General features: G+C 35.0%; 5 protein-coding genes across 10 annotated transcripts in view; 3 read left to right on the top strand and 2 right to left on the bottom strand.

Moving 5' to 3' along the window:
• The window catches only part of LOC113748611 (protein CELLULOSE SYNTHASE INTERACTIVE 3-like), a 9511-nt gene extending 8345 nt beyond the window's left edge, over positions 1–1166 (top strand). Inside the window, exons 6-7 of the mRNA XM_027292088.1 lie at positions 262–378; positions 751–1166. Coding sequence (XP_027147889.1) covers positions 262–378; positions 751–912 — 279 coding nt within the window. The 3' untranslated portion in view covers positions 913–1166. The remainder of the gene's footprint in view (positions 1–261; positions 379–750) is intronic.
• Positions 1167–2091: 925 nt separating this feature from the next.
• Positions 2092–8674, bottom strand: LOC113748633 (replication factor C subunit 3-like). The gene is made up of 9 exons (XM_027292133.1): positions 8470–8674; positions 7794–8010; positions 7142–7221; positions 6906–7065; positions 5057–5138; positions 4172–4301; positions 4008–4071; positions 3852–3920; positions 2092–2540 (listed from the first exon to the last, which is right to left on the bottom strand). The coding sequence occupies exons 1-9, from the start codon at positions 8672–8674 to the stop codon at positions 2441–2443; spliced, it is 1107 nt and encodes a 368-aa protein (XP_027147934.1). The 3' UTR covers positions 2092–2440.
• Positions 8675–20770: 12096 nt separating this feature from the next.
• LOC113749379 (protein SCO1 homolog 1, mitochondrial) lies at positions 20771–31769 on the top strand. Of its 6 annotated transcripts, none has more exons than XR_003464515.1 (9): positions 20771–21040; positions 26252–26525; positions 26688–26873; positions 27636–27726; positions 27978–28190; positions 28949–29038; positions 29171–29303; positions 30565–30775; positions 31563–31769. XR_003464515.1 is itself a non-coding variant. In XM_027293086.1 (9 exons), the coding sequence occupies exons 3-9, from the start codon at positions 26346–26348 to the stop codon at positions 30680–30682; spliced, it is 1011 nt and encodes a 336-aa protein (XP_027148887.1). In that variant the 5' UTR covers positions 20771–21040; positions 24123–24213; positions 26252–26345; the 3' UTR covers positions 30683–31304. The 6 variants fall into 6 exon arrangements, 5 of the variants coding, with proteins under 5 accessions (XP_027148887.1, XP_027148886.1, XP_027148891.1 ...); XM_027293086.1 differs by lacking the exon at positions 31563–31769 and adding an exon at positions 24123–24213 and having other exon boundaries at positions 30565–31304; XM_027293085.1 differs by lacking the exon at positions 31563–31769 and having other exon boundaries at positions 30565–31304.
• A 3029-nt stretch (positions 31770–34798) lies between these two features.
• On the top strand, positions 34799–63513 carry LOC113749013 (kinesin-like protein KIN-7C, mitochondrial). The gene is made up of 27 exons (XM_027292638.1): positions 34799–35106; positions 35196–35293; positions 36752–36841; positions 38558–38610; positions 41485–41550; positions 41662–41715; positions 42660–42719; positions 43956–44034; positions 44288–44355; positions 45934–45993; positions 46093–46197; positions 46463–46567; positions 46731–46838; positions 46975–47118; positions 47848–48015; positions 48174–48344; positions 49091–49193; positions 49236–49327; positions 49506–49646; positions 49783–49908; positions 51428–51478; positions 51579–51626; positions 51704–52009; positions 52128–52853; positions 60218–60307; positions 62826–62879; positions 63445–63513. The coding sequence occupies exons 1-26, from the start codon at positions 34820–34822 to the stop codon at positions 62847–62849; spliced, it is 3423 nt and encodes a 1140-aa protein (XP_027148439.1). The 5' UTR covers positions 34799–34819; the 3' UTR covers positions 62850–62879; positions 63445–63513.
• A 33-nt stretch (positions 63514–63546) lies between these two features.
• Positions 63547–66929, bottom strand: LOC113749014 (aspartic proteinase Asp1-like). The gene is made up of 9 exons (XM_027292639.1): positions 66601–66929; positions 65581–65698; positions 65254–65477; positions 64825–65055; positions 64602–64740; positions 64329–64526; positions 64164–64236; positions 63998–64085; positions 63547–63907 (listed from the first exon to the last, which is right to left on the bottom strand). Exons 1-9 carry the CDS (start codon positions 66780–66782, stop codon positions 63811–63813), a joined length of 1350 nt encoding a protein of 449 aa, XP_027148440.1. The 5' UTR covers positions 66783–66929; the 3' UTR covers positions 63547–63810.
• Between the last annotated feature and the right edge of the window lie 4637 nt (positions 66930–71566).

Genomic DNA, 71566 nt, shown 5'->3' with positions numbered 1-71566 from the left:
AGCAATTTTATTGTTTTTATGGGCATAGCAGGGTTTCTTAGTATTTTAGGAATTTTACATAACATCTGTATACAAAAATGCAATTTATAGGAATATAAATTATTGATAAACTTTAAAGGGGTTAAACATATGTCCACATACCACTTTTATTTGCATTCAGCTGTCAGTGATTTATAAAATGCCAAATAGCAAAATGTTTTAGTTCTTCTTACGATGAGTGAGCTATCATTTGTCCTAATGGTGTTACTATTGGTATTTCAGGTTGTGAGCCACAACATGTGTCCAGAATGGAAAGAAAGTTTTACCTGGGCCTTTGATATACCACCGAAGGGCCAGAAGTTGCACATAATATGCAAAAGCAAAAGTGCATTTGGAAAGGTAATTGTCTTCAGTTCTGATTCATATCTAAAATTGTGCATCCCACGTAAGCTGGATGCTCCTCTGTATGGCTTTGTAATAAACAAATCTTAGAAAATAAAAAAGAGCACTTGTAAAGAATAAGAAAGGTGACAGATAATGCAATGACTGCATGATATTTGCTTGGAATGGACAGTAACTAATTTTCACTTGAAAAGGGCAGTGAGAGTTAATTTCTGAGGCAAACTTCCATACTTCTTGCAGTTGTGCTGCAGTTACCCATTTGAAATGTGCTATAGCTGCCAGCAGATTGTAATCAGCCTTTTAGACACAATCCTTTCTTTTAATTGTGTTGTGATGGTTTTTGATATGAATATTGTGTGTATTTCTCAGACAACTCTAGGGAGGGTGACAATCCAAATTGACAAAGTTGTGAGTGAAGGGACATACAGTGGTGAATTCAGCCTGAGACATGATAGCAACAAAGATGGCTCCTCGCGAACAATTGAAATTGAGATTACTTGGTCGAATAGGTTATCAGATGAAACTGTGTGAAAGAAGTTAAATCATCCTCACATGACTAAACACAAAATAGCTCCTGAAAAGCTTTTCAACCATGTTTTGGAGAAACTGCTATATTGCAACCTTTCATGATGCAAATGGATGTTCGCTGGTCAGTAACTGAGTATGCATATTGGCAGAATGATCACTTTGGTAGCTCTGGTAAATTTCTGACCTTGAAAAATGCAAATGGTTGAAATATTTTTAGAGGCAAAGAAAACGGAGAGACTTTATTATGTTGGGGTGGAGGGAGAGAGAGAGAAGGGGGGGGGGGGGGGGTGGAGGCGAAATCATCGCTGGATATTGCAGTAAGTTTTGTTGTACAGTTAACCCTGTAAATGCTGCTATATGTATGTTCACAGAAGAATAGCATAATTGCAAGGGGAATGAACTTTGACCTCAACAGCTCTTTTTCATGGCCAAAGGGGTCGCAGCTGTTTGCTTCACTTTTGTATACTCCAAGATATGTTTCCAATTAAAAGCAGCAGTAGTTGCAAATGTAATTATGCAAGAAATGAGGTGTCAAATTTCTATACCACCTGTATATGGTCTCCAGTTTGTTCTAAACTGCATTATTTTCTCTTCAAGGCTAATGTTGTGTCATGAACTCTCTTAGATGGTTTTTCAAAAAAAAAAAAACTCTCTTACATGCTAATGTTGTTGAAGTCTTTCTTTTGGGTTCTAACCTTAGCCTGATAAAAACTCTGAGGAAGGTCATTTCGATCAAGATACAAGTGTAGCACTGATTTTGCACTTTTTTTAAAATTATTTTTCTTAATCTCATACTCCTCTCAGAACCAGATCAAGCTAACAAAAGTGATAGAGGCCTAATAATAATTTTAAAAAATGATAAGAGGCCTAACGATAATGACCAACCCTGGATTATTTGCTCAACATTCAAGTAGAAAGTTTGACTTGGCTAACTAATTGCGATAGCAGTACATCTAATTTAGCATACACTCCATTTTTGGTTTAAAACTAAGAACATAAAAGCAAGTAGTTTGAACTTCGTAGTAGTTATGTGCCAGTGACAAGGGGTTAGTATTTCGAAATATTTCGATGTTCAGGTGATGAAATCGGTTCTATTCTCAACCAATAGAAACAAGAAAAAAGAAACTATTTAGGGTCTGCCAGCTGATGGTATATGACGCATTTTTTAAGAAGAAACAGAAATTGGTATTCAAGGCATCGTCATCCATTCCCCATTAAAATTGTGCTGGAATCAGTATAAGAGACGTTGAATGCACCACTAAATGGTTCTGGATTGCATGGTCTAAGAAAAGCATAATTCACGTACTTGCATTACAGATACACGAGAACCAGACGAGCAATTGTAGCACCTGAAAGACATTCTATGAGATGAAAATTTCCTTCATTGCAAATATCCAAGGAGGAAGCTTAACTATATATCCCTGACTATACATGTTCATTGCATTCAGCGCCTATGCAACAAAATCACAAGAAGCAGTTGAGGTTTAGCCTCACTTGGATGCAGAATTGGAGGGTGTGATGCACAAGATATCTATTTTGCAGCGGCAACCACAGCAGATCGTGCTTGAGCAAAAGCAGATATAAGTGATCCAAGCTGCAGTTTATCATTACAGCCAAAGCTCAACCTGTACCTGCACAATGAACGAAAATGCAATTTGAGTAACAATATTTGCATCAGTTCAACAGCCACGGTCAATCCATCAAAAGATTCAGTAAAAGAGGCTGAATACATAATCTGTTCTCGAGAATGAGATGACCCACTTAATGTGAAGCCCATTTTCTATTTTTTTGACTCCCAGAAATCATGGCAAGGATGTTTGCCTGGTAAGATAGCAGGGCACAACAGTGCCAATTTAAGCAGTCTACTTCAAGCCAGGTCTCCAGCCCACTCAAGGAATTTGTTATAAAGCCACATCATGCCTATCCTTGGTGACAGACACTACCTGCTAGTCGCATCTGAAATCTCTGTCCTACCCTCCCCACCACCATCTCTTTTGTAAGATAAAAGCTAGGATATAATAGTTCAAAGGATGGGGAAAGTTCAATGTTTGAAGAAGACCGTAGTCTAGAGCATCAAAAGACCATTTGAAGAAACAACCAAAATAATAGATAGTGATGCATCTATGTTAATAAAATTTCTATTTCAATGTCTAAACCAAAATAGCATGAATTGATTCTGCAAGACAAGGTTGCTTAAAGACATACTACAACAAAAGTCAAAGGCAAGCAGCATAGAAACCAATTAATATTTGCTGCTATTGTACCTAGGTAGCATCCAAGACACTTCTAACATAGCTTAGGAGGATTCATTCATTCCGAAGTTGCATTAAGACTACTCAACCAATGAACTTCATCTGCAAGTGGATATAGTCTAGTTTGAAGTTATATTGTATGGTAAGATACTTTGAACCCTATCAATTGATCAGCAGAACTTGTTTTCTCAACAATTTATGCCTTGAACTTTCTAAGAGAGATTTCCAGTCTTAAATTGGGGGCTAATATACCAGTAAAATCAGTATTCTAACACCGAGTACCACCAACCTATTCCTTCCTAGCTTAGCTTTTGGCAAATACAGTATCCTGATTGTTTAGCTTTCTCTTTTCTTATTATTTGTTTAATTTTTCCACACGGCTCAAATTTTAGGTAAAAGAATGCACATTATTGACGTTGAATGAGTACCAGTTTAGGATCATTTAACTCTAGTTTTGTGCTTTCTTCAGAAATTAGCATGTGATTGCTTCAAGGACCAGAAGAAACTGAAGTCGTGAACTTGAAATTTATTTTTATTGGGACTTGAAACATGAAGTTGCTAATTCACGCAGGACTCATGAGATGAAGACTATTTAGCAAATCGTTTACGTAAGGAAACCCACAGCACCAAGTTGTATAATCTAGAAAATGCGGTGTACATTCACAGAACTGAAACAGAGTTGATACATACTCAATGTCAGCCATTTGATTTATCAGCTGAACTCGAACATCCGATGGCAACCTGATCCTAAAAACAAACCTGGAAACCAAGCCTTAACGTTAGCGAAGGAAATTTACTATTAGGTGGACATCTGAGAATACAAGTAATGACATGGTTAGTACTGACATGGTTACTTCTCTTATAATATCCACAAGGGCCAAGCCCTTTCTCGTCTTGATCTCAGAAATTTCTGGACACAGTTAAGTGTCACAAACACAGGAAAAGAATTCATTTGAAAGGAAAAAGTAATTGATAAAGCAAATTGACTTCACACAAAGACAGAAGGATACTCCTCCAGCTAACTGCAAATGGCTCATTCAGGAGCCAGTGTGAAATCTGCTCGATATCTCTAGGCAACGGATTCCCAGTGCATAAGTACACAGCTTCTTCAGTTATTTGCTGGGAAGCCATATGCGTTGACTGCACGGACCAGGAAACTTAACAGAAATGTGACTTTGAAAAAAATTTACATGCCATTAATTTAGAGAACAACTCTTGCAAGTCAATAATAAGAGAAATCAAAATTATCCACCTAGTTTAAGAATGCATCAGGCACAAGTTTAGATTAGATTATGTTATTGCAAAGAAACTACTTAAAACAGATCCACTACAGAGGCACATAGAGCTGATGGTGCCCACTGCTATTTCTATATGTCTAGCAGCAAATGAAACTAATAATTGTTTGTGCAGTCATTGAGTTGAACAAGCATTATTGAATGTCACATGATCTCTAGTTTAATATAACTTCTGACTTATAATTTGGTATTTGAATAAGACATAACCAGGTAGTTCTTGCATTGGGAAGTGAAGAATCATCATGCATGACCTAACAGAGCACACAAGAATCAAAGAGAAATATAGTTGATTTCGACTTTGATAAAAAAACTTTACTGTCCAACTGAAGTTTTTTATTTCATATTTTTTTAACCCACAAGCTGAAGCTTTTGAACAAGAAAATGTGCAAAAAAGAGGAATTGCAATGCAAATTTCATAAGCAAAAGGAAACACAGTAGGCAATAGCTGAAATAAGCTGTTCCTCAATTCTTTTGTGGCAAAACATTGATTTTTTTTTTTCATTTTTTAATTTCTGGCAAGATTTGAATTTTACAACCTACAATTCAGATCTGTGTGTCTGAGGAAATGAAACAACTGAATTATTGAAAGGTAACAAGAACCTGCAAAATATTCAAAGCCTTTCTCATATCTCCATTGCAAAGCCGTACAAGAGCCTTCAGGCCACTGTCAGTTACATCAAGCCTGAAACAGGGAACTCCTTATCTTAGAAAGCTAAAGCAAAAGTAATTCCAGTAATTAAAAACTGAAATGGCATTCAACACCCTTTTTTTGTTACTTACTATCACCCTTTCACAACATTAATGTTTCTCAAAAACCAAAAAAAAAAAAATCTCTCTGGAGTAAAAAGAGAAATTTGCACTCTCTATTCCAAGCTAGTTAGACAGCACAAGATAACAAATCTGCAGAATTTGTGGAGCATGTCTGGCTGACACCTTGAAATTAATCTGCTGATGTTAACTGGTCTAATTGTAGGATACAACAAATATTAAAATTGCATCCATTTACTCTCAGTATGTTGCATCTTTCAAAGTCCAGAGCACTTCAAGATAGCCTTAAAACTCAAACATTTTTGACAAAATAAACATAAAAATAAATGCACAGCACCATGGTATGTCAACAAACAGAGAAAGGCTTTTCAGGACTTAAACTAATTGCTGTTGCCTTGGCATCAATTCACGCCATTTGGACACCACCAACCACAATGTCTACATACTATTATGATCCATTCTATCTACATGAAAACCAGTATGCACAAATTATATCAACTTGTGACTGTCAATTAGTGAGACAACATACAATTCTGCATTGGTATGTTCATACAAATGGCAAAGGCTGTCAAGTTGCCAACATAGCAAAAGAATGTATGGATTTCCTTATAGTCATTAATCATCATTATGACTTTTCAAAAAAAAAAAATCTTCCATTTTTTAATTTCCTGCTTTTAAGTACACAAATATGAAAGTTTTGCGGCATTAGCAGCACCTAGAGAGGCTAGGTCTATCCTGCTTTACCTCTCCAGGTACATGCTCTTATTTGTGATAGGACCAGCAGTTGGTTGGAACTTATCATTCTTACTAATCTAAAGGACATGACCTGCCATTGACAGTTGGTCCAAAGGGATCTCCATGGACTCAGAAATATAACTTCGCAACTTCCAGTTATCTGAAGGAAAACAGTAGTATAACAGCCACAAATAAAGAACTATGAATAAGATAACTTAATAGGCTTTCTTCATGTTCAAAATTGAGTGAAAAGATTAGAGAATCAAGGGCATAAAGAGAAGCAGGCAACAAAGAGCAACAGAGAAAACACGTGCTGAAGGTAGACAGTATGACACTAGAGAGTGACTGACCAAGATAGGTTAGAGACCCATGAAAAAGACTCGTTCACATTATCAGTAGCAAAAATGTAATACCCTGTTGGTGCAAAGTAGAACATTGACTAGGAGAACATAGAAGGGAAAAAATGTGAGAAAAGTGTGAAGAACCTGAAGAAATGTGGCAAGAATGAAATGTAAGTCTTGTGAGATGGCAAACTATGTGAGTAATTATTCCATAATATACATTATTAAAATCCTTCTCCATACTTTCCATTAGAAAGTAAGGTAATTTCTTATCAATTTATTATTAAATATATCTACATTGTGCACAGCAAGTGCTCCAACCATTTCTTGTACAATAGGAAGTTAAACAGAAAATCACTACTAAAACTACTCGTACAGGTGCAAAAGGCACAAACCAATCATATTGCCATCACTTAGACATGAAAGTTAAAGACAACCAATCACCCGTTACACAAGTAGAAGATAGTAACACACAGGTACTAGTAGACAAGTACTTGAAAGACCATTAAAGATGCCAAAGTAAACACTACACCAGAATAGGGGGCAAGAAAGAAATATCCAAGTCTGCACATGCATAAAATTACCTTGAACAATTTTATACTCACCCTTCAGCCTTAATAACATGGTTAAGCCGCTCACTGACATGATAAGTTTCAAGTGGAGCAAAGCGGAATCGTGTACATCTCGATTGAACTGCTGGAATAATCTTGTTGACGTGATTACAGATTAAGGCAAATCTGGTGTTTTTGGTATATTTCTCAATCACTGTTGAAAAAACAAGCACGGATGTTAAGACCCAAAGAATCAAATGAAAAATAATGTACAATCGATAGCTTCTTGCCTCGACGAAGAGCAAATTGCGCATCTTTTGTCATGGCATCAGCCTCATCCAACAGCACCAATTTCACAGAAAACTTCACACTGCAAAAGAGAAGTGATTGGGTATATTATAGCTCCTCTAGAGATTAAGAAGTGTACACACTATTTCCATGGTTTATTAACATGCATGGATCAAATTTAGGATTTGACTACCAAAGACATGTTGATTTTCAACTTAGACTAGTAAGAAGTTTAATCTGGAATCCAACTGCAAATCATGACAAGTGCAGCTGTAGGAGTATGAGATGTAAATGCAGAAAACTGAGGATTTGCAATGAGTCAGGCAAAGAGAAGTACAGCCTGCATTAATAGTCTCATGATACGCAAATGAAAGAGCTTCAATTGAAAACAAAAATTGGGCCTTTTGAAGCAAGGACACCTTCTATCACAGTATAGGCTATTTAAACTTGACCAAGATTACTACCACGTGTGAAAATTTGACCCTTTATTTTCTTGGCACAGACAAGAGCGTTTCGATCAGGCTATACAACTCGCAATAATGCAAATATTCTCAAACAATTCAACCCAGAAATTTTGATGTTTCTGAACTTTCACGTAGACTACATATAAACATTAACATGTACAAAAGAATATATATAGATACACAAGCCTACCCAAAAGAGATGCTTTGAGTGCTAGCAAAGTCCTGAATCTGTTGCCTCACCACATCAATCCCTCGATCATCCGATGCATTAAGCTCCAAAACCATATTATGCATTTGTGACCCATAAAGCTTCCGAGCCAGGGCCAGAACAGTTGATGTCTTTCCAGTCCCAGGTGGCCCATAAAGCAGCAAATGTGGTAATCTATTAGTACTAGCAAGCTTGTCGACTGTTTCACGAAACACCCATAAAAATCCATTCTTTTGATAATAGGTCACCTCTACCCATATAAAAACAAGTGCAGGAAAGCAAAAACAAAACTTTTGAAGCAAAATGAGAAATTGTTGGCGGAGTTCTTTTCAACTGCAAGAGTAGAAATAGCATCCTAAATCACACTCAAATACCCAATTGTTTAAACTATGAAGTGTCCACCACCTAAATTTAAGCAAATCACAGTAATCAAAGCCTACACTCTTTCATACATAGCGAGATATCACACACTAGTCATATGCCCATAAACTGTTCGATGAAATGCTACAAAGAAGCTAATATCTGGATAAAAAAAAAAGAAAAAACAAGAGAAAGGGCAGCAAAAATTATAAAAATCCTCAATGGTTCTTTTTCTCCAAAATTTTCTCGTTAAGTAGAGAAAAAGAATTTGATAATGGAAAGTGAATCTTAATCTCACTGGTGTCAACTATATCGCGATGAGCGGCGACGTCAGCAAGGGATTGAGGGCGGTACTTTTCGACCCAAGGTGTGGCTTTTGGGCCAGTGCCAGTGGAGACGATAACGTTCTTGCCCTTGTTTTTCACCGTGGTGGTGACAATAGCGGCGGTGTTGGTGTTGTTCTGGTCATCGTCGATTTCCATGAAGGAGATTTCCTCTGCCATTGTTTGGAGCTCTGAAAATTTAGAACTATCTTCTCACTTTACCATTGTCTTGAAAGAATATATTGTGGTCTTTTATTTACGTATTGGCGCCAAATCCCAACCTTTTTTTCCCATTTTTTTTTTAAATTAAAGTTGGGTAAAAAGTCCCAAACATCCTCCAACTTTTATCCAAGTAAAGTTTTAGTTCTCCAACAATTAAAAGAAAAGTTTTGGTCCTCAATCTAACAAAAGAGCATAGTCGTGGCCTTTTCCGTCAAGTCAAGTAGTTGAGATCGACGGAAAGCATCATCACATGAGACACATGACCGAATATCAAGGGCATTATAGTTTGTGCACGAGTGTTTACTAAATAAAAATAGTTTGACCATGAAAAATCGCACAATGGGACCTCATTGCTCATTCCTATCAATATAAAATTACTCATCCCATTTAATGAGGGGAGATTAAAGAAGAACTTGCTATTCTTTTCTCCGGAACAAAAATAAAAGTTTCTTGAGTGCTCTCCTGCTTTCCTTAGGAAGTATAATCAGTTTAAATTAAGGATACAGAAAACCTTAGTACCCTATTGTTGTAATGAAATTCATGAGTGAACAAGCCCCAGACCTTGGTAATTGACACAAGTTTTGACAGTGGAATTCCTATACAGACCCCTCTAATCCCTGCGATTGCGAATGCTGATACGATTGTAACCTATAATCAAACGAACTAGCAAATTCTAGGAAGGTAGTTGGTGCCACAATCAAGAGTAATGTCTTGATTGATAAATCGGATGAACACTCAAAAAGATTCTAAAGTGTTCAAGGGTACTCAAAGAGCCAAAGAGAGTTTTCTCTCTTGATAATTTTTTGGAATAAATTTCGTATCTATCATTGAAAAGAAACAAAGCTTTTATAAGTCTTTTACATATTGAAATTCTAATTAAACTTGGAAAGACTCACGACCCTACTTATCCCTAAGCAAGCCGAACATGATAGGCCTTATAATGGACGAATCTAAGCTTATATAGCTGATCCGTTTGCTACTTTCTAATGACTAAAAACCTGATATGTTTGGATACCCCAAATTTGGATAATTTGGTTGGAAAAACAAAATCTATGATTTGGGTTTCTGACAACATGTGCCGAATTGAATTTTGAGAATCATGAGCAACTATGGCTTTCGTATACCTTCTGGTGGATAAGAAATGTCCTTAACAGCTGCGGGTCCCACACTTTGACCCACCACCCATCTCATTTGCCTTCACATGTTGGATATATTGGCCGGCACATTGAGATTTGGGATTAGAAGCGATTATCATGTCTTTGCATGATAAGACAAATAACATTCTACCATTGCGTTAGATTTTTTTATAAAAATTTGTATTTTTATTAGTCTTCCAAATACCTAGGTTGGTGGGGCACAACCGCGAGCAAAATTTGGCCTCCTCAACCCATTAATTTTAATTTGCAAGACTAAAATGCTCCGATCACAAACAAAGCGCAACAACTAGTTCTAAAAATATTATTCGTGCACCAAAAGCTAAACTCTTAAAATGTCAATTGTGTGGGTATTTCTGCTCAATCCGATAGCCTGGATCGAATGTGTATGGATAGGTGTGCCTGCTTCATGAACTGTGCCGCATATTTCTATAGGCATTGAATATATGTGCCGCCATTACATCTCTCATGGCAATCCATTAATCAATAATTTGGGGTGGAGAATGCGGCGGCTATATCTCCGGATAGGGAGCATTGTGAATATCTGGATCTCCCATATCATGGTGTGCAAAGTACATATCATTCGGTTGCTGATGTCTAATGAAGTTATGCATGGCATAACAAGTAATAACTACATTTATTTGAGTTGTCATCATATAGTTCAGCACGGCTTCCTGTAAGATAGCAAATCTCATCTTAAGGACATCAAAGCTTCGCTCTATGACATTGTGTAGAGCAAAATACCTGTAATTAAAAAGTTTTTTGACAATGGTAAATCTTCCCCTCCTACAACCACTTACATCCGCTTGTCATCCCCTATAAGGTGGTAAAAAATTGGGCAAGTTTTAATACGTAGAGTCAACCAAATAGTATTTGCCTATCACAAATTCCAATTTTTTCAAATTAGTTGCGTGGAATTACTGCTCAATATACATACAGGGATTATAAATTATACCTGGAGGAGGGATTGGGAAGTGATTTAGGCTAGTCAAAACCCCATCCAAAACTCGGGTTCATGTGCATTTCCTTCCCAACCAATATAAACGTATACAAATCGCATATCGTGATCGCATACAACTAACACATTTTCTGATTGCACTCCGTGTCTATTGGTGTATGCCATCTGCTGTCCGCTCGGGACAGAAGCAGGTTCGTGTGTCCCATCAATGACTCCAATACATTCCTTCACAACCAAAATAGTAAAACACGCTTTTAGATTTATTTACACACCCATATGACTTTGTGGACTAAATATCACCACCATAGCCTAAAAATTAAACAATAAATATGTCAAAGTTTCCATCTAGTAATGAAAAGTGAAGGGCAAATACTTTTAAGTAGAAGACCTAACTTTATTAGTCTTGTTTTTTTAGACCCGTGAGATGTAAGAATGTTTAGTTGGCTAGCAACCTACACATTCAACGTTAGTTACAATTTTTTTAAGAAACGAAGGTATTTCTACTATGTGCAAGCAACTATAAAAGTATGGCGTAACAAAATCTAATGCGTTAAATTTTTTAATAGCGTTTTGGCTTCGACAATTTCAGTTAACCGTTCTTCAAACCACGGCTAAAATCTGCTATCATTCATAATTTTCGGATAGACTTCATCCTGTCGTCTTGGAATAATGATGAATTGAGTGAATGTGCATAGCCCCCAGATGATTTCGTAAATATTTCGGTGCACTGTCTCCGTCGAATGGTTAAATCGGTTAGCAATCATACGCATTCGCATATTGTGGCTCAGCATGACCAAAGTCAACACCAGTGCCTCTCCTATTATAACCCGTTTCTACTAATTCTGTGGGACAAATCCACATTCAGATAGTACATGGTACAATCTCATGAAAGAATCTACATTTAACCTTGTTGCATCCATAATTCAGGTATGATGCCCTGACTTCAATTCTTCAATCCATTGTCGGCCAGTTAATGCAGATGTTTTACACGGTACTTTCTGGATAAGGCCCCCGTATGGTTCTGCATTTGGGCCAAATAATAGGGCAGCACCAACTGCAAATAGAAGATCATCTTCATCCAATGACGAGATTATCCCCTGGCCATCACGAAATGCGCTCATTTGTTGTTCTGTAAAAAAAGAAAGAAATTTGGAGGTGTACTACTATTTAAAGCCTTGAGATGCCGATCATAACAAATTCAGAGTAACAAAATATAACTTGTACACCAATCATTCAATCCTTATAAAGGCAAGATAATGCTTCGATGTCTCGAGAAAATTACCTATCTATATAGGAGTGCATGTGATCCTGATAGGAGCTTAGAGAATAGGCTATTATGTAGTTCGCCTTTGCCAGTGTACCACCGAATATATGTAGTCTTGGCTCATGCCTTGTCAGCCATTACAACATTTTATTGTATGGTTACGATAAGCTAAAATAAGGAAGGCTGCACGACGTATTAAATTGCATATGACCATTGATCAGTTTTGATTGCTTTCGTGTGTTTTGCTTTAGTCACTTTTTGTTTTTCAAATTTATATGGGTTTAATTTTTACGCAGCTTGCACATTTATTCAATTTACCCCAATATTGTGCTTCAATCTTTGAAGTAGTCTATTCAGCAATACTTTGGCAAACTATAATCAGTCATCAGCTCTACTTCTCACTTCAAAGCATATTATTGACAACAGTCTAAAACTTCACAGTTGTACATACACCTAGTTAGAAGCTATCATAAAAAGAACCATAAATTCAACCATAAATTTTGATAACATATCTGTACACAACCAATTACTTCTTTTAGTATTTGAAAGAAAATCGACTATGCGATGCATTTCCAAAAAAGTCGCGCCGAATCTCATTTGACGTGCATAAGCACTTACAAATGGACACCTGTTTGAGCCAAGTCTCTTGTCCTATATTTGCATAAATGTCAAGTTTCCCAATATCTGGATGTCCCAACCCTTTTTGCTTTTTCCGAAGAAAATTGGATTTCCTTGGCTGGAAGCCTTATAGTATGTGCGATTTATGAATGGGATCAATAAATGCTTCCGTTTACAAATATAGATCGTTTACTTAAGGATTAATATGTAAAATACATACCTAAAATATCACTAGATGGTTTAAGCTCCGTAACCACTTTACTACCTTCAACTTTTGATTGTTGGCACACTTAACAAATTTTTGTTCACAAACAATTTTTGATAAATAAGTATAATAACTAGAATAAGTGGCCAATTATTGTTCCAACGTTATTGAGTTAATAAAGCCAATTTTTGATAAATAACTATCAAAACTATAACAACCCCATGATTGATGTATTACCTTAATAACGAATCGACTAATTCTTTTTTTTTCTATTCCCACGATATAGCAAGTTTCATCACCATTGTTAGTACCATCCATATAAATTAGATCCTCTTAAGAAATATCAAGTTACAAAAGGCATTAGAAATTGCAAGTGTTTATGTCAGATAAGATGTACATAAACAAATTCCTTTTTTTTATATCGTTTGATCAAAAATTAATAGAAAAATGCATGAAAGATCAACAAATCATGTGTACCTCAGGCAAGGTAATTTACATGAAGTTGTTAGAGTTATTCAGTATACTATAATTTTCTCAAATTGCATGTCTTCAATTAGCACGCTTTAAAAGAAAACAATTGTCTGGAAAACAACCCTATGTATGTATAACGAAAGGTTAAAAATGTATTTTTAGAAAATTATGCCCATAAAAAGCTGGTAATTTTTGAAGTTGTTGAAGAAAACACAACTGATATTTTATGAGATGTCTTGGAAAAAAAGCCATAAGGAGACGGTAGTTTATGAGGATTGTAAATGTTCTTGTCATGCATTCCTTTTTTTCAGTTATTTATATACAAATTAAAATGTACAAACTTAATTATGAATTGTAATGCAAATAAAGAGACATTAGTGTGTTAATACGCTTTAAATACTTCTACGTTATACATTGTTCCTTCTATATTAATACGCTTTTTCAAAATTACATTTAGTTAGAATGGTTTAGAAATAAATATAATAAAATAAAATTGATGTAACTATCAAGTAAGAAGAGCTGTAGGTAATTTGGGGATTTTGTTACGAGTAATTATGCCTAAAAATATCATTCCGTTTGCATCCTCAGTTGACTGGAGTAATATAGCACAATGTTGATATGTATAACGTAATTAAGTGGTGCAATTAGTAGTTTCCGCTACAGGTCATAATCTAATGATGGTTTAGGGTTGTACGGCAATTAACCCTTTCATTAACTAATCACATATTAAGTAATCTTGGTATTAACTTTCTGCGTACATTTAACTTCGTACACCATGGTATTTTTTATAAGTTTAATTCATAAAATTAAAATAAAACTTCGCGTAGTAGTATAACTACATTTTTCCACACGAACAAATAAATAATAAATAACTAAATCCAAACCTCTAGAAAAATACATGAATAAGCTGCCTGATAAAGAAAACAATGGACATATCTAGTACACAAAGGAAGGGAAGAGGAGTGTGCTTCCAAGCCTCAGGGTATGTGGAATTTAAACACAATGTAAAATAATAATGATGTGTTTTTGGAAGAAATAAATTGTCACATGCACCAAACTACACTAAGAAATGCCGAAATAGAAAAAGGACTTCAACCTATTTTATTTGGTGGCTCCGATCAGCTTCTCCAATGGCCATGCACAGGCATTACTATAAAGCAGTCAAAACTACTTTCCCTCTGACCCCATCTTGGGGGTAATCTCCAAAGAGTTAAGCCAGTACCCTTGAAAATCGCAAGTAAGACTTGGGAAAGTCTTTCGCCACTTGTCGTCTTGTAGTTGTAAAATAGCAATGAGCTTTCTCCCTGGGTGCACGGCTTCGAACGATTCCATAACCTGAGCTGTCATTGTTACATCAAATTTCTCAAATTCGGATTCCCGACGATCCTTAATCTTTAGTTTTGAATTTGCTAGGTTGGAGAGCAAGTTGGCACACTTGACGAAAGGATTGTTCGAACTTCTACTTGACTTGCTTCCGCGAGATCCCTGTACCGAGATCGTGGCCCCTTGACTGCTCTATGCTCGCTTAACTCCTACTAAGGGAGGTTCTTGGTTAACTCAGCATCTGGGTCGACGTTGTACATTTCCTCGCTAAATTGCGAAGACGACTGCCCTCTAATTTGCGTATATCGCTTGTGTGGAGAGAAAAGTGAAGGCGGAACTGTAGAAGACTGAGTCTGGCTCCCTGTGGCAGTTTTCCCTTCCAAGACCTCAGATAGTATAGAATATTTGTCGACACACTAGAAATATCTAAAGTTCTTATAATCCTGGTTCTCCTATTCAAAAGCGAAAATAATTAAAGCTTGTAATGTCATAATTAAAAACCAACGAATATTATTTGGAGGGACAGCTATCAAACAAATTCCCACACTGGGGGTCTTGGCCAAGTGTGTAACCAAAATAATTATCATATAAATTCATGTAAAGTGTTTTGAACTAGTAGTAATGAATCCACATTCGGTATTAGCACAGAATAAGGTAAGTGGGCCATGAATTATAAAAAAAGGAGATAAAAAAATTATTCGAAGGGTAAGCATGTATTGAAAATATAACTTGTATGCACGCTATAAGATGTCAAGACCAAAGAGATATAAACAAATTAGTAGTGTTAAATATACAATTATTAAAAAGATTAAGTGGGCATGAAACAGTAGCTACTCAACTTACTCGCTCTCTTATGGCACAACAAGCAGTAGTAATTCTATATGGTATACAAAATAGCAATTAGTCTGTCAAAGAGGGACAAAGATGAAAAAGTTAAAATGCTCATGGTTGGATAAAAAAGATAGGTATTTGTGTTGTTACCATTTGTAAATTGTTCCATTGAGAATCTTCGGTCAAGAAGCACCTCCTATTCTTGTCCCAACCAATACCAGTTTTGGACGAAAGTTGCAAACCTTTTAAATTGGCAAAGGCACGCCAAATCTTCTTCAAGCGCGTGAACTTAGAATGGTAGACGGTCCAGCTATATCGCTTTTCCCAGGTACAATTAAGGTGTGAAGCAAGTTTCATCCAATTGGCCTCTGATGCGATGTTTGGATTCCACTCCCCACTCTTTTTCCATTCAACGTACGTCATATAGAAGTGCATCTCCATGTTTTCATCCTAATGCATTTTTGTAATGGTGTGATTTTGAGACATCTATAGAAGAAACCAAATAGACAGTTGCATGTTTAAAAGCTGGTTTACAAATTTGCATCAATGACTGCAAGTTTGCCAGATTTGTAAGCTAATTTGAAATTTTTTTAATTACAGTAGCCAATGGACTTGAATGGTCAAGCAACTTGCAGACTTGAATTTAAGGATTAATAGCACATACCGTGGCCTATTTAAATTGGTGCCCATATTTGTTTATTGTCTGAGCAACATATAAGCTAAGGTGGCACCACTATAATAGAATTTGATTTTACAAGTGCCAAACATCCACTCCTTAACTTAATAACCACTTTTTTTGTAACTCGATGCTGGTTGCTAGAAATTATTTAAGTAAACTACCTATTTTGTTATTTGAAGTGTCATAAGTGAAGAGGGTAGCCAATAATAGATGTCACGCCACAATTTCAAGGTAGATGTATGCAAGCAAGTTCCAAATAAATTATACTAATATTGAACAATACAAAGTACAAGAGAAAACAAAATGTTCAAGTAATCGGTAAAAAGATGAATTAATAGATGTGCATGAACCAAATATAAGTAGGGTCGAAATTTGTTGAAAGTATAATTCTCACTGTTAATAAAGGTTTTATTACAATCAAACAACTACGGGCATGGATGATGGATATTCACGAGACTTACTCTGAAGTAGTTAACTAGGGACTGGATGTAGTCATTAGAGTCAGTGACAGAGTAGACGGATGAAGTCTCAGAAAGACAGGTGGGAGTAGTAGGACCACACAATGATCTCCTCCACTTGTTGGACATTTACTGGTGCTCAACGTGTAAACAGTAGGTCATGATGATCTAGACCTCACACAAGTAGGAGCCAAACAAATTTGTGATTAAGCAGTCACAATTTGTGTTGGAGATTGCGGGTGGTTAGGGAGACCTAATATGTAAATCTTGGAGCTGCTACTACTCTGCGGGACAAAAAATTGTCCAATAATAAAGAGAGGTAGCACAACGCCTATTTTGCCCAAGTATTTTGCCCAAGTCAAATTCATGTAGGTGATTACCAAATGGACAAAAGCAATTAGGGCTAACGGCAACATTATAGGGGGAACAAGTTGATGTGGGCACTATAGAAAGAGGGACGACTAACCTTGTTGTCAGATTGGGGAACCCGTCGGAGAGCAATTGTGACAACCACCAATTTAGCTGTGAATATAAGCTAATAGATTTCAATTTGTCCTTTAACTCCCTACAAATCTGGTTAGCAAATTTGGCCGAGCAAATCTTCAGGTTTGAAATTGCGAAAGCTGGAAACCCAGATGCAGAAACGGCAAAAATAACTTCTATCGACTTTAGCTTTTCAAGTTTGGCTGACACACTGATGCTAGCTCTTCTCGTCGATAGCAAAATGCATTTTACGAGGTAAAAAATTGCAATAGGGTGGAGAGGTTGGTGGCATTTGTGCGGAAGAATTGTGAGCAAATTCGACGTCAGACATTTTTCGTTTTCTTCACTACTCAGCTATCACAATGGATAGGGTATGCAAAGACATCCCATGCGTCTGGTCGGCAATCCTTTATTTGATTTTAGAAATTCTTCCTGACCATTCATATGAATTGCTGATTTTAATAAAGTTTATGTAGTAAAGTTGGTAAGGTTCCTTAAAAAACTATATAGTTTTAAAAACCAAATGTTTGAAAACTGATGTGTCCAAACAAAGTTTTGAAAACTTTATTTTCACAACTAAATTAGGCAAACCAAATATCCATTCCAAGCATATCTACTAACAATTAACACTAACAAAGATGATGTTAAGCACTTTGGTTGGACTTCAATCTGCCAACTCCTACATGACCTTAGTGAGGTTCACCAAGGGTAAAATTTTCTTCGTTAGCCTCTTTAACTGCATTTGACATTTCAACTATATCTTGCACTGCTTGAACCATATTTTGAAGTGAGTCATTAAGTTTCATTTGAACCATATTTTGAAGTGACTCATTAAGTTTCGTGGCATGAGCATGTGTCATTAGACCCACTAGCATAATCACGGGATCGACCTGAATTCCTTGATCAACTGGACAGCTTGAGCAACTCCATTACTGCAACTATGCCTATTGAATTGAGAACAATTTCCTTGACAACCGACTTGTAGTGTTGGAGAATTTGCTTTTGGAATGAAGTTGGGGGAATCTGAAAATCATGCTAGAAATGCTTCTCACATATCTTTATATACTCTAAGGAAGGAAGTAAGTGGGCACGCCGGGCTATCATCAAAATACGCTTTTAGATACGATATATACCTATTGGTAGCCATTAAAATTGACAAGATATAAAATAAGGAGTAGGAGGAGGGAGACCAAGGGCTTACTTGTTTCAGAAGAAGAATAACAGGGAACAAAGAAGGGAATTTGCGAAAAAGATCGAGGATTGTCGAAAAATAGAAGGAGCTCTGGTATTACATCTTTCAGCAGTATCAAACCACAATAAAAAAGTAAGACTGAAGAAGGTGTCTTGAAATTGAGTACCTGTTGTACATGTATTAGAAGTAATCGAAAGCATAATGTCCTAAAAAAACATAGAAGTGCCCTCGAGACATGCATTGACATGATAGACTATAAATACAAGTTATTCTTAATAAGCTTTGAAAAGCCTGCCAGCTTAGGCATTATGAATTTTGAAAATATTAAATTATTCATGCAAATAGTGGTCTTAAGATCTCAAATCTTAGATCGAATGTATTTTTGGGGTAGGCTGATTAAAGGGGATAAACATAGCTAAAACATAGGTGGTAGTTACTTATGTTGATGTTGCCCCTACTTTATATTTTTGCCCAATTTAATCCTTAACCTTATGTTCATGTTGCAATTCCAATTAAGGAGTTTCATGGTAGTGCCACCACATAAAACCTGTTTAGCTCCTGATAGACCAAATAAATAAGGGTATTTTTGAAACTTTGGATTATCTCCTTCGTTTATCACCAAATTCCATTGCTTGCTACCCACGTCCTCCTTCTCCTACCCATCTTCTCCCAGCTCTCATTCCCCTTTCTCTTCCCCCACCTTTGATTTTGCTCTTAAATGAGACACATCTGGGGTTCAATCTTTGGTGAAGGATGTCCCTTTTATAATGGTGAAGGATGTCCCTTTTATAATGCCAGGGCAAGCTAAATTCAACAACAACTAGTAGGGGTGAGCAAATTCGGTTCTTACCGAATTCATAACCGATTTCAAATTCAATTCGGTAATTTGAAATTGGGTATTTGGTAATTTGGTACAAATTCGGTACGTACCAAATTCACCGAATTCTAATATGGTATGAAATAGGTAATGAGATTATGAATTAGGTAATAACCGATTTCGCATTCAAATTCGGTAATTGAAATCGGGTACCGCATTACCGCATTCGAATTACCAAATTGGTATATAAAATTATATAATATATAGATAAATGCTATTTAGTATTAGTATATACTACTAATACTTTATTATATTATATAGGTAAATGCTATTAATAATAATTAGTATATGATATTATCATCATATCATGTATTTATAATAATAATAATATATAATAATGTACAATATATTTATATTATTTTAGTATTTGTTAATTGTTATATGACTACAATAATGCATAGTAATACATTACAATATAAGATAACTATAATACTTATTATTTTATACATGAGTAACATGACTAGAATTAGATAATAATTAATACATATATGTATAATACTAAATATTAAACAATAAACATAATTAGTAATTAGAATTTAGATATTGGTAATTTGATACATCATTCATGTTTGAATTATTGAATATTTGAATGCGTAATCTATAACTTGCAAGTATTAGTGTACTCTAAATTTATATTACATATTCACTAATCTTAAGGCTTTAAGTATAGATAAGACAACTAAGCAGTGTAAGTGAATGTATATGAATTGCAAATCAATGTATTAGTGTATTGACTTTCACAATAACATATGTAAATAAATAAGTTTAATTTTGATTTGAAATAAATTATAAGTTTGTAACTAACATAACTTATCACTAATCATTGTAATTTGTAAGTTTGTAACTAATATTACTTATTATTAATCATTGTAAATTATAAATTCATAAATTATTACTAACCATTGTACAGTCTAAGGTTTATTCTAGTTTAAATTAATCACTTTTTATGTGTTCCTTAAATCATAGACTAAGGATTGTAGGTATAAGTGATCAAATAAGTTAAAAGTTCATATTATCTATTTACTAATCTTAAGGCTTTAAGTATAGACAAAATAACTAACCAGTGTAAGTGAATACATGTGAGTTGCAAATAAAATAAATAAGTTTTATTTTGATTTGAAATAAATTATAAGTTTGTAACTAATGTAACTTATCACTAATCATTGATTCATTGTAATTTGTAAGTTTGTAACTAATATTACTTATTATTAATCATTGTAAATTATAAATTCATTGTAACTACTAACTAAATTAGTTTAAATTAATCACTTTTTATGTGTTTCTTAAATCATATACCAAGGATTTTAGGTATAAGTGATCAAATAAATGCCAATTAAACCACAAAATGATTTGAACATAAGTAATGTGTTCAATTATAAATAAATTTGGGGATCAATTTAGTAATAATTTATAAATCATTGAGGAGCATAATGAATGTATTATAATTTAGGAGTCCCAATTTGTAAATTAAAAATTACAATATCACTTCATTTGGAAAAAGTCGGATTTCATCTTCAGCTGATGAAAATTGAAAATGAGAAAACAACCATTGCAAATTTGCAATATTGCATAGTGCCGTGACTGCCGTCACCTAGGGCTTTCACAGCACTAACACTCCCAAGTCCCAAGTCCCAATTCCCAAATCGAAGCTGCTCTCTGCCTCTCCGGCCTCTGCCAGTCCGCCGCGCTCTACGTCTCCTGTCGGCTGTGTCCTGCCGTGCTGGTTCATCGCTGCCGAGTGTCGAAGACGAAGCACCAAGATCTAACTAGTTCATCGCTGGTTCATCACTGCTTATCTCTGGCTCACTTAGGTAAGTGCTCCTCTGTTTTTGGCTCTGTGTCTCTGGCATTAAAATGGGCCAAGATCGACTAGGAAATTTGTTATCCTGAATTGATAAGGGGACGAAATCTGAGCTTCCAATTGCAAACTCTAACTGTTGTAGTAGTTTAGATTAGGTGTTATATAACATAAGCTTTGTAGTTTATACACAAGAAGCTCTCTCCAGTTGTGCAGCCTTTAAAAGTTAAGGCCTTGGGGAAAAATTCCACCTTTTACCCGTTAGAAAAATTAAAAAGGAAAAAACTTGCTAAAATGAAAATTTTACCTCCTTGTCCGTGGAGATTCTCAATCTCTGGTGCACATCTAGTGAAAGTACGGCTCCAGAAGTTGTACCTAGGATTCTGGATATGAATTTTCTGCAATGTGTAAAAGAGAAACATCTAATGGCTTGCGGGGGTTGGTAGTTGCTGAACTATAAAGATTGGTTTATATATTCTCTTAATTTGCTTCAGGTTTTTTTTTAAATAATAGATGAATTCGGTTAGACCGAATTCATTACCGTTTTCGAATTTGAAATCGGGTACCTAATGAATTCGGTAATGCCCAATTCGAAATTGAAAACGGTTTAGATTTCTATAGGTGCAATAACCGAAAAAACCGAATTCAGTGCACCGATTTACCGCATTTGCACCGAATGCTCACCCCTAACAACAAGGATCATTAGCAATACCTTTTGAATAGTGGAAGGTTTCAGACGCTTCCATCTTGAGTAGATCTGTTATACATGGAGCAAGATCAGATTTTGGCCTAAAACTAATCTTAACTACTTTATTCTTTGTCAATGCAACCTTAAACAAACAAATTCCATTTTCGTTTCTTGATTTACATTTTTTCACCATGTATACATGGATGGAATCAGAGAAAGAAATTGGGGAAAGATAAAAAATAAAATAAAAGAAAAGGCAGAGAGAAGCATCCTACATTTCCCGTAGATTTTTGTCCATTCATTAGTTTTATGGTTTACATTTCCTTCTAACACTTAAAAATTGTCAAGAATTTCCTTTCGCTGATCCAATAAAGATAAAAATCACTACAGTTGCCATCATGAAATTTTGACATATGATTACAATTCATAGATTCCTATGACAATTCAAGGGATCTGATAGGTGGCTGTTTCATTCCACTTTCTTTCTTTTGACCAATTAAAAATGGTGGAAGTTTGTTCTGCATTTTTCAAAAAGGTTCAATTTGAAGTTTCTTATTTTTTAGTTGGATATGAGTGAAGCAGATAAGCACTAAGAGGTTCCTTTCATTACTTTATTTATTCCATAGGAATCAACTCTCTCTCGTATCCCAATACGTGAAAATTGCTTAAATTATTCTGTCACACTTCTACAAAGTAAATGCAAAAAGGCATAACATAAGGTTGTCATCTAGATATGGAGAATACTACTAATGGACAATTTCTGAATTATTCTTTCTTCCTCATGCTGATAATCATTCAATCCGCCACTTGAAATTTCCTTTCCTAAAAAGAAGGTTGCTTTTAGCATTGTAGGAAGAGAACCAAGAAGAACTGTCTTTTGTTTCTTGGTTTATAAAGGTTGAATGGAACTGTCTTTTCTTGGTCACATAATTAAGAACTTCTTGGATTGAGATGTGAAAAGGGAACGAGAACTAGTGTATGATACAGTAACTAAATTTGAATTTCAAATTTAAATTCAGATTAGTTATCATTCATTAAATAGTGTCAATGTGTACGTAAATGTGTGTAAGATTAATTTTATTAATATTCTCTTTTTAAGAGATTCTATAATTCCTTTTGGGTATCATACCTACAAGTGAAATTCACCATTGGATGGTGAAAGAAATGTTTATCACTCTTAGATTAAATAATGTTAAATATTTAAAATTTAAACTATTATATTTAATGAGAGATACAAGTTGAGAGAATGGTACTCCAAAATGACCATAAAATTTTCCTCTCTTTATATATAGATTAAGTTTTTTTTATACACTGTTAGTGTACAATTTTTTTGTTACATTAACAGGTTTAGATCATGCTACATAGCATAAATTCAAATAATGTACATATGACATACATTTACAATAGCTAATGTAAAAAAATTACTACATTGTTAGTACATAAAAAAGTTAATCTTTATATATATATATATAGGGAAACCAATCTTGCTACATAATATAAAGTAAAATTATCTCTAATTATTTTTTATAAAAAGTATGATTATCTCATATTACTTGCACTACCACAGTTTTCTTTTTGTTTCTACATATTACACTTGTTGGACCATAAGAAAACTCATATATTAATTTTATTTAGACAAGAAAACTACTACCAACTTTTTCCAACTTAAATGTTTAAGTGGAATTTGTATATTTACTCCTTAAATTAATTCTAAAATCTCACAAATTCCCTAAACTTTTATTTCAAACTCTTTAGTCATTGCACTATTTTGAAGATATCATGGATGTTTGTAATTTAGTATTTTAACTGTTTAAGTCCCTGGATTCTTGAATTATACCAAAATAATTCTTTGACTAGTCTTAGTGTACTTTTTTTGGCATAAAATATACATGTGAAGTTCAATTAAAACTCTTTTCCTATGCTTCTACATGTACATAGTCAAATAACAATCACAAATTTCCTATACTATGTACCAAAAAGTTTGTCATTTAATTCTCTAGTTGAATTCTAAAGAAAAATTATGACCATGACAAAGAGAAAACTAAAAATGTATTAGTCAAAGGAACTTTGCAAGTTTTAATGATTCTTTATTTCACTATTTGTTTTCCATATGAAATACCCGAAATACCCCTGTTTAAGTGTTCAATTAGAAGCTTGATTGAAATTACAAGGTGACGCCGCCGCGGCGTTCCTCAATTGGAACCGATAAGTAAGTATAGGGATTAAATTGGTCAAAAAAATTAAGTAGGGATCAAATTGACAATATAAAAAAGTTTAGGGACTAAATTGGTCATTTTCCCAAAGTTAAAAGAAAAAGATATTCGTGGGCAAACTGAGAATCAAGATATATGTTTGGGGGATAATTTTGTAATTAACCATTTTTTCCCCATTTCTCGTCGCCAAAAAGAAAATGAGGCATAACAAAGCCCGGGAGGCTCTGCCACAAGTCTGCTGTTTAAAACTCACTGCTGCTGCGCCACCGCGTCAAGCACCCGCCGGTAAAACTTCCTATGCGCGCTTTTTGTTTTTCCTTTTTCTCAACCCTTTTCTTCTTTGCAGCTATGTTTAAACCCCTTTATCCTTCCCTATCTTTTCCCAGAGTCGCTGGAAACTCTGGACAAACATGGGAAGTTGAGAGTTTTAATAGCTGAAAGTTAAAGTTTCAATCTTGCGGATCATATCATTTGGATTATGTTTAACTTTGTTTCTTTGTTGGGTTTTGATCAGGTAGTTGATAAACGTGCCTGTATTTAGTGTTTTAAAGAGCAAATTAATGTAATGAGGCTCAACTGCTATGCCTTGTTGCTGTTTGATTAAATGTATGTGAAATTTTGCAAGGGTATAATAGTTTTCTGGTGTTCAAAGGCTGGTTCTGTGTCATAGTACTGTTTTGGATATCAACCCGTCTAGCAATTTGGTGGTTTGAGTTGTTATGACTTGGTCAAAAATCTCATGAAGTAATAGTTTTCAGCTTGCTGAAGTATTAAGGAATCTGATTTTGAAGCTTAATTAGTCTGAAGCCACGGGCTGTTGCTAGTTTTTGGATGTTGAAGCTTATTCCAAAAACGTAGCTTGTTGGCATTGTTTGTTATTTCTACATTGCAATCAGAAAGAACCGTAGCTTCATTGGGATTCTTCTGGAACCAATTCTTCTTTTGGAGAAAGTCAGACATTCAGTTTATGTGTTACCTTGTATTCTGTAGCTTTAGCAGAACCTTTCCTCTCCCCATCTTATTTTCTACTATTTGGCTTTCTCACTTACTGCTCCTCCTCTTTCTTTTTTTCTGTCTCAAGAAGGATATAGTACATTCACAAAAGGTCCAAAAATGGAAACGCACAGATGACCTTGTTATCTTTTCTTTTTTTTTCTAGAGAGACAACAAATAAACAATTGGATGGAGCTAACTGCCTGGAAAATTAACTTCTCTGTTCTAACTTGTCATGTAATGATGGGATTGGACCTCAAATTCTATACCCTGCTGACAACCCACCCATCTGATTGTCCTGTCCAAATTAGTGTAGGTATAGCTTCAGAAGCTACATTCTGATCACTGCCTTCCCATCTTTGTCAGAATAGCCAGGATCTGCATGTCAGAAGTTCATTTTCTAAGTAAATCCTTTATGTCAGCTCTACATCTTGCATTTGAATAATATTCTAAAGCATCTAGAAATCATGTTGCATAGTTTGAATTTATTCCTCCGCTGATTCTGATGTCTGCACAGATATCTTTTCATTTAATCTTTGGTTCAAAAAACTTCTCATCTTCAGTCGTATTGCGTTTGGTATTGTTACTCAATATTTCTTTCAAACTTTAGAAATTAAAAGTAAATCAGCTTACATGCTTCTTTTTGGTGAAACGGGAGGAGCTCAGTCTGACCAATATCCTTCATCTTGGCTAACCCCATTCTGTACCTCTTTCAAAAACTTCTTTTGCTTTTTCCTTATTTGTTTCTGTGTTGGTTTCTGTGTTGGGTCAGTACATCCCAATCATGGATTTGTTGTACCTTTTTTCTTTAATCTGCATGCTGGTGCATTTGCCTTAGAAAGTGCATAGTATATTCCATATTATTTTGCACTTTATTATTGAAAGTAAGTAACTATGGAATTTTAAATTTTGTTCTTTCATTTTCTCTTTCTTTTTTAGTATGCTTTATTTCTTTTAGTTACACTTTGTGTTATGTAAGTAAATAACACCTGAGATTTTGCTTATGGTTGATAACTTCCAAATGTATTTCTAATTTTATGTTGGCACCCTGAGATTTCTTGCTATTTAAATTTCCATAAAATCAAAGAGTAAAATTAAGCAGGTGACTTGTTAGATTTTGCCAAGCAGCATCATGAGTTTTCATGACCTGATTGTAGGAACAATGCAATGGCCATCTAAGACTTGTTCTTCTGGTTAATGCGGAATGTAATTGTACACTTTTTGTCTAGAAGATTATAGATCTTAATTCATTTATGGTGAAGGCTAATTTATTTGTATATCCCAATTAGTATAAGGAGAAGTACATAATGCAATCAACTTCAATTGCCAGGATACAAGTGTAGGAGTAGCAGTAGATCCAGAAAGATTCAAGAGCTCAGTATCAAGTGATATCACATAGTATTTTATTGGATCAAGAAAACCATATGGCCAGTGCAATTTCAAGAAACCACCGCCTTCGCTATATATATTGCTCTTTCTCCTCTAACTACAGCTTGTTAAACCGATGCCATTCAACTTCATCATCAAGGAGTCCTCTGCTACAGCTTTATAATAATAGCGGCCTCGAAAATCTCCATCATCGGTCCCAACTTCTATCTTCATCGGTCTCTCTCTCTCTCTCTCTCTATATATATCTGTGTGTGTGTGTATGTATGTGTTTCTAATATATATATGTGTGTACCACGTAGGTATTTACATGTAGTGCACTGTAGACATGGTGGATATATGTCGATATTTGTTTGACTTTGAGTGTTTATTTTCTATAGGATTTTGGAAGGGTTCAATATGGAATGTTTCCATCATGGACATCAAAGCATAGGTTTCTTTGCACCACTACTACTAATGTGAATAAATCAAGTAATTCTGCTGGACCTTCAGATGCTGGAAAAAGCAAAACCTCGAGTGGCGGCTCTCAAAAGACTACCGAGCAAGGGAAGCCAATTCGAGGCTCGGTGATTATCATTTATCTCTCACTTGATGCATTATAATTTTGTCTCTGCAATATTTGTTTTATCATTGCATTTTACTCGTTATCTAGCAATCTGTTATGCACTGGCTTTTCAATGCCCTTACTCAACTGGTGGCAGAATTGGACTTCTGGATCAAGTGAATAGTGTATGCGGAATTTTTTTAAAAATGTGGTGGACCTTAATTTCTGATTGTCAATCAACGACAGTACCATTCCATAATGATCTCCCTAAGCAATTCATTGGTCTTGTAGATCATGTGGATCATTAGTTGGAGTTAGTGAAGTTAAGGAAAACTAATAAATTGTGTGAATTATCTATACTATATGTAAAGTGGGAGCCTTGAGTTTGGTGTAAACATTTTTTGTCATGTTTTGAACTTCCATTTTTGCCCTTACACCTAATTTTTTTACCCTGACCACAAATTATTTTCATTGTAACTACCAAACCACATCTTCCCAATATAATTACCCATAAACATACAAACATAATTATACTCTTAATGGAAAAAAATCTTGAAAGATTAAAGTTATGTTCAGTAATGAAAAATTTATGTGAATAAGTTTATACAGAATAATTTATTTTTAAATTATACACAAATTGAGCTTGCCCTTTACCACTAGTTCTAATAATATGTTGTCCCTCAATGTGCACTTTGTCAATTTACTGTTAGAATTTTAGCACTAAAACTTAAAATTTCATAGATACGTGTTTTGAAAATCTATATAATTCATTTGTTTTTTGCAGCCGGTTTCATGGATGAGCTTTTTCTTACTTCTTGCTACTGGAGCAGTATTAGTTTGGTATTATGACCGGGAAAAGAAGCGACATATTGAAGGTTGGTTATAGATGGTTTGCCCACTTGGTTTATTCATTATTGATCATTTTTTTTTCACATTCTTTGGCCTAGGACTACTAAGGCAGGAATTTACTGATTGGAACTCTTGTGCCATTGATGCATTGCAGTTATTTAGTCTATCTTTGTGGTCTTGCTGTTCTGGGATTTCATGGAAATTTGATGTTGCAGAATTTTCTCTCAAATTATGCCATGATTTGTGAAATAGATTTATTATAATTTTGTTTTTGTAGGAATCAATAGTGCTTCTAAGACAGTAAAGGAGGGGCCTTCTGCAGGGAAAGCTGCAATTGGGGGTCCATTCAACCTTGTGGATCATACTGGGAAGTCTGTGACTGAGAAAAATTTCTTTGGGAATTGGAATCTAATATATTTTGGATTCACACATTGTCCGGATATATGCCCAGATGAACTACAAAAGCTTGCTGCTGCAGTGGATAAAATAAGTAAGTTCCCTGAGATAGAGTTTGGGATTTGCATTAGCTGTTTACTACTATGCAAGTTTGATTGACTACCATGTTGTACTGATAAAGTGGTTTTGTTACCTCATATAAAAATTTACCTCTTTAAAACTGATCCACTTACAGATTCCATGTTGAATGGCCATGGAACGTATGGAGTTGGATATTTTACTTCTATCATCTTCTTTTTCAATTTATTTCATTGCACCAAGTAATTTTGCAGTTCTTACCCTCTTGTTTTACTTCAGAACGGCTAAAAACATTCATGAATACAGAGCTAGTAATGGCTTCCCCAACCCCCTCATTTTACAAAGTAAACACATTCAGACACGTTTTCAATTTCTGATGGTTCTGTGAACGAGTACTTTTCTAGCTGCTCATGCTACTGGGAAAGTGCCTCCATAAAGGCCATTGACTGTCATGCTTTAATGATATGACTGTTGTCCCATGCTAATTCATTTTGACCGGTACATAATATTTTAGACATTTCTACCTGTTTAACATGTACAAGCCGGCAAGATTGTTTCTATGAGCTGGAATAATCTGTTAAAACATAGATTACAGAAGTATCTTTTAGAATGTCAAACTTTGATTCATGTCTTCGATGGATGTTAGCGTCAAACCACTTTTGAAAATTCATTTGATGCTACTGATTACCTGCATTGTAGAGGTTACCTTTTATGTGATGGAGTACTGTTTAACTGTTTCCAGATTAATGTTACCTAAAATCCTGACATCTGCAGAAGAAAAATCTGGAATTCAAGTTGTCCCAGTGTTCATCTCAGTTGATCCTGAAAGAGATACAGTTGAGCAAGTTCGGGAATATGTTAAAGGTGCTTTCTACAACAATTGCCTTTCACCTCTATGTTGCTTGCTAAATAAAGAGGAAAAGAGTAACTTCTTATGCATTCCTTGAAATGAGTTGAAAGTGCTGTGTCTAAGTTGGTTTCATGTTGTGATTCTAGAATTCCATCCAAATTTAATTGGGCTTACTGGTAATGCGGATGAGATAAAAAAGGCTGCACGTGCATATCGAGTTTATTATATGAAGACAGAAGAGGAAGGTTCAGACTATCTTGTTGACCACTCAATTGTCATGTATGTAATTACCTTCTGCTTGTGGAATGAACATGATTTATATTAAATTGCTTGCTTTTATTGTTAGAGGTTTTGTATCTGACATTACATTACGTCTCTAAACCATTCAAGTGTTATGTATGAAGCCCACATCGTTTATTTTGGTCTCTTAACATCCTAAGTTTTCTATCATAAGGGAAGAACAATGTAATTTTCTCGTGGGCTTTTCAAATGTGAGGAACCTTAAGAATGATGGTTTACTTCTAGTTCTAGTATTTGTGAGAAACTGGTGAGCAATAATCCTTTGTTTGCTTTGTCCAGTTAGTCTAAGCCAGCAATTATTTAGATTTTATGAATGTTCACCATGCAAAAAACTTCATGCAGTTTTGTGGTAAATATAATTCTCTATTTGTTATTCTTGTATTCTGAGTTTTATGATGAATAGGTTTTTTTGTCCTTTGTGTTTCAAACAAAAGGAATACTCTATGGGCGGGTAATTAATCAGATTTTCTTCTTTTGGGACCAAAAGAGTAAAGCCCATTGCTTATACTTGGAACAAAATAAAAAGTTTTCTGGGATATTTGTTTTTCTTCAGGAAGGGGAGAGGTGACTGTATTCTGGGGGATTTTTTATGACAAAGGCCAGTAGCTGTATAGACCATAGGTTAGCAGAATGTTAGAGATATGAGCTTCCTTGGGAGGTGGGCAGTTGAACCAACTTGGCTTAACGAATAAAGATAATATCAATATAATGGTGCCGCTTTGCAAGGAAGAAAAACCACTGTTATCTGATCTGTATTGTTTTCACTTGCTAGAACGAAAGAAACCTCATGTTAGCAGGAAATGTATTCCCAAGTCAGCAAGCCCAAGTGTGTTATAGTGTTGTTGAAACTCAGTTTCCATATAATTTCAATATGCATTAGTGGAGAATGTCTTTTCTGTTGCCTTAGAAGTTTTGCTTTAGAACTTCTGACAAAACCTGATCTACTATTCCCACCCTGCAATTTCATTGCTGCTTTGCACATCCTCTATTTTGAATAGTAAAATTACAAATGGAGTATACCATCCTGACATCTATCGTGGTTGAACATATCTTTCTATAATCCATGGTGAAGAGTCTTCTTTTGTCTGTAGTGATGATTTTAGCAAATTGTTGTGCATCTGCTCTGATGAGATTAAAAGAGTCTTTATCTGGAAGAGACTAATTTTTGCCACCAGAAGGACACGTAATAGTGTTCCTTTGTAATTACTATGTGTGATGCTGTTGAATCCAATGTGTGCAGATATCTCATGGATCCCAAAATGGAGTTTGTCAAATTTTTCGGCAAGAACACTGATGCTGATTTACTTGCAGAAGGTGTAATTAATGAGATAAAGCAACGGAAAAAAGTGGGAGCATGATACTACCAAGTTTTTGAGGAGAAACTTTTAGACTTGCTGAATGTGTAATACATCAATTTTGATGGGGTATTTCTGGCTTTTTCCAGGTTTGAGGTGGGATGAGAAGATTTCATTTACTGACTTTTCATGGCTTATCGAAGGCTGAATTAACTTGGTGCTGAGAAGAATGAAAATCAATTTTCCTTTCTGTTCTAACCTGAAATAACAAACAGCTGCATATTGTCAGAGTTTACCCCGAAAGATAATTTTCTTCCATACACGTGCTAAGCTTTCCTCGGAGTGAACCCTGTGGGTGATTTTCTGCTATTGGCAATATATCGTTCTGTAAATCACTGCTCTCAGTACCAGAAGACGGGCGTGTCTCACAGTTGCAAGTCTGCAACTGTGCAGGACTTGCTGTCACATTGTAATGTATTAGCCCCATAAATAAGAGAATATGTTCATGGCCAAAAGATCTTAAAGTCAATCCTTAAATATAAAGTAAGTTTTTTTTTTTTTTATCTGATTGTAGGATCAAAGAGATTATTTGGTGAAACATGCTACGATATGGGAGATTTGCTTGTTGAGCTTGGTTTGAATTAGTTTAATGTTTTGCCAAATGATGCTGGATGTTTTATCATAACCTTAGCACCTTAGAAGGAGGGTTTCTGGACTTGTTAAATTTGCGGACTTTTTTATTATCAAGGTTTTCTTTTTGCTCTTTCCGGACCACTTTTATGAGGACTACTATGTTTGGATAGAAGATTATTTAAAATATTATTTGGGATAATTATTATAACATTTTTTGCGATATGATGTATGTGTGATAAGATGGTGTGCTGGAAAATGTGATTGTGATGCAAGTAAATAATTTTTTGACAATAACTCCCATTTTTGGCAGGTTTAACATTATTAATTCAGCAGTCCTCCCTCTTCTCCTTTTCAACAGCTGAAGTTTGATGGTGTTCAGACTTTTGACTGTTTAGACTTAGACGGGGACAAAGAACAAGAAATTCTTCAAAGTCGTCAACCTTGATTTTATGTGAAGTGTTACTTCATGTTTGGTGCAGTCATTTGAATAGGAGTATAAACGCGTATAATCAAATTGAATATGCTACTATTGAAACTTATTTGCTTATTTTAATGAATTTGAAATAGTGTTTGAATTTGACTTATTTATTCATTAAGCTGAACTTAATCGAACTTTCATTGAGCTGAGTTTGATTTGGTTTGAATAACTTGAAATTTTATGTGTAAATTTTAAATTTTATACTAATCGAATCAAATTTGAGCCAAGTTTACAACTTCATCAAGTACAAAATATTGTTGTTGTTTGCACTTGGGCTTTGGCTTGATTAGCTAATGAATCAAATTTGAATGCGCTTTTTATTGAGTTGAATTCAATTCCTGCGTTGAGTAACTTGATCTGTATGCAAAGCAAAATATCAAATTTGTCAAGTTCAATTCATGCACTGATGAGATGAGTTCTTGGCGAGAACGGCGAGGTCACCAGGAAACAAGCTCACCTACAAAATACCAAGCGGCTGGAGCTTTGTTCCCTGGTCTCACTTCTATGCTGAAGTGACAAGTAGCTCGGGAGCTTTGTACCTCATTTATAAGTGGTGAATGAGTATTTATAGTGGACAAGTCTGTGGATGGAATGACGAGTTCTATCCATTATCAAATATCATGAGACAGGCTAGGGCGGCAGTGTCAAGTGTAGGTCTGAGCAATAGGGTGGTTGGCGATCATATCAATCAATTAGTCACAAAATCATATCTTTCGCTGAGATGTCGGTTGTTTCAGGTTGAGAAATTAGACGAGATGAAATCTAGTTAAGAAGCAATTTCGTCAATCATCTCATTTGAAGATATCCGAAACAAGGTGTCTCTTTATATCAAGGAAATGTATATGGTTAATTTAACCCGGACAGGCCAAGGTGTCTACATGCACCAAGTAACTTGGTTTGTATACGAAGTAAAATATCAAATTCGCAATTGGTGAGAGTAAGAACTGTATCAGTAAGCAGCAGCTTAAGTGGTAATCATTTGATTAGTGTTTCAAAGGCAGGCACAAGACTTAATGGTTCGATTTCTGAACAAATTCTTGAGGACTCAACATAGGTGGTGTTCATTTGTAATGCTTCAATGGCACGAGTCATTTGCTTTCAACTTGCCACGATCAAATTCTTAAAAGCCATTTGCATGGCCTAAACTGGTCAAGCCAGGTTGTAATAGCCGATCAATTTCTGAGAATAAACAAAGCAAATTCTTCCATTCTCAACACTAAAATAGTTGTCAGAATCTAGTATGCATTCTCCCTTTTCTTCTGTTATTAATATGAAAAAAGCAAACAAATGACGCGGCAAGAATGGTTCCATGTACCGTTGAGTGTTGACAAATGGCCTTGCCCCAATAGCTGTTCTGACCACAGTTGCTTGCACTTGATGATGTACGAAAACAGCAGAGTTACTGATTACATAGATCATCTCTAGCCTAAAATGTCCCTATTCCATGTATAAATGTCTCTGTCATTATTGTGATGTTTTGCAATTTTGCTATCCAAACTTGGAGAATTGAATTCCAATTCTTTATAATGTCTAATTCAATGTTTTTCTTGGGAACTTTTATATTTTTTAATATGAAAAAGAACCCAAAACATTGAGGAAATATTTTTTAGCTTATGTAAGATCTTGGAACCAAAAAGTATATCTACAAGTACCTAAAAAAAAATCAAATTAAGTGGATTATCTCTTTATGTGTCTACATAGATTAAAATAAAAATAAATCTTATATACATTGACAGTATATATATTATCATAGTTTATTATAATTGGATGCGGACGTGTTGCATGAGCAAAATTTGGATTATAGTAGGTTATCAGCTACGGAGGTAATTTCTCTACCTTTTCCTATTTGTCTTCTACACTCACTTCCATTGACTAATCATTCGAATTGTAGACAGATTACATTGAAGGGATATATCAATGGCATATTGACCTCCTATGTGAACTTCTTTTGTCTAAAGGAATTAACTTTTACTAGTCACTAGTACTATATTTCCTAAATGTCCATTGGCATTAAATCACTTGCCATTTATTACTACATGCCTAGTTTCTAATTACAGATAATTCTTTGACTGCCATTAGTAATTTCTCGAAAATGCTCACTCAAAACTTGATGTAAAACAACGTATGATGCACCACACAATTAGATGTCAAAACTTGTAAGAGTTTGAAATTGATAATTGCAATAATTTAGCACTCATGTTAGTATGTAAAATTTGTGCTATGAGTAGTCTTTGGTTGGTAAATTATGTGTAATAATGTATAACAACTGCTGAATGTATTTGGATATAAGATTTTTTTTTTAAATATTTTTTTTTGCATTTTGGTTGCATTATAAACACATTTTAAAACATTTTTTATATCCATGACCATGTTTTTGTCTCACACATATTCAGGAACGGAATTAGAAGTGGCGAGAAAGGGACCCTTCCAAATTTGGAAAATTTTATCCCTTAGGAAATTAAAATTTTCAAAAATTTTCTTTATAAATTTAACTTTTACCTATGCAAGAAATTAAAAATATTTTAAGTTACATACTTAAGATTTAATTGGATTAGAGTCCATCCCGTCAAAGGAAATTATTTGATTCCGCCTATGATCACATTACAAAAAGAAGTGCTATAGTGATCAAATAATTTCCTATCCAAACACAACACAATATATGAAATTTTGTGTAATCGATTTAAGAATTTAGAAGAAAATGTAAAAATTTTCAACTTTTCATACTCACCCAAAAATCATTTCTTTTTTTTACTTGTCCATCTAACAAATTTAATTTTTTCTATTCTTTTAATGTAAATAGGAGATTTTGAATCCGAAACATCTCATTTATACTCGTAACAAAACTTCTCATCCCTCTACCTCATCTTACAAATTGGTTCTTCCCACACACAAGCACCAAGACACCCAAAGCCCGTTTCAGACATTTCACATCTATCAGTCAAACCAAAAGAAACCCCTCCACAAGGGCCAAAACGGCAAAAGGGTCCAAAATTCAAACGACACATTTTGGACTTACAAAATCAAAAGCTTCTCTTTTTGGAGGGACAAAAGGCGGCAAACTACCGCGCTGGCACGTGACTTCCCCAGAAATGTCCGCTTCCAAGTCTCTCCGGTCATCTATCTCGCCGTTCCGGTCCCGGAAATCCTCACTGGCTCCGACTACTAAACGCCCTCCTACTCCTCCTTCCGCCTCCTCTTCTTCTGCTTCTTCTACGCTGTTGTTTAAACCTCCTCATCATCCTCCTTCGGTTTCTCCTCCAACTAAGCCGACTCAGTCAACGACGACGCCGGCTCCATCAAGCTTCAACCGTTCACCGCCGGACTCAAACAAAGCTAAAGAGAACGTCACTGTTACCGTTAGGTTCCGTCCTCTCAGGTACTTCTTCATTACTGTTAGAAATTTTTATTTTTTGCCTTGTTTTTGAAAATTCACATTTTTGCTGAAAAATTTTTTTTTTTGGGCAGTGCGAGAGAAATTAGTAAAGGAGATGAAGTAGCTTGGTATGCTGATGGAGATTGTACAGTTCGGAATGAGTACAGTCCCTCGATTGCCTATGGTTTTGGTTCGTATACAATTCTCTGTTTTCTGCAAGTTCTTGTTTTATTTATTTTATTTTTATCATTTAGATGTAGAAAAACGCATTGCATTAATGAGATCTTTTGGATACATGGTTGAAAGTATTAATCTTTCCCACACTGTTAGTGTAATAAAAAACATGAAGGTTTAATTTTTAACACGAGCGGGCTTAGTTACATGTCACGTGTTCAAGTAGAGACTTTTATGGGCCATGAATATAAAGGGACTTTCAAGAATAATTATTTTCTGCCATGCCATTTGTAGAAATGCTTAATTCTTGTTAGATCAGTAGCTTGTAGGTGGCAGATATCATGTTCTAGTTCTTACATTTGGATAGTGTAAGTTTGTCCTTAATGTTCTAATGTGTTGCATGCTTATTTCTAATCGCACGTCTGGTCCTTTTTCTTTTAAGAAGTGCTTGTTCAAATTCAAGGTGAAAATAATGAGAGTTCTATTAAAAAGGTTGAGTCATGTAAACCATTCTTAAGTGAATTGAAGCCTAACAAGAAGAGCCAATATTCTTACTTATTCTGTTTTCAGTTATCTGATACATGAGCTAGGGGGGACATTTCAGAATGATCAGGTAAAAGGAAGTAGAGTCTGGTAGTGGCGGTAAAAGGGTAGGGGTAATTGCCAGTTTCAGTTTTAGGTTGAGGTGTGGCGTGCTCACAAAATGTGCACTTGCCTGTAGAGCACATCTCTTTCAATACATTGTATGAAAGCGAGCATATGCACAGAATTTATTGGGGATTGTACATGATATTGACCACAACCATTCGTTTCAAAAGAGTTTGATGTGCATGTTGACTTGGCCTTTGTAACGAAATTTGTGATACTAAATGCTCCTGTTTTGGTATAGATGCGTTAGAATTTTAAACAGTTGATGAAAAAATTCTGTTGTTTAAAGGTCAGGGAATAGGAAATAAGATTTGGATAGTATGCTGGTGAGTGTTTTAGCAATCCACCGTAATTTTTATTTTTATGACTATACCAGGTTTAAGGGTTAGGAAAGTTGTAAAGTAGTGGTCTATATTATTATCAGATAGCTTAATGAAGAGATTTTTCTTTTAGTATTATTTTTTTGAAATTCATCTGGTTTCATAATGCTGTTGTTGGATATGGTTTGTGAACTTGTAATGTAGGATGAGACTTCTAGATATTTGGTTTGTAGCTGGGTGGAATGCTTTCTCTGCTCTTATTAATATCATGATTTGCTGCTCAACTCATTCAACTCCTTCTTTTCCTATTTACCTGTTTATATCCTGAAAGTCAAGTGCCTTTCAATTGAATGGCTTTTGTGGAGTTCAACTTTATTAGGTTCATAAAAAGTTCTGCAAATCTCACCCATTGTTTCTTGCATATGCTTGTGTACTTGGAGTTTTTCTTCTTGAATAATTTCAGGATCTGTACCTTATAATTCTCTCCTTATGTTCTTATGATGCAGATAGAGTTTTTGGTCCGGCTACTACTACTCGGAATGTATATGATGTTGCTGCTCAGCATGTTGTAAGTGGAGCTATGGAAGGGGTAAATGGTAACTACTTGTGAACATGTATGCTAATGAGGGTGAAGTTTCTTCAGAAAGTTTCTGGTTACATGATGTTCCAATGCATTTAAACTAGACTGTAGATGCCTGCTAGATAGCACTGTTATGCTACATTAGCCTGTAGGGTAGCAGTTTTCATCGATTTTGCTCATAATACGCTTTAGCCCACTACTCACCGCCCTTGAGTATCATGCCTTTTTTTAATTTCTGACTTTTTAGATCCTTACCCCTGAAGCTTTACATCATGTTGTTGATTAGTTGATAAAGCTGGTAGTATAGTATTAGTGGCATGGTTGTCAGACAAAGATGCCCAGGTGACATTGTCTTTACCCGAGGGAAATGGCAAAACCTTTGAGCAGTTTTTTCACCTTTCCTACTGCCTCAAAGCAACAACTGCTTGGTGATGTTTAATGTTACAACTTCACTTAGGTAGAAAATTAAAATTAGTTATCCTTGCAGTTGAATTTAATGAGTAGGAGTCTAGGATGCTTATATTGGAATAAGTTTATGGTTATTGTGCTGTGGCATCGGACATTGGACTATTTTATGTTCACTTAACAGAATTGTTTCCACCATGCTGTTATGCTCAGACCATTTTTTAGCTTCATGCTTTCACTTTTGGTGGCTATCAACATATACATATTAATATGTATCTAACTTTAACTCTTTTTCTTATTTACTTAGGTTGTATTTTTGTAGAAACGGTTTGTTTCCATGCCACATGTGGCAATTGCCCCTCTCAATTTTAAGAAAATACTTTTTAAGCTTAGAACATACAAAATATTTCAAAGTTGCTCTATGTTTGCCCTCCTAGAATTTTTGACTATTCTCTTTCCTATCTTCATTGCGCCCTCAACTCAAAAAAATACAAAAAATTAAATTTCATTCTTTGTGCTTCAGAAAAAAACTTGGGATGATCTATTTAAAGTTAATTTTATGTCAATCCAAGAATAAATCTTTTAAATGGAGTAGGGTAGCAGGCGTAGTCTCCTTTAATTCAGCACAGGGATATGACGAGAAGCTACTCTTGAGGTGCTTGTGGAACAGTTGGCTGAAATGTTGTGCTGACCTGGTGTGTTGTAATATCGAAGTGGTTAATTTATTTGTTAATTTTAGTAAACATGGACGAAAAATCATCAAAAGCTACATCCTTTTCAGAAGAGATTCGAAGTTGTTTCTGCAATCCTGAGCATTGAAGCATATATGACTTTTTAAGAGATACACTGAGCTGTTCATTGCTTTGGATTTCACATGTAATGTACACCTGCTATGTCTATCGACAATCATACTTCTTATTCTATACTTATTTCTACCGAGCATCTCATGCATTTTATTGTCCTGATTCTTAAGCTATGCAAACATTTTGAGGGAGTTTTTGAAGATTGACTAAATTATTTGTCTCCCCACCAAAAAATTAAAAGAAAAGGAAAAAGAACACACATTCTGAAGTTGAAAAAAGAAAAGAAAGTTAACTTTTTTGTTTTTCATTTGCTGTGTTCCATGAAAACATAGACTTATAATGCACATCTTGATGATGAGCTTGTTAAGTGGTAAATGGTTTTGACTTCTTATGAAGCAGAAATGATTTAATTATAATTCTTGGATTAAGAATGCAAGATAGATTTGGACCAACCTACTTGAGTTAATATTTGCTTACGTATTGCTTTTTAAGGCCATGGTAAGATGTAATTTTGGTGGTTTCAGGTACAGTATTTGCGTATGGGGTTACCAGCAGTGGAAAGACTCATACAATGCATGTAAGTTAGTAACACAGTTTTTGCATGCCTCTCCATCATACATTTTCCAGTATGTTTCGGGAAAGCAGTAGAAGATACTATGTTGTACTTCACTCAGATTGCACAGCAGTAACATTGACTTGCATTGGAGATTCCTCAGGCTTAGAATTCATAAAACCCATCTCACTGAATTTTTACTTGACAGCAACAATTCTTTCATACCATCTAAAACAAGATATTAGAGTCACTCTTTCTACTTATTAGCTCAAGTAATACGATTCTGTAACAATTTATATGAGAGGCAATTACCAGATCATGTTTTATATTTATTGCAAACAACTGCTTATGTTGCTAGATCAAAATGTGATGTGGCTTTTAATCCTACTTCTCTATAGATTTTATTGGGCAGTGACAACATCCAAATGGACTTTTAGGGATGTGCATTTTGTACTTGTCCATCTTTTTCATGTGGCTCGTTTAAGATGGACTGTCTGAGAATTCATTTTTATATGATTGAGTACTCTGAGTTTGCAATATACACAGTACATCTGATGCTCTATAAAATGCCTTATTTTTGTATGATAATAATCTTAAAAAGAGAAGGACTCTTAATATAAGCAAACATCATTTACTGTATCACTTATTTGTGTGAAGTATGCTGTCAAACATATAGTTTATTGTTTCACAGCCTAGATGTCGTCTTATTGTGATGGTTAGTATGTGCAAGATTTGACTAGATTCAGTGCAGAAGTTGGAGATCATATTTTCATTATATGCGTCAGATCATAAATTAAAACCTTTATCTGAAAATGGAACTGCCACTCAAATTTAGAACATATTCAATTGCATACTACTGGAATTTGATACTAATATGCTGTAAGAATATAGTAAGGAGCAATTAGTCATCTCAATGGGTAGGGTTGGGCTGTATCTACTAATTTTAGATTCTGACCCTAAATTTATTCGTGCCCAAACCCATATCGAGACCCTCATGGGTTTGCAAAAGAAGACTCAGACTTAGATCCTTGAGGGTTTTGCTACGTAATGGATATCCATGGTTATTTTTATAATGTGCATTTAAAAATTACAAATTGCAAACAATAATAAATATGGATTTCAAAGATAATGTGAACATAATTTAGTTACCATTTTCCAAGTAGCAAAATTAACATCCAAGATTGTTGCATGCAAGAAATATGAACTAAAAGCATAAAATACTGTAACTAATTAATTATATTTGCTGGAAATATTATCAATAAATATCGGTTTGGGGAGGGTCTAGGTTTAGTGTTTGGGTCCAAGTAGGGTTTCGATTTGATAATTTAGACTCAAACATGGAACACTTGATCGGCCTAGGTAGGATCTGGATAAGATACGACCAATGACGTGCCTAGGAACAATTGTTCATAATCTTCTAGAAGGATGTGCCTTGGTAACAAGATTTCCAGCTATCATGGTTATCAATTACTGCAGGCAATAGTAAGCTGAGATGATTGATGACGATGATGGACATTTTGCTTATGCAATACTTTTGGAGTGAGAGACTTGAAGAGGACTGGCATGGCCGCTGTTGGAGATTGATATGATGAAGTTCAAAGTCTCCCTTGGTTGGGAAAGGAGAATCTAAACTTCGGACATCTAGTGAACTGAAATGGTTGTTGGGAATTATAAATCTTTTTTTTTTTTTTTTGAATCTCCAATGTATCCTCTTAAGTGCTGGTTATAAGAGCATGAACCTGCAATATATGATCCTCATCATGCCACTTTTGCCCCTGAAAAGCGTGATTCTAACCTTTCACAATATTTAGGGCTGAATAGCTCCTTGTTAAGTGTTGAATTTAGTTTTTTTTAATGCCCAATTGCTATTTTCATGTAGTTTGCCTTTGCCCAGTAGGGGGACGTTGCTCCTTGAACTCCAAAACTCCATCTCCAACAAGGCCCTTCATTGAAAAATCCGAATTTATGGAGTTTAGCCTTTGTACCTCAAACCCTGAGTCAGTCATAATCAAAATTTGAGAACGAAAACATTGATGATAGCCTCTGCATATCAACATAGTGTACTATGGACAAGGCGTTTCTGGAGTCTTGGATATGATATGGAGTCAAATATGGGACCAACCTAATAACTCCTTTGTACATGTGAAAATCCCTTAAGTATAATCTGATGTTCCTTTGAAGGAATGAGTAGGTTAGTATACAAAGCTGGGTTCTATTTTCCCATTCAGTTTTCTGGTGCTTTCTCTGGGAAAAGCATTGACATGGTCAATACTAAGCTGACAAAAGCGCTGATTTCTAGTACCATTTGTTTTATTTCTTCTTCTAGTGCAACTCCATCTAGAATTCCTACTTTTTAGTTATCTGAAAAACTTCACATACAACTATGCTTCATGGAAAATTCTTCAACTTAAAGGAACAAAATATATCAAGCTTCAACAATGATGTTGAGGTACTATAGACAAAGTTAAAATGTTCCTTTAGTTCGGCTATTTCATGTAACTTGCACTTGAGTGCAGTGAATATTTTTGTTATTTCTATATCATATAAACTGTATACTCTTATTGGGGCCATTAGAAAATTACATGCATAATTCAACTTAATTGTCCTCACAGAAATATCTATATAGGCCACAATTTTAACTACCAGTGAGTTAATATACAAGAATATTATATCTAGTTAGATCCCTTTGTTCAGTTTCATTGACAAGACATTAACACCTGCTGTTCAAGTTTTCAATCTTCGCTGCTGCATCTGCCTACTGGTGCCTTGTATAGGAGATACATTGGAGGTTATACTTCATTGGGTCTACAGGAAAAAATTCGGGAAATGCCTTGCTTGAGAAATTTTTTCTGCTCTCCCATTGTAGTAAATGTTTTTGTTTTATGTGAAATTGCTCAGGGGGAGCAAAAGTCACCGGGGATAATTCCTTTGGCAGTGAAGGATGTCTTTGGAATTATTCAAGAGGTACTTTCTATTCCCTCTTTTTTGGGAAAGAGAACAGCAATCAAGCCTTTCATGTCATTTCTTGGAAAGTGCTCTTTCCAGCTTTTGATCCACTTTTTATGTCTTTATTAGACACCAGGGCGAGAGTTTCTTCTCCGCGTTTCTTACCTAGAAATCTATAACGAGGTGAGTTCCATCCTATAACTTTCTTTGCAGGTGGCTTGATTGGCTTTTATTTATCTGCCTGAATATTCATCTCCACTCACCAAAAAGAGTGTCTCCGAGTGTCAGTGAAACTTAATAACTGAAATCAAATTTCCATATGAAAACCGAAGTAAATACAACCAACTTGACCAAAATATTCTTCTAGTTAGAAAGCGATGTTGTGTTTTTCAATCTGTGGTGGTTCTGTATTGCTTTTCTTTCCTAGTTGACCTGTATTTACCAATCATTATGCACCTTAAAAACTCTCTCCAAAGTTTAGAAGCACATACTGTACCATCAGATTCAAAAACTAACATGGTTGTCTAATTTGTTGGTAACTTTTCCCAGAAAAGAGAGATACAAAGTGCAACTTATTGTTCATGGAGTGCTTTTCTATAATTGCCTCTTAAATATCCTATAGGCCTTGAATTCTAGTTGTAGCTAATACTCCCTTGTAGTACATTTTTAAGATCATTGTCTAAGCACAATATGCTTTTCAGGAAGTTGCTTTTGTTTGAGATGATCTACAATGAGTCTGTTTTTTGAAACCAGTTCTTTCATGGTATAGATGACATGGTTGTATTTGAATCTGAATTTTGTAATTTTATTTGTTAGGTAACCTTTTGTTTTTCTCCTTAACGGTTTTTAGATTATGAGTGGAAGTGTCACAAGAAGGTTTTATTTCTTTTGTGTTTATGCCTTTAGGTATTCAAAAGATATGTGAATATTCCATATGATGGAATTCCTCAATTTAATATTGGACTAGTTTGTTGCTTATGATTGCATTTTTCACATGTTTACATTATCAGAACCTTGAAATACTAGTTTTTTCAGTTTGGGTTTTTTTCATTCTTAGTGCCAATTGAAGAAGCATTTATCATTATTGTAAATCATATTTTGCTGTTCATTTCTTTCTTGGAATTTAGGTCATCAATGACTTACTTGATCCAACAGGGCAGAATTTAAGAATAAGAGAGGATACCCAGGTTTGTGTTAATTACATGTGCATGTACTTTTTATGCTATTCTCAAATAGTTATTAAAGGATGAGGCACTTGTGTACTAATTTATATTCTTCTATACTTTATGTTACTTCACTGCTATCTTTATTTAAGTGGATGTTTGAGAAAGTTTAAGTTCCAGTTATGATGAAGGTTATTGAGAATTTATCATATGTGAAATACTCCTTATGCTATGGAATGTGCAATCTGAAGACCGCATAATGCACTATTTTATTGTTTCAGATTCAAAATAATGTGATGTTAAGGCCAATATGATCCTTTCATTGGTTGCTAGTAATTTTGAGCTGCATATCTTTGGTAGGTTAAAGTTGCGTGAACCATAATCTTTTGCAAAGGATGTCTACCTCTTGCTTTTTTATACGTCTATCCTTCTGTAATTATTGATCTACCAATCGATTTAATGCTAGCTTTATCACAGCCTCGGAAGGAGAAAAGTAAACCAAAAACTATTCTGATGTTGGGGAAGGGGCATGGTGTTGGTTCCTGCCACATTTAATAATCAAGATAAGAGGAGGGGATGGGTAAACTGGTTGCAACTTGGCATAGAATGCTGCATTGAGAATTAGAGAGAACTAACAAAAAAAAAAAAAGAATTTGGCAAAGGTTTCTTCTTTATAACCTTGCTGAAAGTTGTTGACAGTATGAAGACTTAAATGTATGTATAATACTTCCTTCTTATGGTAGGAATAATTTGATTTCTAGTGCACTTGAAATAAAGTGGATGGGTTCACTGGATATGTCTGAAAGTTTCAGGAAGAGAGACAATTCGCCCACTATGTTGGATCTATGATAGCTCTCGTTCGTTGTGTTGATTAAAGGCTATTGGTGATCTCCTTGAGGTCAAATTTAATTGCAAATATTTTGGTTTGCGCAGCAGTGATAAAATAAAAGACAAAACTAGCCAGCTGGCCTAATATTAGCCAGTCTTACAAGCCACACAGTGAAATTGAATCGCCATTATTCAATCCTAAACAGATTTGAAATCAAGTGGTGGCATGATATTTGGGGTTTGGCCATTTTAGCTTTGTTTGACAAAATTTTTGTTGCATCTTTTCTTATTCAATTTATGTCAAAATACGAACTAAATTTCTTAGTGTGACTTCCAAAACCAGTGATGATGTTATTCATTTGAATAGCTGCCTTTTTAGCAAATCTTTTGGCTCTTCAGACAATAAATCAGATTGAAGGTGCCATTTTACAGGGAACCTTTGTCGAGGGAATAAAGGAAGAGGTAGTCTTGTCCCCTGCTCATGCTCTTTCGTTGATTGCTGCTGGAGAAGGTATTTGACTAAATTTCCTATTCAGTTGATCAGAATTTTTGATAAATCATTTGCTTATTGAGGCACATAATGCATTCTCTCTTTAACTTTGAACTCGATTAGTATATTCAGCATTTAATAATGGTCACTGCTTATTGATGTTATTGGATTTTGAATTTTTTTTGTTTGTTTTTTTATACCATTGTTAACTTCTCTAGGTCCAAGGTTGGTTGACTAAACATATCTTAAACATGGTTTTATGATGTTGATGCAGAGCACAGGCATGTGGGCTCTAACAACTTTAATTTACTTAGCAGCCGGAGCCACACAATATTCACTTTGGTAGTAATTTTCTCTTACATGCGCTTAAACTGAATTATGCTTACCTTTCTTTACTTGACAGTGACCAATGCATTGCTCTATTAGGCTATCTTGCTTCATATGTCATTGTTGCATGATATTATCAATTAAAGACAAGTTGCAACTGCTAGACACATAGTCCAGTTAATTTGATATTTTATCAATAGCCTCTCAAGCATAATTATGTTTCTACATACAGCCTGCAAGTGGAGATTACAACATGTCCTAAAAGTGGGGATTTACCAAGATGTTTTTGTAAAGTGGAAGTGGTTATGACAACGTTGTTCACCCTCTCAATGTTGACGCTTAACGAAAATATTTCATAAACTTCTCCTATTCACATAGTTACACTAATTAAAAACCATAGCAATATTGCCTACCAAGCCATTTATAAGTTATTATTACCAAACCCATAACTTTACCACTACAAAATAACCTGATTAAGCTTCTGGATACTTTGATCAGATTACTTTAAATAGTTCTAACCTTAAAACCTAGCCTTAAAAGTTGAAAACTCACTTGCAACCTAAATTTTGGTCTAATGAGGATGGAAGCTGTCAGAAAACCTCTTTTCAGTTTGAATTGCTATTACATGAAATGACAAGCTTTTCGATTTTGCAGTTTCTTCATCCTTTTAGGACCACCTTCATTACCTAATGAATTTTGCATCTGTCTACCTAAATACTTGCTTATTTCTTTACTGATTTAACTGATAGTCTTGAAATCAGTGGAGAAATGGAAACACTCGGTATCAAACTACAAATCTTGTCCTATGGGTCAAGTTATGTGACCAATAGAAGTCACTGTCAGGGATATCATATATGGAAAGAGAGTCAAAGATGGCGAGAAATGCTTCATTTTCTCTCTATTTTTATCAAAGACTGCAAAATTAGTTGTCAATCTTGTTACATATAATCTTTTTTGAAAAAAAATTGTTTTTAATTCATGAGAAATATCCTGAAATTCCTTCTTTCTGCATGAGCTGTTGAAGAGTATATCTTGGCTTCTGAAGCTTGATATTTGGTCTTTTATAGGTTTCATCTCTTGATGCCTGAGTAATAAAATTCATCTTGACCAGTAAACAAAAAGGCAGCTGATCATTGGCCTGTCTGCTTATTGCTTAGTGCAAAAACATTTTGTACAATTAATGTTCCTAAATATTTTAAGAGGGCACAATCCCGAATTTTAAACTGCCAACGTATGTGCTTTACATTTATAACAACTCTGAAGAAGATAAATGTTCTTTTCAAAAAGAGAGGATTATAAAGCAATTATTCTAGGCCATAGTTCATCTTAGAATCTCTGCTTGTGCTATATGATCTAATGTAAATGAAAAGGCTTATTTTGGAAACAAAACTTAGATTCAAGTTAAGCATTTGAATTAATCATGCCAAACTTCACAAAGCATTAAGCATTTTGTTACACACAAAACAATAAATTTTTTTTTTTTGGAATTTCCATATTAGTGATGTTGTTTACAGTTGTTTCATTAATTGTTCTGGTTCTTTAATGCGGTGTTAAAGTTTTCAGTAAGATATAATGAGTTCATCTGTTTGGCAGACTATTGAAAGCAGTCCATGTGCAGAAAATCAAGAGGAAAATGTCAAATTATCACAATTAGTATGTTCACCAATCTTTTACTGTTTTCCTTGCCTTTTCGTTTGGATTAGATTTTCCAGCATAGTTTCAGGAGCATTGGTACTCAAGTTTCCTTTGTAGCACTTAATTGACTTGGCAGGATCTGAAAGTTCTAAAACAGAGACTACTGGTTTGAGGAGAAAAGAAGGTTCTTACATAAACAAAAGCTTACTCACTCTTGGCACGGTAAATTAGTGCTCCATGCTTGCTTCTATTCTGTTGCTTATGTATTTGTTTATAGATTCTTGAATTTCCCAGAACATAGAATTAGTAAACAAAATTCGTTGTTCGATGTACCATCATGTTGTGATTAGGATTGCAAAGGCTGCTCAATGTGATAGGTTCTGAAGGTTGATATCTTGAAGGAAATTTACTGCTAAGTTGTTTAAAGACTATGAAACAGTGCTTGTTTGGCCCAAATGTTGTGACTTGTCTGCTCTGTTTGTCCCAGGTCATTTCCAAACTTACAGATGGAAAGGCTACTCATATTCCCTATCGAGATTCAAAACTTACGCGTTTATTGCAGTCATCACTTAGTGGGCATGGTCGAGTTTCTGTAAGTTTTGCAAGCCTAAGAAATTCCACCTTTAAGTATAAACAAGCAGATAAAATGCCTATAAGTGGCTTGGCTCTTTTAGGAAGTACAAATATTGGTGGTTGCTATATTTTACTCCTGGTTTAATTCAAGATTTTGATCCATTCTTTGAATCTTTTGGTAGCTTATTTGCACGGTGACACCTGCATCTAGCAATTCCGAAGAAACACACAATACATTAAAATTTGCGCATCGTAGTAAGCATGTGGAGATCAAGGCTTCTCAAAACAAGGTCATCTTTTCTTTTAAACTAAAATTAACAGCTAATTTCTGTGACCTGGGCTAATTTGCTTCTTTTTCCTTTTGTTGCCATATATAGTTTGTTATTTTGCTGATGCAGTCCCTTTTGGTATATTTTGTCTTTTCAGATTATGGATGAGAAGTCTCTGATTAAAAAGTATCAGAAGGAAATCTCCAGTTTGAAACAAGAGCTTCAGCAACTTAAGCGTGGGATGGAGAATAAAAGTCTGATGGCTCCAACCCAAGAAGACCTGGTTAACTTGAAGCTACAGGTTTGTTCCAGTTGGAAGGAGTATCGTTCTTGTATAATAGGTTCAATATATGTGATTTCACTTGTCTGTTGCAAACTCAGCAGACTTAATGCTCATGAATTGTCACTACTGATTCCAAATTTGGCCCAAGTGGCACTTAATATCTACTCAAATTCGAGGAATATCTGTTTGAATAGTCAATTGCTGTGCCTCTGTTTTTCAAGAACACTAGCAATAGCATTATAATACCACCAAAGATGAAATAGAAGAATGTAACTCTCAAATAACTCAATTATTTATGCTGTTTTAACATCTAATGCATGTTCTGCTTTACCATTGATGACTTCATGGATAGAATCATATATAGGGCCTGGTACTGTCTTTTTGATATTTGTGCTTATGTTGCATATATGCTTTTGTAACATATATTTGGCTCTAAAAGAGTGATTCTATGATAAATAAAAGGCAAACCTTGTGGTTGTTTAAGTCCAAAATTAGAAATGATTTAAGGGAAAATGACAGGCAAAATTGTTATAGTACATAGAGACTGACTGTAGAATTTGGGAAAGTTTGTGAAGCACTTGTGCTTCGTGACATAAGTGCATCAGTTTTTCGTAATTTTCTTCTGTGTTGAAAAACTGTTTACAATTGACAGTGGAGGTTGTTTGTATTGGAATTATCAATTTGTGGCAGTTTTGTTGTGCTTTCTTTGTGATGCAGCTTTTTGTATTGTAGTTGGAAGCAGGACAGGTTAAGTTACAATCAAGATTGGAGGAGGAGGAACAAGCCAAAGCAGCATTAATGGGAAGGATCCAAAGATTAACTAAACTAATCTTGGTTTCCACAAAAAATACATTGCCGACAAATATTCGTGAAAGACCTGGCCATCGACGAACACATTCTTTTGGGGAAGATGAGGTATTGACATATCATTATGCACGTATTACTTGACTCTTGGATGCCGGATGACAGATTTCTTTGAGATACATAGACTATGGCTCCTTTTGTGCATGTAGCTTGGAATCTGCTATAAGCTTTTCACACCAGGGCCTTGCTTATTTGCATTACTCATGCAGCTAGCATACCTGCCAGATAGAAAACGGGAGTATGTGATTGATGATGATACAAGAAGCACTGATTCTGAAGCTTCTGCCAATGGAAGAAGTGATATCACAAACATTGATGAATTAGTAAAAGATTACAAAAGAAACAGGAGAAGAGGGATGCTTGGTTGGTTTAAAGTCAAAGTAAGTCATTCAACTCTCTCTGTTTTTTTTTTCAAGCTAAAGTTGCAACGTAACGCAATTTTGATGGTTAATGCAATTGGATATTTAATTCTTCTTCTTCTCTTTGGTCTTTCATATCTGTTTCGTAGTGGTTCAAAAGTAAGTTGTGTATCTCTTCTACTGCCTGTACTGAGGAGGTGAATATGTTTGTCAGTCTAAACAGAAAGTGAATAATAGTGTTTACCAAATAGCAGTAGACGATTTGTATGAAGACCATTTTGTATTTCTTTGAGATTTCTTCTTCACTAGTTGTGAAAATTCAGGTTTTCACCCAAATTGTATGAGTTTGACAAAAAGTTGTAAGAACTACGCGAACTGGTTTGAATTGGCAGGACTCAACCTGTAAGCCCACGGATCCGATAAAACATCCATGCATTCTAAATCTCATAAAAAAGATAACCTCATATGAGCAAGATATTATCTCAGCAGCACTTTTAATTTATTTGCTATGTTTGATTGGTTATTTCAAGGTTAGCTGATTATGGGGAGAAAGTTACAAATAGTCTGGCAATGACATTATATGAGATAGACCACAAAATTTTATTTTTGAGCAGCAGACCCAAATTCAGAGAAATGAATGGACAAGATTACACAAGGCTTATCAGTTGACCTAGACTAATGAAATATTAAACTATGAGGGGAAATGAAAATCTGGCAACAAATAGAAAAGTGAACTCAAACTTCTCTCTCTTGCTTTGCCCTTGCAGAAGCCAGAGAATCTGGTTGGGCTGTCAGCAAATGATTTTGACAGTTCTACTAGTGGGTCACCTGCATCCTCATCCAGATCATCACAGAACAGAGTTACATTTGGTGATGTCAAGGATGGATGCAGAAAATCAGTTAGTAGGAGAGGGGATGGGGCTTCAGTTGTTGATTCTCTTCCTGAAAGAACCCAAGCAGGTGACCTGTTCACTGCAGCTGCTGGTGGACGACAACTCCCGCCGGTGAGAAAGTTTTATTATACTTGTCTTTGTCTGCTAATTCATGCTTCTGATAGAGGCTCCCAGAGTGGATATGTGAATTTTGGGAAGATGCTCCTACTTCTAGTTTGAGAGTAGTTTTTGTTGCATAATTTTTTTGAGTGCAATCTATGTTTTATAAAATCTAAGTATCACGCTACAGACTGGGAACACTATTACTGATCAAATGGATCTTCTACGTGAACAAGTAAAGATGATAGCTGGTGAAGTGGCATTATGTACAAGTTCTCTGAAAAGACTAACAGAAAAAGCAGGTAAAAATCCCGAAGATTCGCAAGTTCAGGTCAGTTCTTAAAATTTCATAATCCTTCGTCCTTTCTTAACTTTTATCTATGCTTCTTCCTTTACTCTGTTCTTTTGATTGGGTAGAAAGAATGTGTCTTCTAAACTTGGCTGCCAGTTTTTTGGTTATTCATTAGGAACACATGCAGAAATTAAAGGATGAAATTAGAGAAAAAAAATTTCAAATGCGTATTCTTGAGCAACGTATGACTGGATCAGTTGAAGTGAATCCCCATACTTCAAGCAGTATTGAAATGTCTCAGGTAACTATGTCAAGGTTATATATACATGCATGGATATCTCTAGAGCACTGTAATTTTTTCCAATATTTTTGAATGGTGAAATTATGCTGATGGAGCAACTCAACGAGAAACTTACAATTCTCCATGTTTGCCACTTTTTAATTTTGGTTCCATGACCAGATATCCAATATTCTTCACACATTCTTGTTAGTTGTTCTTAAATCGAAGTTTGATCAGTAGTTTTCTATATTCAGTGCCTTGCTCCCGGTGTTTATCTGTTTACTCAGGTAAATACTGGTGTTCTCAGATAAAATCTACTGTCATTAAAACCTTTTGGCATATATGTCGTAAATGCTTTCTAGGTATTTGTTAGTTGTGTATCCTCCATTCTGAATTGGAGTAGGTAATGGAAAGGACGGAGCCTTGTTGCGATTTGAGCTGAAGATTAAAGCACACTCTCGAAAGCCTCTATCTTTTGGCCCTGAAACGGAACTAGCCTTGGGAATTTCTTTCTTTCTTTCTTTATTTGTCACTCTGAATTTGATTTAAATTGAGAACCACTATCAATCTTTGGAAAGTTGACTTAATTTCTTTTGAAAGAAACCTTAACAAAGATCTATATGACTGCTTTTAAATGTCTCTTATAAGATATTGTCCAGTTTTCTGCTCACTTTTGGGCTCGATTTTACTTGAATCCAGATGTGCTGCCTAATTTGAGCTAGCACTTGGCGCATAATTTAGCTGTATGCATTTCAAGCTGTAATGAACTAAAAAGCATTTGGTGGTGCAGTGGTGTCTTTAACTCTAGTAGCCTCATTAAACAACTGTAAAATTTAGATGATGAAATTATAGCCCCACCCTTATCTCCTATCAGAAAATTGGAATTTGAGGGTAATTTCATCTAATTAAAGTGATAAGAAGTGTTAAACCGAAATGCTTGTCCTGCTTTTATACAGTCAGAGTCTCACTTCATTCCATCATGTACTGTTTGACATTTTCTCATTATTAGTTTAAGCTGGTATTTGAAGGATGAAAGTGCAACAGTATTACTTGTGAAAGTATCAAAGGAGAAGTAATTTAATGTGTCAATCAGCTTTTTAATGTCATGAAAAATATAGAAGGAAGTTAGTTAGAAGTGCAATGTGATATCTGCATTTCAGTGCGTGGTTAATCTCATTGGTGATAGAGCTTGTTTTGTCAATAATCATGCTTTTTTACTTGCTAAATATTGTTGACCACTTCACTGGTTGCATAATGTATTGCTAAGTGAAATTGTGGTAGTATAAGCTGAAATATATCAAAACTAATTTATGCATAATTTAATTGTCCTGTCCATAAAACACACAATCAATAGAAGATTACAAGCTTATTCTGGTTAGTGAAATACAAACTCATGGTTATCAAGCTTCACAACTTGTGTCTGCTAGATGTGGAGGAACCTCATGGGCTAGCTAGGATTTTTGTGTTTGTGTGACCCTCATTTTGTGCCATGTTGGTTGTTTGACCTAACTTTCATGGTTTCGTAATTACCTTCATGTAGGCTTTGTCTAAGCTTGCCACACAGCTAAATGAAAAAACTTTTGAACTTGAGGTATGTCTGCAGTAGTTCAACTGTTCCTTTCATAAAATCAGTTTGGTGCTGAGTCAAATGTAACTAACTTAATCACGTTGTGGTGTAATTATTCCTAAAGATTAAATCTGCAGATAACAGGGTACTGCAGGAGCAATTGCAATTGAAGGTAAATTTTTGTTCTTAACCTGATTTCTCTTCGCATGTTCATCTTAGTTTCTTAACATAGTGGTTCAACTTCATAAGATGTCAGAGAATGCTGAGATGCATGAGACCATCCTCCTTTTAAAGCAACAGCTTGATTCATTATCAACAAATAAAAGCTCCAACTTTCCTCAACAAAGTGTTAATGATGAGATTACACACGGAACTTGTTTTGAAGTGTCTACTAAATCTAAAACTAGATGGAAGGATGGGTGTCATTCATATGAAGAAACAACTGTTGATGAAAATACACCAACCAGTGTGATTAGCTTGGACAGAGTACTTATGTGTGAGGACTCTAAAGAGTGCAATCAAGAAGCCTTTTTGAATTCTCAGCTTCTAATGCTGGTAACCTTTCTCATATATTTGATTATTTGTTTGGCTATTTCTGCCTTCTTTACCACATATTCTGATTACCTTTTTCTTAAAGTTGTTCACTGTTTTCTTTAACTTATTCCTGGCTTAGGCTGCTGAGCTAGAATCACTGAAGCAAGAGAAGGTGAAAATTATTGAAGAGAAGGATGGGCTTGAAGTTCATAATCAAAAGCTAGCTGAGGAAGCTTCTTATGCGAAGGAACTGGCTGCAGCTGCAGCAGTTGAGCTCCGAAACTTGGCTGAAGAAGTTACAAAGTTATCCTATGAAAATGCCAATTTGACTGCTATTCTGTCTGCTGCTAGAGAGACTTGTAATGCTAACTGCTGTCAGAGGTCTGCTTCTGTTGACTTCAAGCTAAGTGGTGGTAGTAGTACTCAACCTGATACAAATTCAAGAAAGCCAGATGACAGCTTTCTTGTCAAGGAATTACAGCAAGAACTCAATGCAAGACACCAAAGAGAAGCTTCTTTGGTAGCAGCATTGACTGAGAGAGACAAAATAGAAAATGAACTGCGAAAACGAGTTGACGATGCCAAGCGACGTGAGAAGGATCTTGAGAATGAGCTTGCCAATATGTGGGTCTTAGTTGCAAAGATGCGGAAGTCAGGTACTGATACCGAGGATACATTGTTGAAAGATGAAAGAATGACTACAAATGGAACTTCTTTATCAATTGGCCACAAGGAGCAAAAGTTTGAGGAAAATGACAGAAATGAAGACAGTGAAGAAGCAAGTAGGTTTGAAGAATTAAAAGCTTGTTATGATACGGAGAGGAAGAGGTGCAAGGAACTAGAGAGTTTGGTTTCAAGGTTGAAGGTATGCCTCCCCAAACCTTATCAAATCTTGATAAGAACATTGTTCAAATCAGTTAGGTTTAAGGTGGCTTCTACTAGGAACCTGTTTGTACCTCGTGACTTTTCTATGGATTATATATATATATATATATATATATATATATATATATTGAACAAAAAGAAGAACTGAATTGTTCTGTCATCTCTTTTGTTCCAGACTCTGTACAACATTTATACAAATGGAATTTGACTTTTGTCAATTCCATGAAATCTGTAATTTCCTAAAAATTAGGAGCTAATTTATTCTATCCTAAAATACATTAGGAGTAAATTATTCTATCCTAAAATAGAGCAGAAATCATGGGATATAGCAGAAATCATGGGATATACATAGAAAAAGATATTCTAGATCTCAACACTCCCCCTCAAGATGGTGAATAGATATTTTCCATTCCCATCTTGCATGTAATGTCTTCAAAGTTGGAAGTTGGCATTCCCTTAGTTAAGACATCTGCCAATTGATTATTTGATGCTACATATGGAGTGCAAATCATGCCACTGTCCAGCTTTTCTTTAATAAAATGTCTATCAACTTCGATGTGCTTTGTGCGATCATGTTGCACTGGATTGTGTGCAATGTTGATGGCAGACTTGTTGTCGCAATAGAGTTTCATAGGTCCTTCCCACTTGATTTTAAGATCATCAAGTATTATTTTGAGCCATAGCAATTCACAAACTCCATGAGCCATAGCTCTAAACTCTGCTTCCGCACTTGATCTTGCAACAACCGATTGCTTCTTACTCCGCCATGTCACTAGGTTCCCACCAAGAAATGTACAATATCCTGAAGTTGATCTACGATCTACAACAGAACCTGCATAATCAGCATCAGTATATGCCTCTATGAGCAATCCTTCATTTTTCTTGAACAAAATTCCTCTACCTGGTGTCCCTTTGAGGTAGGATAGAATTCTATTGACAGCCTGCAAGTGTTTCTCTCTTGGATCATGCATAAATTGGCTTACTACACTTACAGCAAATGCTATGTCCGGCCTTGTATGGGACAAGTATATCAGTTTCCCAACCAACCGCTGATATCTTCCCTTATCTACTGTGCTATCATCCTTCTCTTCATTCAATCTCAAGTTAGGCTCAATGGGTGTACTTGCTGCCTTGCATCCAAGATTGCCTGTTTCTTTAAGCAAGTCTAAGACATACTTTTGTTGGGAAACAAAGATGCCTTTACTTGAGTATGCCACCTCAATGCCTAAAAAATACTTCAGCCTCCCTAGTTCTTTAATTTCAAACTCCTTTGCTAAGCACTTTTTGAGTGTTTCTCTTTCAATTGGATCATCCCCGGTAATGATGATGTCATCTACATATACAAGTAGAGCTGTAACACCTCCTTTTGAATATTTTATGAACAAAGTATGATCTCCTTGACTTTGTTTGTATTGCATTGCTAGCATCACTTTAGTAAATCTTCCGAACCAAGCCCTTGGCGATTGTTTTAATCCATATAATGCTTTCTTTAACCTGCACACTTTCTTTTTAAAAAACATTTCATTGAAACCCGGTGGGGGTTCCATGTACACCTCTTCTTCTAAATCCCCATGTAAGAATGCATTCTTAACATCAAATTGCTGTAAACACCAACCAAAGTTAGCGGCTAAAGACAAAAGAACACGCACAGTATTCATTTTTGCAACGGGTGCAAAGGTCTCTTGGTAATCTATCCCATATGTCTGTGTATATCCTTTTGCAACCAACCGAGCTTTATGCCTTTCTAATGAACCATCAGCTCTATATTTCAAAGTAAACACCCATTTACACCCCACTGTTTTCTTTCCTTTGGGCAGGTTTACAATTTCCCAAGTCTTATTTCTCTCTAGGGCATTCATTTCCTCTTTCATAGCATGTAACCAGTTCTTATTTCTAAGTGCCTCTTGTAGTGTTTGTGGGATTGAAATGGAGTTGATGGTGGTAAGGAAAGATTTATGTTGTGGAGAGAGTCTATGGAAAGACACGAAATTTGAGATTGGGTGCTTAGTGCATTCTCGTGTTCCTTTTCGAACAGCAATAGGCAGGTCTAAATCAATAAATTCACAAGGAGCAGAGTCAGATTGAACACACAAAGGAACAGAATTTTCAGTACCTGATTGTGGTTCAGATTCTTGGATTTGCACAGGTTCAGAAATATGAACTTTCTTCCTTGAGTAGACCTTGAGTGGTGTAGTTGGATTTAAACCAGATTTTCCCTCAGCTGCAAGATCAGGTTCAATTTCTTTACTGGCATGTTCAACTTCAAATTCAGGTTCAGGTTCACTGCTAGTATGTTCTCCTTTAGAATTTGGTGTATGGTCAGGCTTGAAAGACTTTAAGTTTAGTGTAGGACTTTGAAGATCAAGGAGAAATTCCTTATCTTCCCAAGAACTCTCCCCCTGGGGATGAGGATTGTTACTTTGAGAATAAGGTTCATTTTCAACAAATGTGACATCCATGGAGGTAAAAAAATTTTTTGAAGGAGGATGATAACACTTATATCCTTTCTTTGTGTTTGAGTATCCCACAAAAATACATTTTAAAGCTCTTGGATCAAGTTTCCCTCTTTGGTGTGCATGAACATGTACAAAAGCAATACAACCAAACACTTTTGGTGACAATGTGCAAGAGACATTAAAATCAGGGTAAAAAACAGAAAGAGCAGCAATGGGACTTTGATTATTTAGTACTTTTGAAGGTACTCTATTTATCAAATGTGCAGCAGTTAAAACAGCCTCCCCCCAAAAAGTTTTTGGAACTTTATGTTGAAACAAAATTGCTCGAGTCACATTGAGTAAATGTCTATTTTTTCGTTCAGCAATCCCATTTTGTTGGGGTGTATCTACACAAGATGACTCATGTATTATACCCTCTTTTTGGAAAAAAGATGAGAGAATTTGATTAAAATAGTCTCTTGCATTATCAGATCTTACTCTTTTAATCAGACTTCCAAATTGTGTACAAATCATTTTATGAAACATTGGAAAAATACTGCTTACTTCTGATTTTTCTTTCATAAGAAATAACCAAGTAGTTCTAGTACAATCATCAATGAATGTGACAAACCATTTTGCTCCAGAAATACTAGAAATTCTACAAGGCCCCCAAATATCAGTATGTATCAAAGAGAAAGGTCTCGTAGATCTTGTATTACTCAATGGAAATGATAGTCTATGATGTTTAGCAATTTCACATGTATCACAATGAAAACTACTAACATCTTCATTCTTGAAAAGTGAAGGAAACATGCTTTTAAGTAGAATAAAAGATGGATGACCAAGACGGAAATGATGAAGCCAAATTTCAGATTTATTATTTGAGGAGCAGGTGAGGGATAACTGATTTTTGTTCTTCTTGTTGCCACTCATCTCCTCAAGGTAATAAAGCCCATCATTCACCTTAGCAAGTCCAATCGTCCTCCCCGTAACCAAATCCTGAAAAACACAGTGAGTAGTATAGAAAATTACTCTACAGTTCAGATCTTTGGTAATTTGATGGATGGATATGAGATTGGAGGACAATTTTGGGACATGCAACACATTATTTAGGGACAAAGAATTTGATAGATTTACTGTCCCTTGGCCAGCAACAGTTATAGGAGATCCATCCGCAACAGTAATTTTTCTATTTCCAGGACATGGGTTGTATGTTCTAAATCTGATTGGGCTGTGAGTCATATGATCAGTAGCTCCTGAGTCGATGACCCAAGAGCCTAGAGAAGACATGCTTGAGGCACTTAAAGCATAAGAGTTAAGGTACTTACCTGATTGAGCCAATGAACACGTACTAGAGGACTTTTCAAGGGAATTTAGGAGGTTTCTTAGCTTTTCGATTTCTTCTTTCTTGAATTCTCCCATACCAGCCTGGTTGGATTTTTCTTGTGTTTGGTCTTCTCCAGCAGTTAAGTGGGCTTTTCGCCCTTTGAATCCTCCTTTACGACTAAGGACTTGTTCCTTCCCATGGAGTTTGAAGCAATCATCTCGCGTATGGCTTGATTTTTTGCAGTACGTGCACCAAATTGTGTCTTTATTTGACTTTGTAGAAATCATTGCAGAGCCTTCTAATGTTTTAGGCTCTAACATGACTTCTCGCCTGTTCTCTTCAGCTCGAATCAATGATATTGTCTCATTCAGAGATGATAATCTTTCCTTCCCCAATATCTGGATTCTGACCTGATCAAATTCCACATTCAGACCTGCAAGGAAGTCATAAACTCTATCCTTTTCGATAAAGCTTTTCAAGGTGGCTGCATCTTCACTACACACCATCTGAACACACCGATATTGGTCCAGTTCCTGCCATAGATTTTGCAGAAGGTTGGCATATTGAGTAACAGAAAGGTTGCCCTGTTTAGTGGCTGAGATCTTTGTTTTGATCTCATAGATTAGGGCAGCATCTCCTGCCTTTGAATAGGTCTGTCGAATAGTAGTCCATATATCTTGAGCTGTTGGTAGGAACATGCAAGTATCGCTTATTTCAGGTAACATGGAATTCCACAGCCATGACATGACCATAGAATCCTCTTCATCCCAAGCAGCGAATTTAGGATCTCCCTTTTTCGGTCCAGTTCCAAGCAAGTGGCTGATTTTGCCCTTTCCTTTGAGAAATGTTTGAACAAATTGTGACCACTTCAAATAGTTTTTCCCGTTGAGCCTGTAGGCTGCCTGGATACTCTGCAAATCCCCTGTTTGTGGAATATTTGAGGTCTCCTCTGATTTGGTATTGGAGTGGATTTCTGATGTTTCAGTTTCAGACATGGTGAAGGTTTCAAAGAAAAATTGGCAATGAAGGCCTAATGGAAAAAATCAGCAATGAAGGCTGGAAATTGCACTTGGCAATAAGACTTGAAAAAAGGAAAGTTCTCAGCAATGAAGGCTGACAAGAAGAGGTCCCAAGAGCAAAAGCTCTGATACCATGAACAAAAAGAAGAACTGAATTGTTCTGTCATCTCTTTTGTTCCAGACTCTGTACAACATTTATACAAATGGAATTTGACTTTTGTCAATTCCATGAAATCTGTAATTTCCTAAAAATTAGGAGCTAATTTATTCTATCCTAAAATACATTAGGAGTAAATTATTCTATCCTAAAATAGAGCAGAAATCATGGGATATAGCAGAAATCATGGGATATACATAGAAAAAGATATTCTAGATCTCAACATATATATATAACATGGTTTTGAGTTTCTAATGCTGCATAAACAAGCCTAGACAAGCAGAAGAAATAATCAAAGAATAAAAGAATACTGGTAGTGATGTAAAATTTGTCTACCTGATTTTTGTACAGTCAAAGTAAAACACGGAAAGAAATGAAGGGGGATGTTTGCATGAAGAAAATAAGATTTCTGTTGTTCAGTTTCTTTTGTTTCCTTTCTGGCTTAATTGGTGGTCTACCATTAGGAGAGGAGTTGCTACTTCATAATATGCTAATCAGATAGTACATTTCAATCCTTGGTCAATTTTCAAGTTAATTTTGTAAGAATGCAAAATGGGATAACGGTATGCTAACTCATGCTTAATGATAGTAAAACCCCTTAAACAATTATCAGGCTCTAGCTAACTGTAAAGCATGTACAGCCACCAAAATCCTTTTCTGCAAGGGCCGGGTTGATGTCTGCGTGTGCTTTACTCTTGACATAACCAACATTTAAACAAATGTGCTTTTTATATATGCGGATATACCTCTGTAAACTTACTAATATTTCTATATTCCATTAGCTATAAGTCTTTGTAGTTTGCCTTTTGTATGCTTTTTAATCTTTGTAAAGCACCACACATAACTGCATATTCCAATAGCTATAAGTCTTTGTAGTTTGCCTTTTCTATGCTTTTTAATCTTTGTAAAGCATCACAAATAACAGCATATCTTTAATATTTGCTACTATAGACTCCACGCTTTCCAGAACTGTTTAGAAAAAGAAAGATGAACAAGTATGGATGCAATCCATTTTAGTTTCTTCAATGCGTGTGTACAAAGCTGATAACCAAGTGTATTTCTATTGCTATGTGGAACAACAATTATCATCAAGTGGTAACTGTTGAAAATTTTTTGCTTATGCAATAGGATGCTTGGTTAATGACTCATAATTGGTTGTTCCCAAGAATCATGTCCTGAATTGGTTCAAAATTAGGTCCCAGTTTGCTTCTGACCATATGTTGCATTCTGATTAAAAGAACTTGATCGGTTGATTGAGCCGAAGAAGATAATTTTTTCAAAATATCATTGTTTTCAGATTTTCTGGGAGAAGGAGACTTCTTTTTTTTGAGCAAAATGGAATAATTTTTTATTGAAGATGAGCAAAACAGCTTACACTCAAGGGGTAAAAACCCTATGTACACAAGGCCACATACTATTCTGTACACTACTTACAAAAAGAGGCAAAATGCACACACAAACTTTGCAAAGCAAGTCCAAGGAGAGACCCCATTCCAGGCAAAGCTTGAAATTAATCTTGGAAATAGGAATCTTCCCCCAAGCCTTAATCACATGCTGGACTGAGTCAATGTTCGAATTCATTACACTCCTAGCAGAGGAAGAGTTTGCTGAAAGAACCCCTGCATTCCTTGCTCTTCATACTTCATATACATGTTCTCTATACACTGCCCACATTCTTTGAGTCGTCTGCCACACAACCTGAGATTCTCCACAACCAAAAACGGGCCGTCAAATGTTTCATATTCCTCATGGCACAACACAATCAACATTTGGTACCTGAAACCCCTATTTCATCAATCTATCTACACTATATAACCTTCTTTTACAAGCTAACCAGAGAATCAGAGCAAATCTAGGGACATAGTTCTTGCCCCATGCCAACTATACCAATACACAGCTGGTCCCTGGGATCTGAGACCGTTCGTAGCAGATTTGGTAGTGAAGATCCCAGAAGTACTTAGAGTCCATACAGTTTGATCATGCATATCTGGAGAAGGCATAAACAAGTCAGGAGACTTAAAGAAATAGCAAAGCACAATAACATTTTGATTAATATCAAATTTCTGGATGAAGAAGAGATTATATATATTGATATTGATAATGGACAAAATTTTCATATCCCATGTTTTTAGGCTCTTATCTTTTCGAATTTGATGCTTTATAATTTGAATTTCCTCTTTTTATTGAACTGGGTTTACTTAGTACATTGTTTTGATTTGATCAGAGAAATAATTAGACTGGCGTATTTCCCTTGAGATTGTAATTTCTAGGTTCATGGGCACCTTGCCATGAGTATTTGGAGTTCCAGTAACTATATTGTTTCCAAACAGGCCGGTTAACAGAAATTACTTGTATACTTTTGCCTTCTCATCTCGGCTGATGAGATATACATGGATTCTTTCTCAGGGTGATGATATTGGTGGCTTGGATCTCAATACCCTTGAAGAAATGCAGAGCCTTCACGTCGAAGCTATCACGAAGATTTGCCATGCAAAGGTAGTTTTTGTCAATGTGTTCTAGCTGTATGGTTTACCTAATTTGTCATTCTTTGAACTTCATAACCATCTTTATTTTTTGAATTCAATAACTTCTACATGTTAACTTGACATGTTTGTGCCTAATAATTATTTGATTTATTATTTTTGTCCCAGTTTCATGTTATTGTCCTCTATTCAATATTTATGATCAGCCAAAGTTCGTACTTTTTGGTTTTACTCTGCATACCTTTTTATCAGTCTATATTGGATAAAGGGGCTTATCCTTGCAAAAATTAATAAACAAGCTTATAGAATTGCCAATCTATAGGATGGCTAGGCATATTATAGGACTGCGATCAATATTCTCCAAAACCTGATCAGTGTATTTCCTTCAAATTTAGAGAATAGAACCTGAGAGATATGTGGTATGCTAAGAATGGGCTCACATTTTGTGGTTGTCATTTGGTAAGTAACCTAAGAGATGTATGATATTCTGGGAATAGGCTTCTTTACATTATGTGGTTTTCATTTGCTAAGTGACTGGTAGAAATGATGGCATGGTTTTCTTTTCGAAGGAGCATATGATTGGTGTATTACTACATAATTAAGATATGTTTGTTAACTTGGACAATGAACTTAGCATATTCTATAATCAGTTCAAGTTCAAAAATCAGTAAGTTGAGCTACGTTTTGGAATAGATTTATTGAAGTACTCACCTCTCTAGAAAGAAAGAGTCATTACAGAGTTGTTTAATGAAAAAAGAATTAGGGAATGTTGTTTTGATTCAAACTATTCCTTTCCAGAACTTGTTATTGTCGGTTCTTTAAATAGCACGTAATTTCTTCTTGTTCTCCTTGTTAGTGTTGGACTAATTAGGTAGATTCCAACTTATCATGAGCTGAACACTTTCCTTGCACATATAATTGGGGCTTGGTTCCTTCTGAAGAGCATAATATGCTGAGACTGAGCCTGCTTGCATGATTTTTTCAAGTCTTGCATGGGGTTTAAGGTCAAAGAAAGATTGCATTGCCTGCTTCATCTTCACAAGCATTAAAACTGGTTTTCTTTTTTATCTGACAATTTTCACTGTCCAAGTTTCGAGTCATTCTTAAGCATTAATTTTGACTTGTTAAATACATAATGAGTTCGAAGTTGAGGATGACCATGAAATGTTGACGATTTCAAGGTTGAGTCATAACTAGTCTTTCCTTCCTATAAACCTAGTCATTGAGGTCTTAACTGGGTCTATCCATCCGGAAAAACTGGCACTTCTGTTTTCCGAGTGTGTTTTTGTGTTTGTCTTTCAGTATTAGTATGTGCTTATGCTGTTAGCATCTAATTATAGGCAGGTCTCTTTCGCACGCAACAGTTTCTGGCTTTGTGTAGTTTTTGATTCAAGACTTAGTCTAGCCAGCAAGGATGCATCTGCTAAATTGCTTGATTATTTGTAATATCATTCCTGAGAAGATGGAAATCTGGGATTTGTATGATTTTCCATCAATTGTTTCTGAAAGTCATTATCTTGGATACTGTCGGAGGACAAAAGGATGGAGCAACATAGTGATGGTGAAATTACTAATTCATCCTAATGAAAGAAGCTATAGGCCATTTAAGTCCCATCCTTTTACTCTCTGATTAGCAATTCTATTATGTAATGTAAGAAGTGCTGAAACAATCATTTCGAACATTAATTCTCGCTTTCGCCCGTCACATCAAATGCTTAGTTCTTTAAATGTCTGTAAACAAAATTATATCCCAAGCATTGGATTGCACAAAATTTCAGATTACTTCTCTGTCTATTGGTTATTGATTAAGATATCTATAATTGCTCAGCAGCTTATGTTTGGAATTAAACATTAGTGAGGAACTTATTTCTTGGCATCTTATATGTAAGACTATAAAGGCAAATTATTTGAGAATATAAGGTTAAATTTGAAAATTAAGTACTTCGAAAGTTGTTGAGGACACATCTTGGAAGTCATTGGTGGAATAGACCGATTAATATCATGAATTGTTTTGCATGATTTGAATGCTTACAATAATCCAAATTGGATTTCCTGGTGTCTTGAACTGGTTAATCTGATTAGTCATTATCTGGTACCCCTTTCTTCTTGTAAACTTTTAGAGCACCATAGCAAATTTTTCTGGATAATGATGGTCTTACCTGTGGCATTTGTACCTGCAACGGTTGGATATGCCACTAAAGATATGCTCGATGTTTAAATCTTATTGGCTAGAAATTTTGTGCTTAGGATTTCAAGTCACAGTTCGGACTGCTTGGCTTTGTGGCTTTGTCTATCTGCTGCATTTATCTTGTATGCACAGATCATACTGGGTAAAGCAGAAAACAATAAATTGTTTTACAGACTTTTTTCTTTCGGTAATGTTAATTCTAAAATTAGGAAGTGCATTGCTTGTATGTCATTTTTCTTTCTTCCCTTTTGCAATTATGGTTATATACATTCTTTAAAATGATTCACCATATCCTCAGCGTACACTATTGTTGCACTGACTTATAAACTAATTGAAATTGCAGTATATAAATCACATTTCATCGTAGCCTTTTACAGATGAGTTTTCTTCAGTTCGGGTAAGTCTATATCTTCCTCCCTCCAACCCCATCTCTCACACTCCTGCAATTTGGCATTACCTGTAACATCAACTTCCAGTTGTGGTTTCCCTTTTGGGACTAAGATGATTTATTCTCCCAGTAACCTGTCTAAGATAGTCTTGGACCAATACAGCTGATGAAACATGAAATGATATGTCATTGTGGCTCAAGGTGGGATAATGTTGAACCCTTGCGTTTTATCTGTTTAGTACAAAAAGCAGTCAGAGACCATTGTTATCACCTCATTCATGATTATTACCTAAAAGTGTATCCTCATTCTGCAAAGGTTAATAAAGTGTCAGCAAAAACCCCCACCCCATCCTAATCCATCTGAAATCTTCCACGACAACATACCTAATCCATAATTGGAGGTGGAAGTATTTTCCAAGGCCTAAAGACCTGAACCCTGCTAAGATTTCACTGCTCCTCCCCCCATCAAGGTTTAATTCGTGCTCTTAATTACTCATTGTGGTAGTTTGTATTCAAGTTTGCCTAGACGGTGCCCTATTCAAACTGATTCTATGATTGCTTGTGCCGATCGCAGGTACTAGACAAACATCTATATTCGAACCTTGATGAAAAGCAACAGTAGGTGTTTGTACCTCAGTCATCATTAATCTTATTTCTGCCTCAAACAAGAAGCATAGGAAAGTTTTGGTTTGAATACCGCATATACAAATCTAACTCAACTGCAACAAGATACAATGGGGCCATTCAGACACGTCACTGACATGTTCTTGTATAGGGGTAGCACCCAATCTATATTTATATATACTCTGCATGTATATGGAATTTACATCAAGGAAGCATTGTACAACAAACAGCTATACTTTTATGTCATTTCTATGTGAACAAATAACATGAAATTACATTTTATGTAAGTTTTTAACTCTATTTGCTAGTCTGCTTCCTAATGTAACCACAAAGTAGCAGGGCAACTCTCTTCTAAAATGTTGAAGTTGGCAGAGTAAGGCTGATAATAACCTTCACTGTAATCACGATCCACACTGAAATAAAGAAGAAAAAAAATTCTTGTGAGAATGCCCCCTCCACCCCGATAATGTCAAAGGTAAAAATGACAATGTCATGGTCAGGACTTGGGAAGCCTGTTGCAATTCGCTGAAGCCCATCCAATCTGCTGCTTTTCATTGTCGTAAATCACCAACTTGTCTTGCAGAGAAATGTCTATGATATAGAAAATTTGAAGTTAGAAAGTTAAAGAGGTTTCCACAAGATATGATTTGCTTTTTCATACTTGCTTACCTCCAATCACATTAAATTTTCCAATTCCAACTTCAGTACCATTCAAGATACCTAAGCATGCGTTGCCTTGTTTCTGAAAAGAATTAGACAAAATCATCTTTCTGTTACATATTTCCTAAGCCTGTACTTGTCTGCAGATATAATGAATACTGAAGGGCTGCTTACCGTGACAATGAGATACGCTTCAGGTTGCAGTTGAAATTGAACATTTTTAGCACTTGTAAACACTAGTGCTAATGGTTTGAAGTAGCTCTTGACATCTAAAATTGATTTGAAAGGCTTTGGAGCTTTCCAGCAAATTGGAAGGCTCTTGTCATCCACGGCATCTTGTAACTGTTTCCTCCCATTAATATCTTTTTTTAACTGAAAAGCAGTACTTCAAATTAAGCTTCAGCATTATACGTAATAAAGCATGCAAAATTTGAGTGTCCATCTCACCAAAGAAACTACAGCATTGTAAGCTTGGGAATTAAAGTAATTATAAGTACTCCCACTATCGAAAACTATAGATTGGCCTTTAACCCCTGAAGCCTGGCCGCCAAAAAAGAGGTCTGCTGGTCCCACGGAGTAGTGTTTCCTGAAGAGATAACAGGCTATGTAAGGGTAAAAGTTAAGCATGAAAAGAATGCTACAATAGCACTATAAGCTATCAAGATCTTACTCGAGAGAGTTGCTTGATAATGATGTCCATACAATTCCTGAAGAAGGAACAAGATCATCACCAAAGAAAAGAAATCCCCCACCTTGAACACTGAGGCAGTGTCCAATTACATTCCGTGTCAGTCCCAGGCCATTCAATTGCGATAAAATGCTAGACTTCCCAGTGCCGAGGCCAAGTACTCCGTCTGTATAAGGCGGATTTGGACCTGGAATTTCTTGATTGTAACCACAGCTGCAAATAGACAATAAAAGATGACAAGATGCGATGTACAAGGAAAAAGTTAGTCTTACTTCCCATGAACAAAAACATCTTGAACTACACCCAAGAGGAAAAACCAATTCAATGTGATAACAAGGGCATATTAGAATCTAAGGTCACATGAAGAAATGAAATAGTCATCGAGGTAAAATAATCTTGTAAGTTACCTACCCAAATGCCAGACGAGGTGCTGAAATGCTGCCATTAGTGAATCTCAGGGGGAACAAATCTTGGACAAGCACGCCGAGAGATGAACCCCTATCAGCATACTCAACCTGATAGTCACACTGGTCTAAGGGTTCACATTGATGGCTTGTAGGCCCGTGAAGGGATACACATAAGGGATCTTTACATGTGACAAGGTTTTTGTTGGGTTTGTAAGGACTGTGAGGTGCCTGCAAAAATAGAGAGATAATGCATCTATGTTCAGCAAAAGCCCCAAAGTTTGAAAAGTACAAAAAATTTTCAATGAGAAGTTCAGAGGCAACAAAGAATTACTGGTGTGCATTTGGTACAAGGTGCATCACACTGGAGCCAGGTAAGGTCACTTCCAGTGTCTATATCTAGAAAATAAGGTTTAGGAGGCTGGCCTATGTTCACTGTCACCTGATAATAGCTGCACATCACACAATATGAACAGCTTATTGAAAGCATTGCCAATTAAACAGACACAATATTCCATCACCAGACAATTCTAAATTCTACTAATGCTGGCATTGTTAATTCATTATTTAACTAACAAGACCATGATGCGCCAAAATTTCCTAAGCTCTTCATTCCCTCATCTATGAAATCATGATCCTGAAAGCACGCGAAAGCTCATGACGCATGAATGCAAGCGCTCGCACACACATACAGAGATTAAATTCCAAATCTAAATTGACCTGCTTATGTAAGGATAAGGGGAAACTTATTCAAAATTTTCCACAGAAAGAAAAAAGTGAAAAAAAAGAGAAGCTCAATATGATCAAGGAAATCGTACTGTATTAAGAAAAGCTCTGTAACGCATTCTGGAATTGATGATTTACCTATTAGAAGAAAAAGTTAACTGGGAAATACAGGTTGAATTAATTTAAAAGACAACTGTGTGAAATAGTACAAATGGACTTAATAGGAGTTGCATAAGAAATTCAAACTAGATCAAAGTCAAAGTTAAAAAAAAAAAATCAGGATTCTTCCCAACAGTTTCAACTTTCAACTGCATGATGAAACCCAAACACAAACTCTCATTCATCTCATCATAAAAAAAGAAAGAACAAAAAACTTCTACCAAAACATCCATCCATAAATACAGAAACTACAAGAATGTAAGAATGATAACTATCGAGATTACCGGCATATATCGTTTAATTTAAAATTACAGAATTTAAAAGAACAACAATAGGATAAAAAACTCTCCGGTAATAAACAACAAGGTGCAAGAGCGTCAAGATTGATCATAACTAATGAAATTACATGAATATTTCGTTTTTAAAAAACAATAAAAAAAACAAAGAACACAAAAGAATTGTGGCATACCCCTTGGGATAAACATTTCCACTAACAGGGAAAATCACAGAGGAAGCAGAAGCCTTCTTTTTGGTGGCAGAAGAGCGACTGGCGGCAAAGGAACAGCTAGGAAAAGATGCCAACAAGACCACCAATAAGCACAAAAAGCCTTGCAAAAAGGGTATTTTTCTGGGACTCTTTTCCTCATGCATGTTGATTGATTTGGGGGGTTCTTTTCCAATGATTCTGATTCAGGTGGAAGAATGCTAGAAAAGGGATTTAACCTGATGAAAAGATGAAAAGGGAAAAGTGCTTTTCAGGGGCAGTTTCTTGGAGTTTGCTGGGGACTGGGGACTGGGGAGGGGTTTATTTATGAAGTCTAATACTACTGCAATTGCTTTGACTCGTTTTGGTCTGCAAGAAAGCAATAATTTTATACTAGAAACATAAGATTTTACACGCTCCGCGTCTTCGTAATCTTGATGTTGACTAGTACCACTGCTACTACAAAATTTTGTTGGAAGGTTCCTTTGATAGTAGGAAAATTCCAAAAGGTTTCGATCTATATATTTCTTGGGGTTAATTAAATTACGACTCCCCCGAATTTTGGAGTAGTCACACTTTACCATCTCTAATTTTGAATATATACACTTTGCCACCAAAGGTAATAGCAACTCAAGTAGTTTCTAAGACTAACAACTCATATTATGTATGACTTCTATGAAATTTAGGCTGCATAGACTAATATTTGCATGATTCATGACAGTTCACCGTTATTATGTGCAAAGAATAGGGGTTTGTAAGCATAAATACCGAACTTTTAATTTCTTTTGTGCTTAATAATTTACAATTACATTTAAGTATATGTATAAGTGATTATAAGATTAACATACAATGCTTTCTTCCAAAATATTTTTGACAAAATTCTCATATAGTTCTTACAAATAAATCTCACATAGTTTCAGAATATATTGAAAATTCTCTATATGTTATTTTGATAACGTAAATGTTAAATATGGAATTAGAGATTTTGATTGTTAAATTTTTTTCACAATGCATTATGGATATATCTTAACATCTTTTTAAAATTACACGTATTAACTTCGAGATCTTTGATACCAAATAATAAAAAATAAATAAATAAAAAGAAGTGAGGCATGCAAAAAATATGATAAATTTGGTATTAAAAAAGACTACTTTTTTGGGCAATGTTTAAAACTTTTTTGTTTCGAAATCAAGAGAAAAGATTTTGTGTATATATATATATAGTAACATATAAAAAAAGGATATTTTTTAATCTGTTACCTAGTGGCCAAAGGCGTGTTAGTTAAATAACTATCATGCCTAAATTTGTAAACGTCAACATACTCATTTCGTTGGATGGAGTTTAACTTTTCTAACGTTTAACCAATCTTCGCAGGGGTAAAGTGCATATTTTTCAAGATTCAAGATTTTTAAATGTTATGACTCCCAAAGTTCAAGGGCGTAAAGTGTAATTAATCATCTTTCTTTTTGAAACAAACACTAGTCTATGAAAACAAAGTTAAGTATTTGTAATGGCCCATGAATACAACAAATCTAATTCTTGACAAGTCAATAATATTAGGAAGTAGAATCTCCAGCTTGATAAAGAAAGGATTACCCAAATTTGGCTTTTTACTGTAAATTTTGCTGAGAAAAGAATTGAAGTTTTGCCCCCCCCCCCCCAATATTTAGATTGTGTGCTATACTGGTCCCCAAAATAAATCTAGTTCCCAAAGTTTCTCTCAAAATAAATCTAGTTTCCAAAGTTTCTGATTTTAGGCAAAATTAGGACAACTAATTGAAGATTATAATAACTAACAGTCAAAATTGCCTTAAAAAAAAACTAACGGTCAAAATCAATTTAGTGTTATTTTTATATTTTTAGTCCCTAATGTTTGAAGTTTCAGTCAATATGGTCCCTTAGGTTTAAAGTAGTCATAATTAGGGGTTTTAAGACAAAATAAAGTGTAAATTGAATTAAATATATAAAAAATGTATTCCTAAATCCCTCAAAATTTTATGAAAACACATATATATAAAAAATCATTGTTTAACCCAAAGAGTATCTTATTCTTGAATAAGTTACAATTGGATAACAATATACGGGTAATATATAAAACAAAATTACTCAAAGAAAATGAGAATCTAGTTTCAATGTGAAAGTTTATTATCATCATTATTATTACAAAAGTTATTGCATGACATGTAGATATAAGCCTCAGATTATTATAGTTAACGGTTGTAATTATAAAATGTAGTGAAGTTTTGTACCATTATGAAGTGCTTTTAGGAACTTTAAAAAAAATTCTTTTTATTTCTTGTTGTCTTCCTATCTATTAAAATCTAACATCTAAACCTAAAGTTTTAAAGTATTTATTTTCATATTTGTGTACCTCGATAATTATGACTAATTCAAATAATTTTATAACTGACCAACATTTCAAACTTATTGACAGCCTATTGAATAGAAAAATGGACCAACTTAATCTAATTACAGTATATATTCTTTATATTCTTAAAGGGATGTTTAATTAGATTTTCGAATTATCACTAAAAGTGAAAAAAATGATAGAAATTATTATAAATTAATTATTTAATAGTGTAAAACAATAATTACATATATTATACAAAATTTGAGACTAACTATGTAAAGAGAAGAAGTATATGAGAAATTAGTGGCATGAATAAAAGGAGTATGAAATAAAAAAAGAAGAAAAAAAGTTTAATTGGGATTCCTATTACACATTTTAATAATTTTGTTCTAATTTGCATCTCACTTCATATTAAAAGTTTCAATATCCTATTTAAATTTTATGAGACTATAATTATTCAAATTCCAAACATTGGGGGACTAAAATTACAAACTCAAAATTGTTGACTAACGGCAATTAGACTTTGATAGTGGTCAATGTTGAATTTTCATCAATTGTCCTAAATATGCCTAATATCAAAAACTTTGGAAATTAAATTTATTTTGACTAAAATATTAAGAATCAATTTGACATATAGGCCAAACATTAGAAACTAATTGCAAATTTCCCTCTTGCCTAGTGTAGTGATCTTTTTCTTTTCCAGATATTTAAGTTCTCAAATTCAACAACCAATCTCAATCATGACGTTTTGCTGGTAGGTAGACATAACTATGAGCGTGTAAATTGTACAACAAACCATCCTTTTTTGCAAAGTCAGCAGACTTTTGGACAACTTTCTACTAACCTTAATCCCGTGAGAACCCTTAAAAGTCGGCAACTTTTGACGAACCATCCTTAAAGTGAAAATTGTGTTTGGACTGGGTATTATTTAAAATAATTATTATAACATTTTTTATGATGTGATGCATGGGTTTGTTTGGATATCAAATTTTTCAAATAATATTTTACTTATATCATAAACACATTTTTCAATTCACTTTTTTATATTTTCAATTCACTTTTTTATCTCATATACATCATATCACAAAAAGTGTTACAGTAATTATTCCAAATAATACTCTATTCAATTGAAGAGACTAAAAACACGTCTTTGAATTCTCGTGTTTTCTATTCTTTTACCAACCATATGATCCAATATCCATAGATTGATTTTACTATATTTTGATAACAGTAGAAAGCAAAATGTAGGGGTGAAGAATTCAATGTGCTAGTGCAAAAGCGTTAATATATGCAAATGAAATTTGTTAGGTAGGTGGTATATAAATCTATTTAATCTTGTTTTGTGGAAAAACTAAGAAGTAAAAACTTTGAATGCTTGCTAATTTCTGGTCTATTTTGCAAAGAAAAATAGAAAAGAAAAGAAAAGGATACTATTTCCGATAAGCACTCCCCACGTGGATGTGACCAAATCAATACGTATGGAAAATATGTGGATGCAATAAGAACTATTCCAACTGAACCTTCCAAGGTATAACAAAAACATTTGATGTACATGACATAATATAATAGGAATTACCAAAAACGAAAAAAATAGAGTTATAAAGTTGCAAATTAGGGTTCATATAAATACAAAGAAAAAAAAAAGGAGAGGTTGAAATGATATGAATGATCATTCTTTTTTGTTTGCTTAACAGGTTCCTTAATAATAGACTAGTAATTTTTCAGTAGAGAAAGTAATTCAAGGCATTTGCACACATGGAATGCTAGAAAAAGCTAAAAAGACTAAAAAACTTACAACTGTCTATTTACAATTCACACTTGTCTACAACACTAGATAGTGCTATGTTATTCATTTTATCTATTCTTCAAGGATAAGGATCACAAACCCTTTTTTTTTTTTTGGGGTCTTTTCGGGCCTATTCTTTTTGAGGTTTGGAATGGGGAAGGCCACAAATTTTGGTGATTTTATATATGGCTTAGGTAGTAGTCGTTGAAGGTAACAGATAATTGGTGTATATATATATACTTCATCATATCAGTGTTGAATGAAGATGCTTACTTCGTCAAATCTTGATGTTTGAAAAGTAAAAGTGATGATGCAATTTCCTTGAAAAAAAAAAAGAGGTGATGCACCCTATGGAAAAGTTCTATAGTATAGTTTTATGGATCGATTTGCATGAAAAAAAAAAAAGGATCTATTCTTTCAGCAAGATTCGAAATTTGACAAATCCATGGTTAGGCCATATATGTTAAAGTGACATATTAGTCTATTTCACTTTTTTAATACTGCACAACATTTTGTTTTAAGTAGAAACAACAACATCATCTAAGTGGGAGTAGGTTGAACATTTAAGCAGTGATGGAAGTAGTCAAGAAGACGAGCCAACAATCTCCAATGAACTTTTAACTTAAATATAAAAAAAACCAATAAAAAAGAAGAAGAAGAAAAGGCCTTCAATGGCTCTAGCTTGTAGATCATTCATCTTTATGTAATGTAAATCCAATTCTCAATAATTTGATTCACTTGAGGAGTTACTTTTTCACATTTTATACTAAATTAAATTTTGAGCAAAAAAATTTGAAGTTTTTGGTTTACTCAG

The sequence above is a fragment of the Coffea eugenioides genome, chromosome 10 (genome assembly GCF_003713205.1).
Source record: "Coffea eugenioides isolate CCC68of chromosome 10, Ceug_1.0, whole genome shotgun sequence".
NCBI lineage: Eukaryota > Viridiplantae > Streptophyta > Magnoliopsida > Gentianales > Rubiaceae > Coffea > Coffea eugenioides.
This window is presented reverse-complemented; position numbering and strand designations above follow the sequence as displayed.

Coding starts and splice junctions, on each gene's coding strand:
- LOC113748633 (XM_027292133.1), bottom strand. CDS start 8,674: ATGGCAGAGGAAATCTCCTTCATGGAAATCGACGATGACCAGAACAAC. Junction 8,011..8,469: donor TCGCGATATAGTTGACACCA/GTGAGATTAAGA, acceptor TTCGTGAAACAG/TCGACAAGCTTGCTAGTACT. Junction 2,541..3,851: donor AATCAAATGGCTGACATTGA/GTATGTATCAAC, acceptor TTCATTGTGCAG/GTACAGGTTGAGCTTTGGCT.
- LOC113749379 (XM_027293085.1), top strand. CDS start 26,346: ATGGCCAGTGCAATTTCAAGAAACCACCGCCTTCGCTATATATATTGC. Junction 26,526..26,687: donor CCCAACTTCTATCTTCATCG/GTCTCTCTCTCT, acceptor TATTTTCTATAG/GATTTTGGAAGGGTTCAATA. Junction 28,191..28,948: donor TGCTGCAGTGGATAAAATAA/GTAAGTTCCCTG, acceptor TGACATCTGCAG/AAGAAAAATCTGGAATTCAA.
- LOC113749013 (XM_027292638.1), top strand. CDS start 34,820: ATGTCCGCTTCCAAGTCTCTCCGGTCATCTATCTCGCCGTTCCGGTCC. Junction 35,107..35,195: donor GTTAGGTTCCGTCCTCTCAG/GTACTTCTTCAT, acceptor TTTTTTGGGCAG/TGCGAGAGAAATTAGTAAAG. Junction 46,839..46,974: donor TCAAGGCTTCTCAAAACAAG/GTCATCTTTTCT, acceptor TTGTCTTTTCAG/ATTATGGATGAGAAGTCTCT.
- LOC113749014 (XM_027292639.1), bottom strand. CDS start 66,782: ATGCATGAGGAAAAGAGTCCCAGAAAAATACCCTTTTTGCAAGGCTTT. Junction 65,699..66,600: donor GGAAATGTTTATCCCAAGGG/GTATGCCACAAT, acceptor TGTGATGTGCAG/CTATTATCAGGTGACAGTGA. Junction 63,908..63,997: donor AATTGCAACAGGCTTCCCAA/GTCCTGACCATG, acceptor TCTTTATTTCAG/TGTGGATCGTGATTACAGTG.